This window comes from Lepidothrix coronata, unplaced genomic scaffold (genome assembly GCF_001604755.1).
Source record: "Lepidothrix coronata isolate B3197 unplaced genomic scaffold, Lepidothrix_coronata-1.0 Scaffold35, whole genome shotgun sequence".
Lineage (NCBI taxonomy): Eukaryota > Metazoa > Chordata > Aves > Passeriformes > Pipridae > Lepidothrix > Lepidothrix coronata.
The window spans coordinates 3,727,015-3,782,143 of NW_016690215.1; the positions used below are offsets into that span (position 1 = coordinate 3,727,015).

General features: G+C 40.0%; 2 protein-coding genes across 6 annotated transcripts in view; both read left to right on the top strand.

Moving 5' to 3' along the window:
- The first annotated feature begins 7,148 nt into the window (after positions 1 to 7,148).
- On the top strand, positions 7,149 to 44,350 carry EGFL6 (EGF like domain multiple 6). Of its 2 annotated transcripts, XM_017812319.1 has the most exons (12): positions 7,149 to 7,216; positions 14,194 to 14,303; positions 16,484 to 16,576; positions 19,371 to 19,490; positions 21,012 to 21,131; positions 22,095 to 22,229; positions 23,971 to 24,093; positions 32,119 to 32,448; positions 38,810 to 38,890; positions 40,954 to 41,040; positions 42,400 to 42,665; positions 43,846 to 44,350. In XM_017812319.1, the coding sequence occupies exons 1-12, from the start codon at positions 7,149 to 7,151 to the stop codon at positions 43,939 to 43,941; spliced, it is 1,629 nt and encodes a 542-aa protein (XP_017667808.1). In that variant the 3' UTR covers positions 43,942 to 44,350. The 2 variants fall into 2 exon arrangements, with proteins under 2 accessions (XP_017667808.1, XP_017667809.1); XM_017812320.1 differs by lacking the exons at positions 7,149 to 7,216; positions 14,194 to 14,303; positions 38,810 to 38,890 and having other exon boundaries at positions 16,490 to 16,576; positions 43,846 to 44,130.
- An 8,700-nt stretch (positions 44,351 to 53,050) lies between these two features.
- Positions 53,051 to 55,129, top strand: part of TCEANC (transcription elongation factor A N-terminal and central domain containing) — a 14,409-nt gene continuing 12,330 nt past the window's right edge. Inside the window, exon 1 of one of the 4 annotated variants that reach the window (XM_017812324.1) lies at positions 53,051 to 53,291. The gene's annotated coding sequence lies outside the window, so the exon portion shown is untranslated. Of the gene's footprint in view, positions 53,292 to 53,483; positions 53,652 to 55,129 lie in introns of those variants that run through there. The other 3 variants (XM_017812325.1, XM_017812322.1, XM_017812321.1) reach the window with 3 other exon arrangements.

Genomic DNA, 55,129 nt, shown 5'->3' on the forward strand with positions numbered 1-55,129 from the left:
ATACAAAATGTTAAGAAATTTCACAGGATCACAGAATATGCTGAGTTGGAAGGGTCCCACGAAGATCATTGAGTCTAACCCTTAGTCCTGCACAGGACCATCCCCAAGAGTCACACCATGTGCCTGAGAGTATCGTCCAAATGCTTCTTGAACTCTGTCAGGCTTGGTGCTGTGATCACTTCCCTGGGAGTCTGTTCAAGTGCCCAGCCATCCCCCAACCTAAACCTCCCCTGACACAACTCAGGCCATTCCCTCAGGTCTTGTCACTGATGTCACTCTCACCACAGAGAAGAGATCAGTGTCTGCCCCTCCTCTGCCCCTCACAAGGAAGTTGTGACTGCAATGAGGTGTCCTCTCATTCTCCTCTTCTCCAGGCTGAACAGACCAAGTGACCTCAGCTGCTCCTCATACAGCTTCCCCTCAAGGCTCTTCACCATCTTTGTTACCCTCCTTTGGACACTCCCCAGTAGTTTAATATCTTTCTTACACTGTGGTGCCCAAACCTGCACACAATATTCAAGGTGAGGCTGCCCCAGTGCAGAGCAGAGCGGAACAATCCCCTCCCTCTACCGGCTGGTGATGCCGTGCCTGATGCCCCCAGGACACGGTTTCTCATCCTGTGTATTATCTGTTTTGTGATAGAGAGTGAAAACAGACTTAAAACATTCATATATCACTTCATATCTAGAAGTGGAAAATGCTTTCTACACAAAGTGTTTGTGACAAAATGGTTCTTTTAGGAGCAGAATTCAGGAGGGGATTATTTTCAGAAAAGTGATATAGCCACATTTTTAAGCATTGAAAATTAAGGTCTAGGGAAGAGGAAAGAGCTTATGAAAGGAGTCAAATAAAAACATGTGTAGACAGCCAGATAAAAAACTTGAGGATTTGAAAGAGGCCCTTTGGAAAGATTTTTTTTCCGAAAAGCAAGTATTTATTTATTTATTGTAATACCAGTACTGAACTTAATGCAGACACAGATGGTGTTTCTGTATCTGCATTTTAGTTCAAATTAGAATTGGACTTTGGAAGTAAATTTCATGACTGTTTAGGATGCTTAGCTTCATGCAGACCTTGTGAAATGGATTTTGTGGGTTTTAGCTGAAACCTCAAGATGCACTTCAAAAGCATACCTGATACAACTGAACCAGTAATGATCATCCATGACGGAAAACCAAACTACAGCAAAGAAAACCTTGACTAGACATTTCCATGCATATTTTTATCTAGGATCCCCTCAGATTTTTTATCAGTTCCATATTGCCTTCCTTTCATTTAATGACCTATGTTTTAGCTGCCAAAAACAACTTTGTCAGCTTTTGCTGAGTTTTTCTTCATTTTTCCTGAACCAACCATCAAATAGTCATATATATCCTTCAGTTCAGCTACTACAGCCAAACAAATTTATAACATCACTTGGAATTCCAGACTGTGGAATATAAATCTAAGATGTGAAACTTCCTACTTACATGTTTAGAAAAGTGAACTACAGCCTGATGGTGTAATTTTAACAGGCTCTTGTTTATGGTATGTTAGGTCACCCACCATCCTGAAGGTATGATTTTTAATTATTTAGATGTAATAAAATACAAAGCATTTCCTAAGCACTAAGTTTTTATGCTTGCAATAATTTTGGCCAGAAATAAGGATTCTCTCACAGAAACCATAATTTGGTTAGATATACTGAACCCTTCTTAGGGGTATCTGGTATCCATGGTATTACTGTCAATGGATTTATGCTCTCTGCTGCACAGAAGACAAGAAGTGTTGCCCCATGGACCACAGCATTGAGTTAACCATAGTAACAATCTGAAACATGTTATCAAATATCAAAGGAATGTAAACAGACCACTTTTGGGGGGTATTTCATAAGTTCAGATAGAAAGGTAGGTTGAGGTTACAACTAAGTTTTCCTAGTAGCAGAGTTTTGTTAATCCTGGTGCTCTGCCTTTAACAATCTGGTCTGCCAACTTTTCCTGATGTACATAGTCTCAGAGAAGCAATATTACCATGCCTCACAGTGGGTCATCTGGTCCAACCTCCAGGCCCATCAAGAAGGGTCATCCTAGAGCATACGGCACAGAATTGCATCCAGGCAGTTCTTTAGTATCTCTGGTGAGGGAGACTCCACAACCTCTCTGGGCCATCTGTTCTGGTGCTTGATCACCTGTGCAGTAAAGAAGTTCTTCCTCATGTTCAGGTGGAACTTCCTGTGCATTAGTTCCTGCCAGTTGTCTCGTCCTATTGCTCAGCACCACTGAAAAGAGCCTGACTCCATCCTCTTGATACCCTCCCTTCAGACACTTACAAACATTGGTAAGATCTAGAAAAATGAAGGCAGACAAGAGTCTTTAGACCCTTTGCTTTTTCCTGTAAGTGCAGAGCCCAGTTGCCCAGTTCTCACTCCTGTAATCCCAGGTGTTCATGACCACTGACAATTTCCCTAAGATGTCACTTTTATTTTTAAAAGAGTTTTCCATACCTCTTATCTGAAGAGAAAGTTTAATTCTCTTAATAAGAGAAAAAGAAGATTTAGTACTGATCTTAAATATGTCTTATAATTTAAACTTTTTAATTACTATGAATAAGATAAAGAGTATTTCCTATAATAGAATTTATAAAACACCTTACAGGTGACTGTGGGTTTTAAGCAGTAGTGCAACTGAAAATGTTAAATGGTAACAGTGAAAGTAATAACAAAGTTGTGTCACTATGGATTTTCATGAAAATCCCTAGAATTGTTTAATTTAATCCAATAGTTCAGAGTTTTTAAAAATTAGATCAAATGTCAGACCTATGACTTTCAGATTGCTAGTCTCCTTCCTCAATTAGTTCTATGAAGTCACACCTGTTAAATGGGTTACAGTCTGTGCTTCCCCACTAAGGTTTCTGCATTGTTACTGAGCATGCCAGTACTGAGATGCTCGAGGAGAACAAATGAGGGTATATCTTGAGAATCCAAGTAAAACAGAAATCTCTAAAGGTAGCAGAAATAGCAAAAGCTGAAAAGTAGCAACTGTGGACCCATGATAAATTCAGTCCAGCCCTACCTGGCTCTATCCTGAGTTTTTTTCATTCTCTTTCCATGTGCTGACCTGTTACATTTTGATGATTCAAAAAAAAAGGACAAACTGTTAAAGCTTAAAGCTCCAAAGCACTGAATGACAGGACAGTCAATTAACATTTAACACTTGTGTCAAAATATATGTCAAAATAAAGGTATAGATTACACAAAATTTACATTTTTTTAAACATAGTATTGCTGAACAAACTTTAAAATCACTGTGTTACAGCATTTTTTCTAACAGAAAAAAACCAAAAAACTACTGAGGTGCCATGTTATTGGACCACCATATGGAAAGTGTTATATATAAGAGGATCAACAGTGACTGAATTATTTTTGTTACAGGCTAATGTAGTCAAGCAGTGAAAGATTTGTGTGTTAGTATGTAGAGAAATAATATGAAGGAAAAAAAGTCTAAATCTTCTTGGCAGGAGACCTGAAACTAAGGAAAATCACATCAAAACCCAGGAAGTTATACTTATAAAATTCCTCGGTGAAACCCACACAGTGATCTTCTATTACATTCATTCATAAAACTGCTGGAAATGGCAATCCCTGACGCACACATGGATTGCACAGGTATCAATTATAATTGGTCAGGTGGGAAACAAGGGCTCATATGGGGGGCATTATGTATTAGATACTTGGTGTTGGGTTCTTCACATGGGACATGCAGCACTTTTCAGAGCTCAAGGTTTAATTTAAAAATGCAACCCTTTCCTTTCTATGGAGAAAGCATACTCAAAGTGTGGGAAAGAAAGGGGCAAACCTAGTTCAGCTCTTCCATAACCTCACAAGCCATCTTCCCTCCACCCTTTCTTCCATCCCTTTGAGTATGAGAGCTACTGCCTCAGAGAAAAAAAACATATTAAATCATGGTACAGCGAGAGTTGTGCCAGGGCCTGTACTTTGTGTACCTCCATCGTGCTTAGAGACTGAATCTCCTCCCCTGCATGGAAGCTCCAGGATCCGTGAGTCTATAGAGCAGTTCCACAGTAACTGTCAGAGAGGAAGTAGCAAGTGGGAAAAGTAGGAAAAACCTAAGCAAATATGAATTTGGTGTATTTCCCAGCACTTTGCAAAATACGCCATGAGGCGACTGAACTGCTTGAGGAGACCTAAGGTCTTAATTGCCAGGATTGTATGAAGGACAGAACAGGTTATCCTAAAAGCTGAGGGAGATTCCTGTAAGACATGTTATATATGACTCTAGAAGCCACAGGCCACTCTTACATCAGCTTGATATGAAAGAGCCCCTGTGAGAGCTCAGAGCAAGACTGGGAGATTGGTCCAAAAACTGCCCATTAGCTTTCATTTAGGAGACAACCATGACTGCAGTCTCAATAAACATTTCCCTAATAAATCACAGGGAATGGGGGAGACCCAGGGCTAGTCCCATTCCAGCAGGCAATGTGAAATACTACTTAGCAGGGACCACCAGGGCTGACAGACCATGGGGGAGATCATGCTGACCTCTGGGACCAGCCCAGAAAGCCAGTGTATTCCCTTGAGCCCTGCCAAGGAATTTTTCCTCTCCTCTGAAGAGGTGTGAATAAGAGGTTATTCTATTAAAATTTGCTACTATCAAATCAATGCAGATTTACTAGTGCAAAACTGCAGTATTGATAAAAATGAAAAAAATATTATTTAGATGGCCAAGGAATGTTAATGAAGAGGAAAGGGTGTCAGGCGTGAGACTGAAATTCCTCTAGAGTTCTAATAAATCTTCATGTCCTGGTGGCAGAGCAGCATGTTTAAACTCCAATGGACATCATGATTTACATGCTGTGGCTCAGGCTGATTTCCCACAATTTTAATTCTTATTATAACCAAGTGAGGTTATAGGTGAAGTCCTGACATCTTCTGTGGAAAAAGATACATATAACTTTCTGGGTGGTTAAAACAAAACCAAATTAACATGGTAAGTGTGAGTATATGTGTCCTGTCTCACTCTGTCCCATCTTTTCAGGGATGAATCGTGACCTGAGACTTGAAAACTTCTCACCTTGGGAATCATACAGCAAAACTCCATGACAAGGGGATGTCAGGTATCTTGCAGGCTAGAGGTTCTGAAGAGTGCAAATATGAATATCCTAGCACATACAAATATGCTCCATTAAATCCATTGCTCTTGTTTCTCTAATTACTGTTCTAAAGGAAGGATACAGTTTCAGATAATAATTTTATTATTTATCCACAAGTCACTCTTCATAAAAAAACAAAGATTTTTGAGGAAATAATTATAGCTCATAACAGACTACATGCACCACAATTCAGAAACTAATTGTCTTTTGACCAATAAAACTTGTCTTGAACACTGATCACTATTTTAACGGCAAGCCTAGCATCAAATTATTCATTCATATCTATTTGTTGGAGTAAATGTGCATAATAAAACTGCAAATCTTTGAGTATAGTTTTAAGTAATTAGAATGCTTTCTACATGGCACAGACTTAGCTAAAATCAAGACTACTCCTCCCATATAGGAAGACAAGTCTAATGAAGAGAGTTAAAGAGTCTCAAGGTGCTGCTGCATTTCTGCATTTCAGAAAGACAGCAGAACAGCTGAAAACCAACAATGGCTTTTGCATCCAGCATCCAGAAAAAAAAGGTGTCTCTACCATCCTGCACAACACACAATCAGCATTGCACAGGTTTGTTTCTTTTAATTAGATTAATTTTAATTTGATGTCATTTGAATCGTGGGACTAAATTTGCCATCTTTTGATACCTCTGCTCCACTCTACAAGGTGACTTAAACCTACTTTGGGGGAACATCTGTAATTTCAGGAGTCTAAAGAAATCAGCAGTGGATGACAACAGCCTGGCAGAGGCTCAAAGCCAAGAGTAGATGAGCAATTCAGTAAAATATCTGTTTTAGGATCCTTAGAAAGTTACCTTGTTCAAAATGTTTTGATACAAGCATTGTGGAAGCTCCTGGAAAACCTTATTAGCAGAGATTTTAGACTGACCCAAATAGACACTTTTGCTTTATATACCTCTCTTGAATATAGGTGTTGATATTACTCAGCAGAGGATTAAGTTGGAGTGACTAAAACAGTTGCCATCCCAGGTTTTCTGGACATTCCCATTCCTATGGCAAAAATGAGAGAAGAAAAGCTGAAACATTTTTAATTTGCTGGCAAACATCAGTCACAGCTTAAACGTCATTACAAAAAGATAGAGTTATTAGTTAATCTTGAGAAGAACCCTAATACAAAACCCAGCACCCCCGAAGTGCAAGCATTATTCTAGAAGAATATATCAGGTGTGAAGCAGTTTACGTGCAGTGGCAGCAGCACCAAAGCCAAAGGACTAGCTATCGAGAAAAAATGTCACCAGTGAGCATACACAGCTTAAATAACAACTTAGAATCACAGAATCGTTTAGGTTGGAAAAGACTCCAAGGTCACCGAGTCCAACCTTTAAACTGACACTGCCAAGTCCACCAGTAACCATGTCCCTAGGCACCACATCTAAACGTTTTTCAGACACTTCCAGGGATAGCGATTCCACTGGGCAGACTGTTCCAATTCCTGACCACTCTTTTAGTTAAGAACTTTTTCCTAATATCCAAGCACTTTCTTTAGCAGCTTAAACAAAGTTTGGTCAGAGATGGTCCTGCGACTGAAAAGCAAAGCCTGGAAACCTTTCAATGCAAATGCCGTTTCCCAGTGACAGAAGTCCATCGCGACGGTGCCACGGGGGACAGCGGGAGCCCGCGGAGGCAGAGCCCGCGGGACACGCCGGCTGTGGAACGAAGTGAGCCTGCAGCAGCGACCGGTTTCGGGCCGGAGCGACACGGCTATCCCAGAGGGACACCGCCGTGGCTCCGCGCCCGGCCCTGTGGGGCAGCTTGCCCTCCGGCTCTCCCAGAGGGACACCGCCGTGGCTCCGCGCCCGGCGAGCCGGGGGTCCCTGCCCGCCCCGTCCCGGGACGCGCGGGGGGAGCGCGGCCGGAGGCGGGTCCGCCCCGCCCCGCCCGGTTATAGGGGCCCGTCCCGCCGCCCACCCGCGCTCCGGCGCTGCCGCCCGGCCAACGAGGACAGACAGACACCGCCGGGGGCCGCCCGCGCCCGGGCGATGGTGCCGGCGCCCGGGAGCGCCCTGCTCGCCGCCCTGCTCGCCGCCGGGCTGGCCGCCGTGGGCAGGTGAGGGGGGACGGCGGGCTGGGAGAGGGCGGGAGAGTTCGGGGGTCCGACCAGGCTAGGGCTGGGTCCCGCTCCTCCTCCGTGCCGTGCCCGCCCGCGGGTGTGGGTGCTGGAGAGTCCCTCCCGCGCCCGTGTCCGCTGGGCTCTCCCGGCCGGTCGCCGGGGCCGTGGTGCTGAACAGCACCCGCCCGGCTCGGACCCTCCTGATGCGTGTGCGCCGCTTCCCCGAGGGGCTCAGCGGAGCTCACACCAGAGCTGGGGCTCTTCTGCTTCGGGACAAACGGCAGCGTCAGTGACGGTCCAAATGGTGGGAGCAGCTGCACCACCTGTAGAAAGGTGTGAGCTGCTCCAGTTCTTGATCTGCTTGGATAAACAGGCGCTTCACAATCATCCAGCCATCACAATGTTTTAGGTTCTGCAGAGACAGGTACGCTCTGGAAACAGAATGAGATTTTGAGAGAGGATCAATAAAGCCACTTACTCCTGATCAAGCCATTCTAGTGTTCCCCCTCCCAGTTCTCCAGCAGCACAAGTGCTGCAGCAAGGGAGTAGCTCATAAAGGGGAAATTCACAGCAACTGCGGGTGAAGCCTTCAAGATGTTGTGTGGTTTATTTATTTAGTATCAGATCTGTGAATGGGAACGTTTGTCATCAGCCAGTGGCAGTGTGCTGTTCCAGAACATGTGGGGCTGTCGAGTGGTCAGCTCCCCAGTAACTGGAAGTTTACAAACTCCAGACTTGCTTGTATATCTTCGACAAAACAAATTTGCTGTCGAAGCAGAGCTCTGTTTAAATGCCTGTGTTTGTTGGTCATTTTTCATGTGTACTTGCATTCCAAGTACTTAGAAAGATGTAAAACCACAAAATAAGGATGTTATCTCTTTCTAGAAGAAAATATGGCCTGGAGTTAACTAAAGCCAAGAGTGATATGTTTGATAAAAATCGTTGTTTCACATTAAGTCAAGAAACCTATGGGAAAGGCACAACCTGCCTATAACTGACTGCTCTATACCCTGTCCTGTCCAAGTTGGTGTTGGGTGGTAATGGCATCTCGCAGTTCTACCAAGATTGTCACTCTATCATTTCCATTGAAAGAAAGTGGGGAAAAAAGATTTTCAAACATATTGATGGAAGCTTTGGATGACAAGGGATCCTAATTTAAGAGGATCCTATCTGTCTCTGAATGGTTAAGAAGGAAAAGGAAACAGTAAAAATCAGATTCAGTTTTGAAAGACTGATTTAATTATGGTTATTTATGTCTCTTAGAAGTGTAGCTTTCATACCTGGACTTTTAATTTCTCTGCTCTAAGCACTTCTTTTAATGAGTTTGGTGGGCACATGAAGCCATAAAGAAGAAAATTCTGCAAGCCCAAGCTAAACTTCATTTATTCTTTTGGGAGGGATTCACAGTGAAGCAAGACTGTTGTCATGTTGAGTGCCTGAAACTGGCTGAAGGGTTACCTAAGACACGGTTATTAAAAGATATAAGGTGACACACTTTTCATTTTATTTAATATGAATATAGGTGAACTTTTTTCCTAGAAGGAAGTCACCCCTCAAATAAACTTTTGTGAAAACAGACAAACCAACAAAACTCCAAAAACCCGACCAAACAACCAACGCAGAGAAAACACCTCATGCCTTTATTTTGCACAGTGTTCAAATATACCTCTGTATTGCATACACTCAGAGTTTTAAGGAATCTTTTTCAAATTACTAATTTCTGAAATACCATCTTTTTGTTCTTCTGAATACAACAGTTGATCAAAATTTTAGGTTTGCTGATAGTTTTTGCTAGCAACAATGTCCAGAAATATTTTTAGAGGAACGTTAAAGAAAGGGATCACATCCTGCCTTTGAGTTAACTGGAAGCTGACAATAATGGAATGGAGACGTTTGCCCCCACACCCTGCCAGCAGCAGGCAGCTATTGTGTGCACAAGAGCTGACCAAAAGTGTTCTGTAGAGGTCTTATGGAAACAGTGCATTAATCCATTCAGCAGCTGTTAAAAAAAAAAAAAAGTAAAAACTCATAAATGCTCCTTCCTAGATAAAACTTTAGTAAAAGACAATATTAATAGGACTATATTAACTCAAACTAACTTTGTTATCTACCTACCTGGTTAAGTTAGGCTTCTGAAGATTTGCTTGCTCATCCTCTGCAGCTCCTACTGTCGCATCACTCAGTTCAGGCAGGGCTTACACTGCAAATGATCACTGGTCAGGAGAACATGACAAGTATCTTTTTTTCAGTGTTGAGGTCTTTACTTCTTTTTATTTTAGCTGTTATGGGTAAAATGGCTGCTAATGAAATTTGTAGTCCAGCACAGTTAACAGCCCTGTTATTATATTTGAAATTTTGACTGCCCATTGGTATGCAGACACTTTTAGTGGCTTGGATTTGGCCTAGGTCATGAACTAATTTTGAGAAAATGATGCAATGTAAAACTATATCCTTATTTTATGGAATGAAACAACAATAAAGAGGGGTAGGAGTAGTAGGAAGATTCTTTTGGACAAGCAAGTCCCAACATTTAGGTGTGCTTTAGTCCCCTCTTTTCACCTTTTATTGTACTTATAATATTTTTCTTTGCAATTGTTTGTGTATTTAAGCTATTGGGGGTATAAGGGATATCCGTCCTACCCTATCAATCAACTTTGCTCTGCTAAAAAGTCTACCTAGACAATTGATAAGTGGAGCAGGTGAACTTTCTGAATACGTGCTATTGTAAATACATTTTCTTCTTTTTTAACACCAAATTTAGTAAATCACTGTAAGAAGTCAAAGGTCCTCTGTAGCAGCTTAACATCTGTCCTCACATCACACATTCAATTTATTTTGTCTGTTCCTCACACCACTCTAGGAATAAAGTTACATACTCACTTGATCCTGGCCAGTATCTGGATGTTTTGCTCTGAATTGGTCTGATGTTTTTTGGGATAGGATTCAAAATCTTCATATTACTTCAAAGAGGAACAACATTCATGCCTATGTTTGTGTCACTACAGGCAACGTTAGGTCTTAGTCTGTGAAAGAGACTATGTATCTTAAAATTAGGGAGGAGTTTTTCTCCTGGTTCTTCAAAGATCTTCAGTTCTCTTACCCTTCTTGTGGCGTTCATATTCCCGTTTTCCCCTCAGAGTATTAAAGGATGGTAGCGCAAGAGTAAATGGTTACAAATTAGTCTTTATCTTAATGAGCTCTTCTCTCTCTCTTTTGGAGATGCCTGGCATGCAGTAGGAAGCAATTAGATTTTTTTCTCAGCTTTTGGTTTGTTCAACTGAAGCCAAGTTCTTATCATCCTCTGTAAATAGACCATTCTTCATAGCTTTTCTTATCATATATACCATATATAATTCAAATGCTTCACCATGTTAAGAACTGTACACAATCATCCTGATTCCAGCCAGGACAGGATTAATATTTGACAGTAGCAAGGAGGGGGCATGGCCAGGACACAGGTGTTATTCTATACCACCTCACATCATTGCTGGAGGTGGAGAAAAGGGACTGTCTTCCAGGCATGAGGGGTTCCTTCCAGTCAAGGAAACATTGTAGAGGGAGTCATCCCATATTGGAGTTTTTTTCATGTGCATAGTTTCTTTTCTTATACCCTCTGTCATTAGTATTTTTGTTGTTACGGTTTGTTTTCTTATCTCATTGCTGTTTCCAGAAAGTGGTTCTTATCTCAATCCATGATCTTTACCTTTTGTGCCTCCAATTCTCAACTCCATCCCACCGCAGTGGGAAGCAGGAGGAGAAAACGGGTTTGGAGAGTCTCAGTGGGGGCCCTGAATTGGGGACTACCATTGCTAAACCACAACAATACAGCCTGGTACAGCAGCAGTAAACCTTTCCTAGAATTTTAACTGAAACACCTGAGGGTCCCACTTAGTTTATAATGGTGCTAGGGGCTCACAGCAATCTTGCGATAAATAATGCAGCCAGCTTTCTGTCACCTCAAACAAGGAGGCCTTGGATTGCTGTAGTTGCTATTCATCTTCACTGTTCTTTGCTAAATACCACCCTACTGATGTCAGCAGCAACAGAGCCATATAAAATCTCTCCTGCCTGGGCACTCTGGACAGCTAAGTATGCCACTTGCTACCTTTAGCACCAGTGCTGTAAGCTGCTGACTCTCAGAGGACAGAGTTCTTCGCTAGAAATTCAGAGACCACTCTTGCCACTGACCTGCACAGTCTACCTTCTCTTGCCCTTCTTCTTGAGTTGTGTATTTGGGCTGCAGGTTCTTCAAGGCCAGGAATTTTTTGCACACTGAGTAGACAGTGACAAGCCCAGCCATCACGCTCAGGTCTCTGAAATCCTACAAGAATATCTTGCAGGGAGGGATCAGAAGTGCCCTGTGCTTCCAGTCTACATTACTTCTCCCCCAATATCCAGAAGGGATGTGAATCCTTTCTACCAGAAAGGATCTGCCTGCCTGAAAGAATCTCCTCTTTCTAAATTTCTTTCTTTTGCACAAAATACTGAACTCCTGACAGTAATGGCAGAGCTGACGGATGTTGATTCTTCATGGTTTAGAGGGACTAAGCTGGCAAAACTGGTTTTCCTCCAAGATTTTGGGATCCAGGTGGGCTCTCAATAGTCTAGTTGATCTTTCCCACTGCCAAAGGTAAGTTTTAACTTGGCGCTTGCTGTGAAAATCAGAACACAAGAAAGACCTTGTCCAGGGTGGTATCTATAGAGTACTGCTATGTTAATTTCATTTGCAGTTTTAGGAAACATTTCCCAGTTTTAAGAGAAGTTTGTGCTGAAATCTTGAGATATATTGTATACTTTATAGAGACACTAGGGGCCCCTGGTGGTCTAGTGGTTAGGGTGCTGCACTCTCACCGCTGCGACCCAGGTTCGATTCCCAGCCCCCGGGCAGATAGAGCTCGTCAGCCCTGTAAGGCAATCCATCTAAGAGAAGGTCACTCTAAACAAACCTACGTCCTGAGATCCTCACTGCCACTGTCCAAGCTTCCTCACTGCCACTGTCCAAGCTTGCTCGGCCCCGGCAGATGAACCTCAGGATTAAAGGGTGGGTTCAGTTCAGCGCACGCTGTGTCTCACCTAAAAAATCCACTGCGCAGGCTCCAAGGGTTAATGACCTTTCCCAAATCTTCGCTCGCGAAGACTGGCCATACATATAGAGACACTGTCATTTGATTTTGAAGTGAATTACTAAATAAAACATTACCGAATGAAGTTTTTTCCTGTGAAAATGAGCACCTTTTGGAAAGGAATGAGATCCTTCTTGCTCCAAGCTTTAGGCATTTTAACCTTTCAGGGGAGTCATAGCACTATCCAGATGCATTTCAGAGGATTTTCTGGGATGGAAGCAGAATGTACATTTACTATTCAGGTAAATTCAAGGGCACTTTCTAGCCTGCAAACAGAACATATGTTCTTTAACTTGTATACTTGCAAGTGATTTAAGCCGGCAGCATTTGGATGAACAAAATGGAAAAAAGTTATTTTTTTGTCTATATATGCAGAGGCAGGGTGCTGATTTCTCACAGATGCACATAGAGGAGTTATAGCTATTTAATACACTTTTTCACCTGTCTGAAGATGAGGTGCGTGTTCTCCTGTAAACTGCATCACTGGGTTGATGGCAAAGGTTGGATGACTTCAGAACAATTTAGTCCAACACTGAGGCTTTTTTACTTGTCCCGTGACATGAAGACCATCTCTTCATTCAGAGTATCTCAGGTACATGAGCTTGTGCATTTCCTCTGAACTCCCTTCTCTTTTCAATGGTTCAGCTACTAAACAAAATGCTGGTGTAACATATTGTACTTTGAAGTGTATGCATATATTTTATTAGTTTGCCTCAGTGATGTTTACAGTAACGGTTCTGATATGAGTGCAACCCTTACAGATAAGCACTGGATAAGTGCAAAGCGCTGCTGTAATGTGATAAAGCAATGGCTTTACTGTGCCTCAGACTAAAAAATGCAAAAGTTCATGCCTGATTACTTTTCTTCATCTTTCTTTTTCCCACCATGAGATATTTTTTGTTGTGTATTGCCCCCTCAGTACCTCAAATCACTTACTATAAAGCTGCCACCATTAAGGTGTATTCTGTGTCAAAACCAACACTTTGGACTCTTTGAAGAATGCACATTTTAAATTATGGATTGGAAAAAGCAGTGAGGACACAGGATTTTGGAAAAGGAATTTCAGGAAGGGGACAGGCATGTGGTATCGGAGAACTTAAGCACAGCAAACAGAGGGAGAAGACAACTAAATCCACAGTACTAGTTGCAGCACAGAGTAGGTCTAGAAGATTTACACAGTTGTGGAATTGCATTAGATGTATGATTTTGGCAACTAACATGACAGGTTTTCCAACTCTTGCAGTTGTTGATCTGCAGTGACTTTGAACTCCCTTGGCTTATCGGCAGGTGAAATCAACACTATGGTCAGGCAGCCCCGTGCAACCAGAACGCTCAAGACTGTCTGCACTTATGCAATCAATTTGTATGTGTGCAGTGACTATGACCTGCAAGTCACTATCTTTTATGGGGCTGCCTGATGTTCAGAACATGCATTTCTGTAGAATCAATATTTCATCATCCAAAGCAAAAGCGCTGTCAGGTGTGGCATCGTATATTCGATCCAGGTTGTTCATGTGGCACAAACTGAGGCAGCCCCATTGACTTCGCTGATATTAAAAATGACTCATACTAGCAGGGGACCTGGCTGTATTTTTTGCCTTTGCCATGTTTCTTATTAGAAAGGGTTTATGTTGCACAGTTAATTTATTGCAGGTGAAACGTTCCCAGCTCCCCTGTTTCTCCTATCAAATGTGACTTTGCATTCCTCTCTAGGAACACTGCTCTAGGTTTTGTGAAATGAAAATGCCTGACAGGGGATAAAACATAAGAGAAATGTGCAATGGAGTACACAGAGGAATGAACTAAAGTGCGTTTGCCTGATGAAGCTGCTGTTTGTCCTTCCTTATGCAGCTTGAGAGCTCGTGGGCAGCTGGTGGCTGTGAGCCAGCCTGGGGTGTGTCGCTATGGTTCCAGGTTGGATTGCTGTTATGGCTGGAAAAAGAACAAGGGCCACTGTGAAGGTAACATTAACTTTATGCTTGTGTCCTCTCCATGGCTGTGTACTTGGTACTGATAAAGGGGTTTCATATATGTCTGCCAGAAGTTACAGAAAGAAACCTTCTGAGGAGTGAAATTTCTTAACTCTGTGAAAGTGAATAAAACATATTTGAAAGACCATCTCCTAAAAAAACCCAGAGCTTTGGGTAACTAATAAAAAGCCATCAACTGCATATGCAGAGATTCTTAGATCCAGAAGGGACCGTCTGTTCCAATCTCCTGCACAGCCCTGGTCAGTGCCTATACTCTTACAGCTGTTGAGAATGTGCTAAAACCACAGTGTTTTCCAATGCTACGTAAGGACCCCTAAAATAGTTTTCTGTCAGTTGGTATCCTTTCTCTTCAGAGTACACAGCCTCTGAGAACCGGGAGGTTTTAACTTTCTGAAAACATAAATAAAACTCAAGAAATAAGTGCACCCGAGCTTGGGTAGCCAGCCAGCGTTCTGGTCTGAGGATCATTGGCTTAATGAAGAGACAATGGCTCTTAAGACATTTCTAATTTGTAAAAGGTCTACAGATCCCAAGGAGAAGGCAATGTGGAATCTTTCTCTTCAACTGTACTTGTGCAAAACACAACAAAATCATAAAATATATGTTTTAGAAATCTTTTTCAGATGTTGCACCTGTTGTCCCAGAGGGTTTGGCATTTTGTATCTGGTGAATTTGTATAGAGGCTTAGGGTTATTCACTGCTGAAAATCATAAAATGTCTCTGTTTTATATATATAAAACATCATTTTAAAAAAGAAAAAAGGGATTATTTTCATATTTCTGCATTGCTTAATAACACCTTAGTTTTGATGCAAATGAATAGCTAGAGGGACAGGTGACAAATACAGCTCTGATCAGCCAGTGGAGTAGGTTGTCTTGTTTTAAAGCAATAGGTTTTCATAAACTTTGAAGACTCCTCTTTGGCAAATTACTTTAAGCCACCTATAATGTAATTCCGCATTGTAAATCCAGATGCAGTGTTCTCTGCTTCAGTGCTAACACTGCAAGCTGCTCTTTTCCAGTCTTGGATCTCCTCAGTTACAGCTGCGGAATGTGTCCATCCCACGGGAGACCATGCCAAGCAAGGATGCATGGGATCCCAGGGGAACAAGCTGGTCTTGCAGTGTGTCATGTTGCCTTCAGGGATAGAAATAGTGTTGAAAAATGCCTCAGTCTGTGGAGTTAGTGGATCAGTACATCTGAATGCCTCTGTAAATGTAGGGAAGATACTTGAAATCAGAAGTATGAATTTTAATTATTCGTTTTACTATATAGTAATTAACACTGTGACTTTCCTATAGTTTGCAGATCAGCTTAATTACACAAGGTATCGAGATGTGCATCCTGGTGCATACTTTTTCACTGTTTTTACAGAGCTAGTCCTGATTTAAATGCATGTCTTGTTTGCTCTTCCTGCATAACCCCCATGTTGACAATCATATTGACTTTAAGAGCCTTATAAGCCTTATAAAAGTCAGTTTAATTTCTGATTGATGATCTAGAGGGCTGAGAGTTAGAAAATTTTACTTTTTAATCCATCCAGGTTAAGCATAGCCCTCTCAAATTATTGTAAACCTGATGCAATTATACTTATTGGGATGTGTGGTAAGGACAGTTGCCTCATGACAGATGTGCTCTGGATGTTCCACTATGGAATAGACACGTTCCTCAGCTGTAACTCAGAAGGTCCAAGACTGTAAAACTGCTGTAGTATAATGTGTCTCCTTTGGCTGCAGGAGAGTCTTGTTGCCGCTTTCCTACTCTAGATGCCAAGTCTAGCAAGTCAAACTGCTGGCCAGCTGCTTCTCACATAGGCTTCTTAAAAACAGGAAAAATGCAAGAGTACAAAACTATTAAATATGAGTTGTAAGCATGGCAGAAAAAGTATGAGAGAGAGACCTAAAAGTAATCCCTTCTTTTCCAGGTCTTTATAAACCTGGAAAAAAACAAACTCTTTTAATTTATGTTAGCATCACTATTCTCAAGCAGATAGAAAGTGCTGATCAGTAGCTACCATGCTCAGACTAGAGGGAGAGGTATGGAGGATGCTGAACTTATGCAAAAAGTTTTTAGGCAACTAAGCAGGGCAAAAGTTTTCAAATAGAATATTTCTAACTTTTTCTCTCTCCTTTCTCTGCCTGACTCCACCAGCTACCTGTGGACATGGTTGCAAGTATGGGGAGTGCATGGGACCAAACAAATGCAAATGTTTCCCTGGATTTACAGGGAAAACCTGTAATCAAGGTTAGTGCATATGCTCCAGAAAGCACTGTTGATTTTCTGTCTCCTTATCTTGTACTATGGTTTGTGTCATCTTCCAAGACAGTAAACCAGGATATTTTCATGTTTACGTAGAAGAACTTAAGAGTTTAAGGCTCTTACATCTCTAGCATCCCAGGCAAGCCCTAAGTCTCCTTCAGCAAACAGAAGTTTGAACCCATATTGTGTATGTCCTATGGGCTGATGACAAGGGCAAACTGGCATGTTTATAGTCAGAGGATTAAGGCATGGAGAGATTACATAGGAAAGTATCAGAAGAGATGGCAGTCAATTCCAGAACCCATTGTATTTTCTTAACTAGCAATCCATGTTTCTTTTTTAACTAACCTTCTAATCAGAAAGACATGCAATTATATGCTAGACATGTAATTTATCAAGCTGTCTGGGCTGTTTGCAGATGCTGAATGGTATTTCTGAGAACCAGAATTGGGAGTCTTTAGAATTGCATTTTCAGAAACTTTAAATGCACCACTTTCCCTCCATAAACTTGCAATTCAACATGGAAATATTTCAGTTAACACATAGGTAAGAATTCAATTTTTTTTTCCTGTTCCAATATATGAGACCCCTGTGTTGGATCAGATGAAAGGAGCAGGTCCATCCTACTGCAGCACAGATGAGTGAACTGCAGGTACTTGCTACCTTACCAAGCTCCTGCAGCCTTTGACTGAAAATTTTGCATTGATGTGCTAAACACACTTTTTTTATAGTTAAAACAACCCATTTATTACACAGTATATTTCAAACAATATATCATAAAGCTATATTGTTAAGTATTTTAGAAAACTCCATCTTTTGCACTTTTGGTGTTTTTCACAGGGAAAGAAGTTAATTCCTTAGTACCACTAGAGAGGAAAGGGAAAGAGCAACTGTGGTTACATGTAACAGTTATGTAGGTATTACTTACAATTTCTGCCTTTAAACCCAGAAGTTTAACCTCAAAAATTTTTGGCAGCTTAAAAGTTACCAAAAAGCAACAGAGAAGCCCCCAGTTTTTAGTTTTTTTTCTGTGCAGTAACTCCATCTGCATTTGAAATGTGCTCTGTAGGCAATCAGATCAGTTCTGTGCCACTTGCAGTAGGTTCAGAGTCTGAGGCATGGTGGAAGCACCACAGAGACCCCCATGTGCAAATCGCCTCTCAGACCCTGGGCTCTTCTACCTTCTGAAGCACAGCCAGGATTTTTTCAGTAAAGTGGTTGCTGGCACAGGCCAGAAGTCTCCCAGAGTCTCCAAGAGCTGTTTCAACAGTATAGCCATTTAGGTGGTCATGTTCCAGCAGCTAGGAATGCTCATACCCACTTTTAGTTTACTGGAGATGTAGCTTTGGTCTGTCCTTACACAGAATGCCCTGCTGAGCAAGCTTAACATGAGCTAACTAAAATAACAGAGATAAGGGGACTGTATTAGTCTGCCACCAAGTCTGAGCCAAATTAGCCTTATCTCCATAGGGTTTTTTTTAGAGCTGTGTATGCTGTCAGTGCATTGTGTGAGATAGGTGCAGATAAGCACTTTTGAAAACGTATGGCATAAGTAGAATAACTTTTGTTCTCCAGTTTGCTCCCTAGTTGCTTTGTTAAGAGGGTCTTGATTATTTAGTGGAGCCACAGTAGCACAAAAATCCAGGGTGATTTGCAAGAAGATAGGTTGCCCTTTTCCAAACACACCCTACATTTAAATAATAGAATGTCTTTTAGAAATAGAAAACCTTTTTCTTCCCTGGACTGAGCTGTAACAAACACTTCTGCACCTCCACAAAGTTTATGCTTCGAATGGCTGACCCTGTGGTCTGCAGGGTACATAGGCATGAGAACAGATACTTCTCCCATTAGAAGTGGAGCTACACAGACTCAGTGCTTGCCTGGAGAGCTGCATCTTTACTGAAGATATATTATTGGTCCTATGCTCTGTTTAACACAGCACATGTTGAAAGGGCTGCATATGCTGGTGCATTCTGTTAATGCATTCTGCCTGTTTCCTCATCACTAGAAGAGGTAGAGATGTCAGCTCACAGAAGTCACAAACAGAGATTTTTGTCCCCTTGCCATAGGCCAAATATTATTGTGAACACTGCTCACCCTATACTGCACAAATTAAACTTTTTGGAATTCTCATTTTCTCCCTGTGAAGAATAGCTATTGGAAATTTGAAATTGAGTTAGTTTCTGCAAAGTCTTTACATCTTGGATTTTGAGAAAGATTTAGGATGCTTTCATTCTCAGGATTTTGAGATTTTTGAGATTGGTCTTATCATATATTGTATTTAATTTTATTGTATTTATTTATTGTATTAATTTCTGCTACTGATAACCTTGGTGCCAATGTGTAGCTCAGAAAAAGTAAAAGTCTTTGTTTCACTTAAACTCATTTGCTGTTCTCAGTCTCATTTTTGCCTTTCTAGTACAGAGGTCAGCGGGAGGGCTAAAATCTCCAGCTAGAATCAGAGAAATCCAGACAAATAACTCCCCAAAAGAGAGTAACTAAATACTCTCTCCACCACTACACTTCTTCCTAACAAGCTGCCAGATGTGGCCAGAGTTTGCATTAGTTTTTCAAGTGTATAAGTCTGTGTATGTTGGTTTTACTAGCAGTCTTTCAGCCAGATGGTCTGCTAAACTCTCATTTTGCAAGGGGCTGGCTCATTTTCCATCCAAACGATTTTACTCTGGGGAATCCAATGCATTAGGCAATATTATCCACCTATATGTATGAATATATGTATAGAAACCCAGCACTCATTTAATTCCAATGACTTCTGCAGATCTGAACGAATGTGGACTGAAGCCACGTCCTTGTGAGCACAGATGTATGAATACACATGGCAGCTACAAGTGCTATTGTCTCAACGGGTACATGCTTATGCCAGATGGCACATGTGCAAGTAAGTAATAGAGCTGATGGAACAGGCACACCAAAATCATCTAATCACATTTAATTCCAGCAGATTTTCTTCTTGTGATGAACAGATTTAGCTTATTTAGTACAGGGTTTTTACCCCAATTCTCTGGTACTGCCACAGCTGAAAGAGGCTTTTCTATTTGGTAGTTCCTGGATAAAGTAAACTAGGTCATACTTGTATTTTGGTATTCAGAGGAGTTTTGATCCTTCTAGAATAAAAATCTTTGATAGTTTTACTTCAGATGAAGGACAGCTAGTACAATCTTGGTGCATAGTCCTGCCAGTTCATCTGCTGAGTAAGGATAAATTAATCTATCCAAGCAAAGCACCAATACAGACTACTTTTTACATGCTGTTGTTCCTTGCTTTACCTTTGTGTGCTCCATGACTGATTTATTTTATCTGTATTGATATGCCTCCCACAGCTGCTGCCAGCTTCTTGCAAACATTTTTTCCTTGAGCTAAGGCTTATCTAAACTTCTGGGGAAAATAGATATTTCTACCTATCTTCTTTGTCTTTAAGCCAGCATGAAATGGAAAGGATTCCACTGTTTTAGCCAACCTGATTTTCAGACCTGAGGAAGCATCTTGTTTTTCAATGATCGAGTTTCATTTGTAGAAAATACTTTTTTTTCTTCACCTGAGCTGTTCCATACAGGTATTTTGGCTTTGAATTTCACAAAACCCAGGTAACATGGTGACAGTCCTTTATAGTGTTCACTGGACTGGAGCAGATCCATCAGGTGGACAAGGAAGCCAGTTCGTCCGAGCAGTGGAACAACCTTCTTGAGAGCTGTATTCTAAACCAAAGGACCTGGCTGTATGGGGTACAGCACAGTCTTTCCCATGAACATGACAGAAAACCATAAATTCTAAAAGTCTTTGATCTCCAAATCTTGGAGAAAACCGTTCATCAGGCAGGGTGCCCATCTGGCAAGTCAATCAGAATAATTGTAAAAGTACCCAGCCTTGGCAAATACTTGCAGGAGTGCAGGGTCTGCAGCTGTAGAGCAGGTCTGAAAACCAGAGCCACTACTCTCTCTCACTTATGGCAGGGAGACTGAAATTGCCACAAAAGGTGCCCAGGGGCCAGAGCTTCTGGAGGGTTTCCCTGCCATACATCACATCTCAGGTTCGTGCCACTGCATTACTAACCATGGTGTGTATTACTGGCAGGCAGCAGCTGCAGGCCCCTGACATCCTTGAGAAATGGATATTTATTTCTTCCATTTCTCTCTCTGAGTCTAAAGGGTGGTATTAAAAAGTCACAGAACTGAGATCAGCAAAAAAGAGAGGAATAAGGGCTGATAAGGAAAGAGCAAAGTAGACAGGAGTGTAAGATCTATCACATGGACTCCAGAATTGTTAATGTATAGACAGTTTTATTTATAATGAATGGAATTCTGTTGTTCTGATTAATTTCTGTGTTCATCCAGATCTAACTTAAGTGTGTGATCCCAGCCTAGAATTTTGCTCTTTTTGTTATTTGAAATACTGTTTTCAGGTTCCAGGACATGTGCCATGGTGAATTGCCAATATGGATGTGAAGAAGTCAAAGGGGAGGTGCAGTGTCTCTGTCCATCAGGTGGCCTTCAGCTGGGATCAGATGGAAGGACATGCATTGGTATGCTTAGAGAGCTCACTCTCTTTTCTGTAGGATTCCTGAAACCATAAGACTCTGGGGAAAGGTTAAGAAGTAGTTAATCCTCCTTGCTGGATTGAATAATTCTTCTTGTTAATCAGAGTGCGATGTAAATTTTTCATGCTTTTTTTTAATAACTGTTCTTGTACTATTGGCCATGTAATTCTTCTGATAAGTCTCATCTCCAATAAATAATTGAATGTTTTGACATGATTTAGAGTCATCAACAGATTCAGTTTCTCCCTATTGCTATGAGGCCATTAAATACAATGTTTTGTCTTCAGGAAGCTGTCCAGGTTTATTTAAATATTTTTGAATTCTTGTCCACTTTCCTTTGATCACCTAAGCATGGAAACAAATGGTAGAAATCATAAAAAGACTGACCGTGGTGTCCAGCAGCACATCACAGCAGTTCTAAGCCATAAAGGGCAGCAGTGTGGCATGATGAATTACATTCAAAGTCACTACTATGTGCTAAAATGTGATATGTCTTGCCTTAGCCCAGCAAGGAGAAGTGCAGAGGTTCAGTAGAAGAGCTGCTGCTGCTCTCGATTTCCTGTTCCTGGAACTTTGTCTTAAACTGTTCTTTGACATTTCCATTCCCTTTATTCTCTGGGAAATAAAGAAATTTTTGTACTTCCTCCTGAGCCTACTCCAAGACCTTAGGGCAAATCATTGTCCCCAGTGAGGAGAACCCACACTGCCAGTTACCCTAGATTTTACCGTGCCAGGTCTCAAAATCTTCCATGAAGTTCCCATTTTGCTGCTTCATTCAGAAGAACACATGCAAAAGCAAAAAGCCATCACAAAGCATGAAGTTACAGGAGTTATTTATTAAACAACTTGTGATAGCCAAGACCAAACCATTCCCATGCAAATCCCAACTAGTTCTTGCTTTCCCATTTTACCTTCTCATGGATCTGACCAGCATCCCTTCTGCTCTAGACATTGATGAATGCTCCACTGGCAAAGCTCTCTGCTCTTACAACCGCAGATGCATCAACACCTTTGGAAGCTACTACTGCAAGTGCCAGCTTGGTTATGAACTGAAATACATCAGTGGCCATTATGACTGTGTAGGTAAGAGTTAGCCCACGAATTTTCCTTCTTTGTTGTTTTTTTTTCCCACAGTGTGCATCTTCCCTGTCATTGCCTGAAGCATGATGGCCTAGCCTGAGGATACTGCCTCAGAAATGGATAAAAGATGTCTCCCTAAGGATATTCTTGATGACACTTTGAATTTTTCTCTGGGTTTTCTCTGTAGCCTTATGAAAAATGTAACCACTGGCACTTGCAATTAAAAATGGCCTCATTGTACCGAGTCAAGATGTGCAAGAGTTTGTAGTAAGCTAGCAACAGTTGACTAAAATAAATGCCACTTCGGGTACAGGTTTAGTTAAAGAGCCAGTTTTTGTTGTCTTGGCTTTCAAACTGTGATGAGCAAATTTTTTTTTATTTTTTTTATTTTTTTGTGTGTCATTATTGAGGAATGTGAATCAAGTGCCTTTGTGACTTTAAAACAAGTTGTTTGGATGGACAGTAGAGACAATCAAAAAAAATGTGTGAAAACAGTAGGTTTCAATTACTTTTCAGATCTCTATAGCATGCCAAAGTTTCTCCCTAACAAGAATAAATACAGGCAAAAAGTTATCTTGACATGCTCAGGTGTCAAAACAAACGTCAAATCACCTTTATTCCTGTTTCAATCCATTAGCTGAACGATGGAAGAACAGCAAAGTATAAGTTCCTGCAGCAGGTGCCACAGGAGCATTGTTCAAGTTGTTGACAACACAAGGGCCTGGAAGGGTTAGAACTACTACAAGTGCATAAAAAAGAGAATTCATGTGTTTTGTTTATATTTGATTGATATTGACTTGAGGGGAGGAAGTGAGATCGTGAGGCAGATTTGGAGACCTAAATTTGCATTTCTTGTTGTCTGCAAACCCCGAGAGTCTTAAACTGGAAAAAATATTTTTTCATACAATATATGTGGATGGGGGAAAAACTGGAGAGGTCTCAGTAGTCAGGACTTTATCTGCAAACCTCAGTCTCACTTTCAGAAATACCAGATTTTTGAGTCACTCTTCCTGCTACTTGTCTGTTTGCTGACTTACGTTATGAGAGGACCTGTCAGCTGCTAAAAATGATGCAATCTGGATAAAATTCCAGTGGCACAAACACTTGTGCACCAGCTTGACTCCCTCATGTAGGAGAAATCAGAAACATCTTTGTGATGGAGAAAAATAAGGAAAAAGGAGAACAAAATCAAATACTCTTGGTGCTTGTACATTTTGCTGTGAGTTGACCGTAGTACTTTCTACTGAATTTTCCTGATTATACTTTTTTCATACAGCATTATACGTATGCTGGAATATGAGAGGTAGATTAAAGATCTTATAACATCTTGGCATACTCAGGTTTACTTTCCATTGCTTTTCTTCTACAGTGAATGAAAGATTGAGAAAGTTTTGGTGAGTTGTTTTTTAATTGATGTCGCACATTCTCTTGGTGCCTTTTGCATTCTGTTAATAGAAGAGTGTGTTCAACCTATAGCTTGAATCCTGTTCTCAGTCAGAAAATCACTACATTCACTTTGTCTTTACTGAGATGCTCTACATTTTCCATGGATGCATATACCAGTAGTTGTGCATGTGGAGCTGACAGTCAGCATTCTCTCTCACTGTGAATTCTTCTGCCCCTGATGGTCGCTGGACTGTCTTGGTCTAATGTTAGTGCTCACAATACCTGGAAACAGATGGCTGGCACAAACAAGCTGTCGTGAACCTTGGGTTTTCACTAAAGCATCTATATCTCTCCCTAGATGTGAATGAATGTGTGACAAATACACACAGGTGTAACCTCCATGCAGAGTGTCTCAACACTGAGGGGTCCTTCAAGTGCAAATGTAAACAGGGATACCGAGGAACTGGATTTGATTGTGCTGGTGAGTACCACTGAATGTCAGGAATACTGCTGTATTGTTTTTCTCCAACAATTGATCATTCTAAGGCATTTTCTTGGAAATGTCATGCTGAACAGTGCTGCAATACCAACCAAGCAAGACCTCTCAAAAAACCAATATATTAATTGTAGGAGTCATAGCACAGTTAGTACATGTATAAGTTGTTCAAATTAATTTTGCCTATGAGTCTCCAAGTCTCATATATCTCTAGGAATCATAATTAGAACAGAGAAGAGGATTTGTCGTGAAGAAACAGCTTTAAAAACGTACTGTGAATTTTCCATGAACTCCCAAGGGTAGCCCTTTGGAGGGCTGTGCCGTTTCTTCCAGAAGAGTTTCAGGCTAACTTAGCAAAAAATGAGAAAAGGGAGAAGAACTGTGACTTCTGTGTTAAACTATTTTCCCTTAAAATTTTGCATTTGTTTCTCTATTGAATATTGAAGACTTCCTATAAAGATGTAATTGCCCAGTTCTAACTGAACATGACCCTCCAAGAAGGAAGAAAGAAGGGCTGTTCTTGTCTTTCTATTTAAAATGAACCTTTTTATTTATACCTATATTAAACCCAGCAGAGGTTTCTCCTGCAACACCATTAGAAATGTTTTCCTAAGGAGGAAATCTGAGCCCTGCACAAACTTAAAAAGTTTTTTTCTATAGCATATGAACTCAACATAATATATAAACCTTCCTGGGCTTTTTTCAAGTAATCCTTGATCAGATATGTATTACGGTTATATTTCATGGTTACAGATGTTCTATGAGACCCTCTTTTATCCATGTTCCTACTCCCATTATGATAGTCATTGAAACTTTCAATACACATTGATAAGTTAGTATTTTCACAGAATCACAGAATTTTCTGAGTTGGAAGGGACCCACTAGGATCATCAAAGTCCAGCTCCCAGCCTGGCACAGGACAGCCCCAAGTATCAAACCATTTTGTTAAATTTCTATTTCCAGTAAAAAACGTTGATTTCTAATGAACAAAAATAAACAATCAAAAACCTGACTGGTACTGAAAGGTTTGGTTTGGACATAGATTGCCACAGCAGAGCTGTTTAGGAGGTTCCTCTCTCCAAATTCAATGTTATGAGCCAGTTTCCTTGCTAGACCACATCCCCTGTGATATGTCACTGCATCTTACTGCAATGGAAGGATGCAGTAAGAGGGATTGAGACCTGACTGAACACCACAGCAAGCTGACATGACACATCATGATATGGTTTTGTTAAAACAAAATGTACCACGGATGAAATGTTAAAGAAATAAATCTCCAAGCAAAGTGACCTGGGTTTTTTTTCATTTGTTTGTTTTCTTTTTATTAAGATGCTGACAATTTCCAATCTCTTTTTGGTTAAGTCTATGTATAAAACATTCTTTGATCAAGCAGAAACAATTCAACAGGCATGATTGCTTAAATATGAACAATGGAAATATTTTTGCTTGTGGAGAGGCAGTTTTTAATGTCTATCCCTGTAAAAAAAATCAGTCCTGAAGTCAGGTGATTCCTATCTTCTCACTGATGTTTCTTAGTTGTTTGCCTCTCTCTGACTACTTCCTAATGTCATATTTCCAATTACTGAAGTCCATTATTTGCTTAGCAGAGGAAGGAGACATGCATTCATAAACTTAGTAAAATACACTAAATGAAAAAGAGATTTGCTATGAGAAAGGATAGAGGAATAACACATAGTAATGAGAGAAATCACAGCCATAGGCAGAAGATCAAAACGTGAGTGTCTAGCTAGAAAGATATATGAAACAATTGAGGAGGAGAAAAATACTAGAGTCAGTGGTAGGTAAAACCTGAAAATCAGTGGTGCTAAAGAGAGACTGGTTTCTCTGGTGGTCATTCCCCCACGTACACCTTTTATGTAAAGGGAAGAGGAGGAGATTCTTTTAGCCTTGAATGTTTCAATAGTTCATTCTTACTGCAATCCTCAAAAAAGTCTGACCAGTATAACTGATGAGGACAGGACATGCGTCTTGCTATTGGGGAAAATGTTTTTCAAACAGTAACACAAACACCAATTGGATGTACCAGTGTATCAACCAGTACACTGAAACACTGAGTGTTCTCCATGTCATATGGCAATTGTAGAAAACCTTTGGCCTTACTGAAGCCGAAAGTTTTGTTATTGGATCTAATAGGATGAGGGCATGATCCTGGGACAAAAGGGGCTTAAGGATTTTTAAGGGGTTTCACACTTCTTTTGGTGACAGTGGCTACAGCTCCTGTGTCCCACCCCAGCTCTCAACAGATGGGCCTGGGGTTGTGCTGCAGTTAAAAAAAAGGCTTCTTAAATATGTCCTCAGTACTCCACATAAGTATCCCCATAGGGCTGCAATCCTGTTTTCATAGGGAAACATTAATACTTTATAGCAATTGCCTCTAGTATATAACATACTGGCTACCATGGCAACAGTATTTGCTTTTTATAACAAAGGAAAAATATTTTAATGAAAAGAGCATAGCTAAGTACATTGTTTATAATGAAACACCTATGGCTACATCTCCTCATGCCACCAAATAACCGAATGAGATAATATATAATTCACCTTTGCACACAAGGTGGGGTAAATTCTTTCATTTAATTTGCATGTCAATATAATAACTTAGGAGAAAGCTGCTGAAACATCAGACAGCAAATACTACTGCTGGCATGGATATGACTTGTGATTGTTCAGGCACCCTTTTACCATTTAACACTCCTAATATGCATGAAACACTAGAGGCTGCTTCTGAACTGTCTCTAGCCCACATTTCATTTGAGAATCCATAGAGATGTAATGTTTTGAATGATCCCTAAAAAGGTCCTAGCCATTTCCACATCTGGCCTCTCTCTTGCTGCAATCTGTTGCTCTTCTCAGGTTCATGTGTTTCCTGATTTCCTACTGTGCATTGAAAAACCACATTTCCCCTGCCACATACTACTATGTGTATTTCAGCTTTTATTTAAGAATAGAGTCTCACAAGGTTCCATAAGCAGTTAAGATTCCTGTGGAAAAATTGAACCTATTTTTGATTCACTTTTATGGTACAACAAAATAACAGGAAAAAGGATTACTAACTTTGTCTACAACCTTCAGGCATCACTCTAAGGAGCTCAGCAATGACACTCTTATTATTGCTGGGCTGGAGGCAGGGGTTACTACTCTTCATTATGTTTTGCTGGATATCTAAATGTCAATACAATTTCATGCCAGCTCTCTCTGTGCCTCTTGTATTACTCACTCATTTTTTGCTGATAGGGTAACTCTCAAACCCTATATATGATTTGGCTTTCTTATTAACTTGCCAGTCCTGAGAAACATTGAGTTTGACACAATAAAGTTTCAAAGCTTAAGAAGTAATTGTGGTCATATCACTGGTGATATTCTTACAGTTCAATTCAGTATGAAGTCAAATACTGCTGCTATGCTTTAATGAATAACACTTAGGCTTTTGTCATCACACATTTCCTACTGGAAGCATTACCGGCTGGTGTAATCAAGTATTAAGCACAGTCCAGTGTGATGAACTTGCCCTAATTTCTCAAAGTATCCCTCCCTAAAAAAAGACATGAAACAGGGTAGGGATATGTAGATGATGTTCCATGGTGCTTAAAAGAGAATAATAGTCCATAATCTGTGTTTTAACCTATCTATGAAAGCTTTCAGACTCTCTTAAGACTGTCTAAAAGAGGTTGAGAACTTTTAGAAAGATTTCTGAAACTATGTCGTGCTGATCTAATCTTTACTCGCATCTATAGGCTCCGCCCAAATATGGTAAAGGGTTGTCTGTATCCCTCACCACCTCTCCAAAGCCACAAGGGAAGCTACAAAAGGATTTGTGAGCTAATCTCCTAAGCTTGTCTCTCACCAGATTTTTAAATATATTGCTGGCTGTGAAGGTAGAAGCAGTGGGGAGCCTGCTGGAGTGCAGAGGAAGCTGTCTCCTTCTGCCTCCTCTGTACGCTCAGAGCCCTGGCCAGCACTGGCTGTGGTCACAGGGTGTGTGGAAGGAGAATGGATCATTGTCTGTCTCTCTCCTGTATCATCCCCTGAGTACTTCCCTTTATACAACGCAGCACGGAGTCAAGGGGTTGGCATCTGCTCTCTATTTTTTTCAACTCAACTTTCGCAACTTGGTCATTAGACATCCTACACCAATCCATTTCTATGGGTTTATAATCTTGTACAGCAACTAATGACAGAAAAGATTTACTTTTATCCCTCAGCCACCACTTGCCTCTGTTTTTCTACCTCTTGCTTTAATTCTAATTCAAAGAAAGAAAATGCCTTTGAAAATTGAGATATTTTCATATTAGGTCAATAAACACAAACTGTAGGAGCAGGAGGCATTTATCTGCATACTTTCTGATGGAAGGTACACAAGGAAGAGCTGAGATGAAATGCACTACATTTATTTTCACTTTCCAAAATTCTCTATGCAGTCACATGCACAAATGTTTGTGACCAGCACCTCTGCATTTATCTCCATGTCCTGGGGCAAAGGGCTCTGAAGAATCACTGCCTCAGGTGTAGCACCCCCGATTGCCAGGGAAGATGAGCTCATTCAGGCAAGTCCACAGGCAGTGGATTTAAAAGAACAGACTGACTTTAAGGTGGGGTATCCTTACACTGGATTATTCCTCCTGCAATGTATGTGTAGACATAAAATACCTTAAAACCACATCTCCAGCTACTCTAAAGCTGACTGCAGATAAGAAAGGGAGTAGTGCCATATCCTAAAATGTGCTTCTTGTCTCGTCCCTTTTGTCCCCATGAGCAGATTTTCATAGTGCAGCAGCAAACTGGAGTCTGCAAGCACATGGGAATTTAGACATTTTCATCTCCCTCTTTTTGTCACTCCCATCATTTGATTTTCTGCACTTCTTAATTTTGCACATACAGGGAGATTGGTTTTCTGACACCACAGAGGTTATTATGTTGAGCTGTAAGAATTTATAATTTCACAAGGAAGACTTCAAAGCAGAAACTAAATGCAGATGTTCAGGTCTGCTGAGCACTCAGCCCTGCCTTGAAAATCCCCATAGCCTTTATTAGCAGCATGAAGTTTCTTGTTACTTATTGTCAAGAGGAAATTTGTTTGGAATTAAGCTTTCCTGTTAATTTTTATTGCTACATTCTGAGTTTAGACCCAGAAAACCTTACATCCTTCATGACATCATCCTCTAGAGGACACTTAGTGCAGTAATAGTAAGGAGTTTACTTGCAAGATGTTACAAGCAAGGCTGCAAGATTTATCCAAAGGAAAAGAAAAAAAAATCTTTAGTTTTTAGTTTTATTGGCATCCATTTACTCCAACTGCAACTTCCAAAAATCCCTGAATGCTCCAATGAGCACACCAAGAGAGTCTGATTCTGTTCCTGACATACTAGATAGCATGTAGTTGCATTTCCCATAAATAAAACGTGACAAATTCACGATGATAGGATTCCATTTTCCAGGAGTGAACATAATTTCAGGGAACTTTCCCCTTTTCCTACTAGTCCACAGTTATGTTTTATTAGCTGGTGTTTTTTCTTCTGCTATGTCTCTTCTATGAAAAGAAACACACAGAAAAAAAGTACTACTCAAGGTTACAAGTCCTGTACATCTGTCCCAAAATACTACTATGAAGTTTTCACTATTACACAGTAAGGAGCAAAATAGGAACATATTCTTGTTCTGTTAATAAAATCACTAGACAGCAAAAGCAGAGGGAAATAAAACCAGCTGACTTCCCCCACCATTTTCAATCCAAAAAGACTGTAGGTACTGCAGCATCAATGCTGATCAAGAATTAAAGACAGAAAGCAGTATATAAAGCCCACTGGTAGAAATAGTCTCTCTTTATGGAAGAGCTTTTGTACAGCACCAAGGAACTGCTCAACTCTCATTGTGTCCTAGGTACTTCACATAAAGGAGTCAAACTACAGAAGGCTGTCAGTAGCTTATGACATGTTAATTCTTTCCTACTCACCAGTTCTTCCTCACCCACTCAAATCAGGCTGTGCTAGAGGACTGAGTTGGTCGTGTCATAGCAGTTGTTTCATACTGAGTTGTTTCAAAAGCCTCATTGTCTTGAGCCCCAAAGTCCATTGCCATGGACTTTAAACCCCAAGGATATGTTCCTCCTTAGTAGCTCTGGTACTATGACAGAATAAGGATTTGATTAGGTCTAATGGAAACCTTATAATGGGATGTGATCATCTTACAAACTAGAACTCCTCAGATTAATGTCTTCTCTGAAACTTGCATACATGTCACACAAAGCCTTCCAGGTCTTGTTTGGTCACAGTGGTGTTCTCAACTGATGCTGAGCAGTAACTGATGTTGCTGATAAAAGGCAACACCTGCAGTATTGCCATAATTTCTCATTTGAATTTGTACTGCACACATACCTTGAACAAACTGATCCAAAGTAGTCCTCACTTTAACCCTCAGCTGTGATTTGGCCATCAGCACAAAGAGCCATCAGTCTTTGTCAGATGAGAGAAGAGTACATCTGGAAGGGACTAAAAAAGATCAGTTAGACTGTTCTTTTGCTCTGAGGCAGATCATATCCAGCATATTAATGACAGATGGTAGCCTAACAATTTTTTAACTTCTAGTGATACAGTTCAAATAACCTAAGTGGCTTGCTCCTGTGTTTCACTATCCTATAGCAAGGATAGTAAGCAAGTTTTTCATAATACGTAACTAAAATATCTTGTTTCATGTAAATTGATAATTTTTCTATCTTAAGAGAACATGGAGAACAGCTGCCCAACATACAGTCTCAAAGGAGCCCTTTGTTCTGCTACTAGGTCCCACCACTGGTGGAAAATCAATCCTGCCTCCCTACATGCCTAGAAATTCAACGTCAAATGCATTCCTATGAAAAACCTCCCACATTCAAGCATCCAAACATAGTTTAATGATTGTAGAGATAAAAAATTTGAATTCTAAAAGAAATAAATGGCTTGTGTCCTGAAACTCAATACATTGACAAGGAAAGCATGATTAGAAAATCAGAGTTGCCATGTAAATGTAAAAATGTCCTCTTACCAATTAATGTTTTGAAGTTTGTGCCTCAATGTAGACTATATTGACTTCATTATACTTCATAATAGGTAAAACTCCAAATTCAGAATTTTCTTTTGTTTTGCAGATTTGAAGAATCTTGATTGACTTTTATCCTAACTCTTAAGTTTTCACCTCTGGCAGCCCTTGTGTTTTTAAGCAGGATCCAAAGCTGCAAGATACTACAAGAATGGTTATTCAAAAAGATAGTTAGTATTACACAAAATGATAATACCAGGATAATTAAAAGAATAATACCAGATTATCAAAAGGATAACCTACAGTATTTCATGGCCAAGAGGAATCATAAAATAGTAAAAATCTGAGGAAATTTTACATTTATGTTCTACTCCATCTTGGAATTGCAAGACGATAATAATTTGGCATTCCTGGATGCCTCTCTGAATTTTGGGGTTTACCCCTTACATCTTAATAGCCCTTAGAGCTAAATGAAATATGACGGAGCAGCTTGATGTATGTCTTCTCAAAATATGCTCCATTTCAGTGGCTTTCAGCCTGCCATGGAAGGAAAAGTAGGCCAGAAAAGTTCACAAAAGATAGCTAAGAAAATTGCTCATTACTAGTCGGCTGACAGTTGTGCAGGGAATCTCAGCTGCACATACAATTTTTGGTAGTTCACAAGCTGAAGCAGGATTTCTTTTCCTTTTTTTTTAACCTAAGCTTCAGTGTAAAAATAATTAATGTAAGGGGCGGTATGGCCTGTGTTACACAGGAGTCCAAAGCACTCATGACAGAGGATCACTTCGGGTTTTTTTCACTGTAACTCAGAGAGCTGAACACGAGCATGTGTGTTTGGTTCTGTGCATAGCTGAACTTATATTCATAGTAGAAAATTTAGCTGTATGTCTCTAGACATTGTAAAGGACACCATGGTCCCATTTAAAAATGCTGGATGGTTCCTTAGATGGATATTTACTATTTTCTTCTTGGTTCTAGTTATCCCTGAAAAGTCAGTGAAGGAAATTGCAAGAATCCCTGGAACAGCTAAGGACAAAATTAAGAAACTTCTTGCACATAAAAATAGTGTGAAAAAGCATGAAAAAATCAAGAATGCGATCCCAGAAGCAGCTGTGACACCACCTTCTAAGGCCCACTTGCAGATATTGGACTATGAAGGTGGTACTGATCTTGGTGGGAGCTACAGTGAGGAAGAGAAAGAAATTGAAGCTATTACAGAAGATGAAGCAGAAGAGTCTGATGAAGAGGAAAAGGCAGATTTTGAGAATCAAATCGATGATGAGCAAAGCCTGAGAGGAGATGTCTTTTGTAAGTTTCTTTGTTTTTAAAAAAAATCTGGCTTCAATATAAAAATATATAAACACTAACAAAACCATCACAAAACATCATAGACACTTTAGCAGAATTTACTTGTAGAAAATGAATCATAGAATCATAGGATGGTCTAGTTACAATCCCCCTGCCACTGGCAGGGCCACCTGTTAGACCATGTTGTTCAAAGCCCCATCCAACTTGGCCTTGAACACTTCCAGGAATGGCCCATCCAGAACTTCTCTAGGCAACCTTTTCTAGTGTCTCACCACCCTCACAGTTAAGAATTTTTTCCTAATATCTACTCTAAACCTACCCTCTTTCAGTTTGAAGCCATGCTAGAGAGATTTTATTTTGCCAGGGGATACTGGCAGAAAGTCAGTGTGCTCTGTGACATAGAGATAGCAAGTATGTCCAAGATGCAGTTTCATTAAGTATGTGAACTCTGTATTATTTATGACTTTCTTGTTTGATGCCAGCTATGATTCTAGGACTTCAGGCATTGTGGCATTTGCATTTTCATTTTAAGATAGGTAGCTTGTTAACTGTGTTTCCTTTCCTTTTAAATTTCCATGTGCTATAATTGATCCTTGTTATTAATAAAAATTCAGTCATGACTTAGGCACTTAATTGCTTGAACATTTGGCTTCAAAACCACTTTAATTTTTAATGATATTGAATGATCCTTTGGACTACATCGTTAGCTCAAATTTACAGCTCGTAAATTTGTACATCATGTTTTTTCCCTTCTTTGCTGGTGTCTATTCAGCAGATTCCTTTACTACCACATTAAGTTCCTCCATATAATCCCCTCAAGTATTCACATAGCATCTGCCTCTTGTATTATTAATATAGGTATTCTTTGTCTTCCAGGAGGAACAGTTAATTAGGAAAAATAGATAGGTTGCACTTTTCAGAGATCTTAATTTTTATTTTTAAATTGACCTATTATTTTATCATAGTAGTTTTACTACATATTAAGTGTATAGGGAGTCACAGAAAAATACTGTAGGGAAATAAAGAAATTATTTTACAGAGATGGAAATTATTAAAATAAACCAGCTATCAAAATACTGAACCTTCATCAAAATTGCTACTCACTACTTAAAAAAAACAAACTACAATAGTTAAAGACAGCACAGTGAAGCCCCCAACATTTAAGAAATATCAAAATTAAGGACATCCATGAAAATTTTTTCCTTATCTTTTTATCTTATGATACAGTCTGTAATGACTTCAAATGACTATATTCCATGGGATCTTTACCTTGTTCAGTGTGGAGGAACGATCTGTTTTGTTGTGAAAGGTGCAGTTTAATAAATAGGAATATTTATTTATCAATAGACTAATAATTTATCCATATTATTTTTATTATTAATTCTTAATATTAAATAGTTAAATAAATATGTCCTATTGATTGCAAAATTTGCAGATATATAGAAGATTAGAGTAAACCAAAGTATTGGAAAGCTCCTTACTCTGAGAAATGTCCTTTCTGCACATGGAAGAAGACACAGAGAGTTGGACCAAAGTACTTGGTTGTACAAGCAATGATTGTAGAGATGCTACACTCAAAGCTACACTTAATTAATCAATTAAGCACAACCTTAATTCTGACAGCTTCTAACATTTCAGTGCTTTTCAGGTACCATTGGTAATCTAGAATGGTATTGCCAACTGCAACTAAATTCTATATTCTCTACTTTATCAGTTTATGAAACTCATATCGTGTAACTCCTGCAGTATCATGTAACCAACCATGTTATTACAGAGACATTTACTTTGGTAACACCAAGAGGTTTTGGGTTCTGGTTTATTTGGCAATACTAAAAGTGCACTGTTTCCCTTATGATTTTGGGGTTCTTAATTTTGAACAAAAGCTCTCTCTTAGTTAATCATGATGTCTGTTCTTAATCTTATTCTTTTCTGATAATTACACCACTCTGTGAGCTACAGTGCTCAGACCACAGCTCAGTCCAGAGCTATAGATGTCGGACATCTGGCAAATGTAATTCTTTCAGAGCAGGACATTGTAGCACAGATATGGTATATTCCTTTGAGTCTGACATAGTGATACACTGTATATATAGGAAGTGAGTCTTAAATTTCCTACTTCTTACAGTCTGCTTCATTTTTTTACAGTGCCCACTCTGGTTTTCTGTTTTGTTTTTGTTTGTTTGTTTGTTTATGGGGGGTTTGTTTGTTTTCATTTTTTGTTTAGGAGGTTGGGTTTTTTCTTTGTTTTGTTTTGGTTTTGTTTTGTTTGTTTGTTTTTAATGAGCTTTGAACATTAGAGAACAGTGTTAGAAACACAGCAAGTACCATTTTTGTGAGAGTTCCCACATGCTGCAGTTTCAGGCACTTTAGATCATATGTGTTAGAATTACCAAGATTAGTTACTTTTCCCAAATTCAGTGTGTTATTTTTACATTAGACTAACTAGATTACCTAGGCAAAACCAGACACCAGCATTTTCCAGGGGAAAGAAAAATCAAACAGTAGTAACAAGAAATAAAAATATACCACATTGCCCACAACTAGCACACTTAAATATATGGGTGCTTATATTCTGCTATATATCTGCTCTCCCAGTTTAGCTGCCTCAGCAAGAGTTCAATGTGATGCCACAGATGCTTTATAAAAAAATACAGTCACAATAATGGGGTAAAAAAAAAGGGATCAAAGCTTTAAGGATAGCACATGCATTACTGCAGACAAATAGAAAATTACTTCCAGGCTATAAACAAAGCCATATTTTTTCAGATTAAAATACCATTTCCAAATGCACTATAAGTAACTTTATATACAGCACTTGGCAAAGCAGAGAGGTGAAACCAAGTCCACAGAAAGGAAAATCTATCAGTGTTTTCAGAAAGCTCCTTTAGCATCAGTCACTTACCAGATGCTTAACAGTGCTTTTGTACTGTTTTCTGAGGGGTGTCCATAAAACAGTGCTCCACAGACCTGTTCTACTGAGCTTCTGCTCGTTGTGGTACGGGGTTCAATTTTGGTTTGGGGTTTTTTTGGTTGCTTTTTTTTTTTCTTTACTTTGAACCTTTAAATGTTGTAGTTTACTCCAAGCACTGCATTTCCAGATGTGCTCCTGAAACTTCCTATTGCTCCTGTGACCTCATTGGCCCTTATTTGACTTACAGACTGACTTGAGGTTCTGTCTATGTGGCACTTTTCAGACAGCCCGAGCTCACACAAGCAAGCCAGATGCAAGCCAACTCCAAAGAACTTTTGTGCTCCAAGTTGGCACAACTGGCAGATGAGTGCTAACAATTCTGTTTGACAGGGAGAGTGAACAGGTATCTGCCCGCATTTCTAGGAGGGCACTGCTGTGCACTGTATAAAAGGATGTGCTTGAATCTAACTGTCTCTTTTTCTATATCTTCTAGTGGCAGTCTCTTTCTTTACTTCACTATATTAAGGTCCCCAGAAAGGGGAGGTGGCCTTCAAACCTTATTTATTTCAGTATGTGCAGTGCTCCCTGTAAGTCTGGTGTTTTTAAAATGGAATTCTAATTTCATGTATAAATTTGTTTCTAAATCCCCTTTGTGGCATTCTCTTCAGTCATGTCTACACTAGAATAATGTCTCAATGCTTCTTTTCAGCCCTACTCTCTCATTTTCTTAGGTTATTTGCTAAGAAGTGTTTCCATGATTGCAAACAGTTTCATTAGTTCCAGAGTTCTTTACGCAAGTCTTACCATTTTTTAGGGAAGTACCTTCAGCCAGGTAGACCTGGCTGGGGCTTTCTATTGAGCAGAAAGTCTCCTTCCCTGCTGCACTTCTCGATGTATAATACACTTGACAAACTCCACCTGACATGGCTCGAAGAGATTCTCCCTCCTAAGAACAAGGGCAATACTCAGATATATGTTGCAGGTAGCAACACTGAATTTCCTGCAGATGCAAGAACCTGTGTCAGCAATGAGGTGGCTGTTTTCAGGACCAGAAAATCTCAAATTTATTTATGCTCAGCTTGTCACAGACATTCACAGACACAATTCCTGTAGAATTTCATGGTAGTGTGTTACATGGGTATTGCCACTAATTCCTGCTCTGAAGATCAACCCATCTTACCTGGTAAGAGTATCATGATGACATCAATGGTTAAGAATGTGTGCACCAACATACGAAGGGGTTTATATGTAGAGATTTCACAGCAGCTAGTGCTGCAGGTAAGTAGATGGGAGGGCATCAGCAGTACAGAAAGGACGGACTCTGCTGTGCCTAAAGTGGGACTATGTGCACTTTCATTGGTGAGAGTATGTTCTTAGGGAACATGGGATGAGACCTGCCTTTCTACAAGACCACTTGACAGCAGAAGAGCTAAAAAGAGTAATCCTGACTCCTGCCTACTACTTACGAGGGAGTAAACTTTGTATCCTGGCTATGTGTGATGATGGTTTGATGTAAAATGTAGGCACTTCCCAAGCAGTAAGGTTTCTTGGAAGCCTTTCTCTTAGCTGAAACTTAACAGTTTCTCACAATAAGCAGCTGATATCTTTAAGTAAGTGGAAAACTTGACTGTCATGCCTGACTGAAAACAAAAATAGATTTGGATACAAAACTGGGCTCTTTTTCTGTGTATGACAGTTCTTCGCTTGATAGCACATAGCTACACCTGGATGTAGATCCCTCAAGTGAATTCAAGTGTAATTCAATAACTTCACATATAAATCATACTGGCAGCTGTTGTCTTCTGTTAAATCACTTTTTCCAGAACTGATCATATTTTAATAGCTCTCTTCATTTTGGCAAGGATTTTCACAGCCTGAGTCTCTTTCAATAAGTATGAGGCCAAGTTTATGGCATGACAGTAAACTCAACACCTAATCTCCATGTGCCTATTCCTAAATGTGTATATGTAGACATATATTAATTGGAGAATGCTATATTAATCCTTGCCTTGAGTAAGAATATTATCCAAGTGATTTAAGTAATGGTCTGGGTGAGGGGAAGGCTGCAAGGACAACAAGAGAGGACACGCTCCTGGCAATTCATCAGAAAGCTCATAAGATTGCATGAGTCTCCTTTCTCAGCTCAATTCAGCACCTCTGGAAATACCTCCAGGGCTTCTTTGTTAGAGTGTGATTTCACTGGGGTACACAAAGCAATTTTTGACAGTTTTGAAGGAGAAGAAAGATTAAGTAGATGGTATAGCCTTTATGGTGCTAGGAGGCTCTGGATTGCATTGGGTTCCAAGTATATTCTCAAAATTGAGTATGTGTTTACAACTGTATGTTGGAGTATTTAGATGGAAAGCACTAGTTCAGCTGAACTCATGGGAAAACAACTCCCCTCTGAACAAATGTGCATGCATGTGAAAGTAATGACTTTTAAAATACTTGGCATTTGCATATATGATACAATGCTGAGTAGGGAAAAGTATTTCCATAGCTCCTATCATCTGGCACTGTTGAAGCAGTTTGAGCTTTTCTTAGCACAGAGGCCCACAGTGTGTGGGTGAAAAGTGAACTTCAGTATTTTGGACTTTCCACTAATACCTTCTGTAGGCAGTAATCCAGAGGATCTTCCCTCATTCCTCCTCTGAAATGACACATTTAACCTCCTCCTTTTTTCAGAGGAGTGCATGAATATATCATAGGTATCATCTGTTTATGTGTCTGCAAAGGATAGAATCCTCTACCAGTGAAAGCAGATCTTCCTTTTCTCTCATGTGTGATTATTTACTTACATAGAATATGCATAAAGAAGTTGAGACTGTCATTATTTTTAGTGAGTGCACTTCTCTATTAAACACTTAAAAGTGTTTAATACAAGAGAAGCTTAATCACAGAACTTTAAAATACTTACAGTGTTTCAGAGTATTATTCAGCATAAACAAGAGTATGTAAGCTTCTATAACTTTGTACCTCACCAGACAGGAGAGGTTTTCCCTTGGTCTCTGATGCTGTTGCTGAAAAATAATGCTTCTTGAGCAAGTACCTCCTTCAGGCCAGTGTCTTGGAGAATGCACCAAACATTCATTGGCTGTACTGACTCTTCCAGTTTGGCACAAGACACATCTACCAATTTTTACAAAATAACTTGCTCAGGGCTTTCCATGGGGTCTGGTTATCAAAACATCAGTCTGTGCTTATCAGCTGTAGCAGGGAGGGTGAGGAAGAGGAAGGGCAGTCACCACAGCCTTCCTTCCCAACAGCTGATCAGGTATTTAAGTTTTAAAATTCAGAGTTAGTATCTAACTGGGGTTAGGGAGTTTGGTAGTGGAGTGGAAAATATATACATTGACTTATTTAAATAAATGATGGCATCTGGTATAAAGAAATAAAGTTCCATTTTCTGTTCCCATGATGACTCAGCACTTGACAAGTTGTTTTCCCTAGTTCCAAAGGTGAAAGAAGCAGCTGCCTTTGGCCCTCACCTGGCACAGAGGAAAGTTCCAGTGTCAAGACCAGAGCAAGAAGGTAGATTATTTTTTTTCTACAGTATTTAGTTTCTTGCATATTGTATGTTTTCATGACAACCTATATCAGCCAAGTCATAATGAGTTTAAAAGCCTTTAACACAAACCAAGGATTTGGTGAACATGTTAGAGACAGTATCTGGCTAAACCTTTCTGCCAGTTCCCATGTGAGAAGCTGGTTTTGTGTCCTTTTCCAAACAGAACTGTTTATAAGCCATATACAGAAAGTTCCCCCACACTGGAACTTGACTTGTAATTGAATTTCACTTGAATAATTTCATAGTCATAAAAAAATAAAGTAATTTCAATTGTGTAAAAAATGAGAATATGTTCCATGGCACACAATAATATGCCAATGTCTGTCTGCCATATCTTGTTTTTATTCCTGGTCCTCTGTCAGAAGTCAGAAGGAGTTTCCCCTGTACAAGACTGAATAAATATTTACCCTGAATCTTACACAGCCTGGCTATGAATTTGTGATAGTTCCCTATTCATCAGTAAGTCTCATGGATATCACAGTAAGATATGTTCTTTTTCACATTAAAAAATCATTACAAAATCAGTCAGGGGAGCATAGAAGGTCGAAGACCTGTCAATTTATATACACAGTTTAAGCTTCTGCTGTGCCTTAGGAAATGGCTTCATGCACTTTGAAGCAGAAAACTTCACTGCCTGTTGGGAGCCATAACAGACACTGCAGTGTAGCTCTGGTCAAAGCAGAGCATAAAGGAATAAAGAATTTCTTCACCAAAAGGGTTGTCAGGCTGCCCAGGGAGTTGGTGGAGTCACCCTCCCTGGAAGTGTTCAAGAAATGACTCCATGTGGCATTTGGTGCTATGGTCTAGTTGATATGGTGGTGTTCATTTGAAGGTTGGACTTGATGATCTTGGAGGTCTTTTCCAACCTTAATGATTGTATGATCAAAGGGCACTCTCCCTCTCTTTCCTGGTGGGAAACCGTTTCCCCTGTGATGGACAGAATCATGAAGCTGACGATAAGGACCTGTTTTTGAGAACCATGGAAAAAAAACCAGAATCCATAAGGAGGGACTGAGAGATCTTATTGAGCTGATGCACTTACAGGGCAGTAGCAAACTCCTGGGAGGGTACCAGTGAGTGGGCAGGGGCTGAAGTGCTGGGATTGGCTGTAGCTGAGGTTATTTTTAGGGCAAGGAGGGTTTCACCCAAAAACAATCCACAAATACTTCCAAATCTTAAACAAACCAAATAGACAAATGTTCTGGCTGACTTTTTTCCTATTTAGAAATACTCAGAAATAGTCAATTTATACAGCAGAGCTCTCTAAATGCCATGAATGTACTGAATGTCTTTGTCTCATGATAAAATACATTAATAGAACAAGACAGATGCATCTTTCTGAGGAGACTCAGATGGCTGACATATTACTCTTAATCTGATCTGTCATGCTTGCATTGCAGAGTGTTTCTTTGTGTATGTAATGCTTTTCATCTGCACAGTCACGAAGGCTGTGGTGTGCTATGGGTGACAATCTTTTTCAGTTCATCCTTCAGAACCCTCTAAGGATAAACTGATTTGGGCTATTCCCAGCTCCATGTAGTAGGAGTATCAAATGCTGACATAAGGAATTCTGCTCATGGGAGGCCAGCTTCTCTCAATGGATAGAACCAGAGCTGATATCAGCTGATTACAACTACTCAGTGTAACAAATGGAGAGGAGAGCTCTAAAGTGGCCAGATCCCAAATCATTTCTGACACTGGAGTTCAAAACTAACACCTCCAACTATACTTGGGGATCAGCAGACACTCAGTATACAGCAGTTATAGCATACAAACTCATGTGCAGATGGGAGATTGGCAATAAAAAGACACAACAGACTTTCCTGTGAGCTAAAGAAAGGATTACTACATGAATTCTAATGTTTTGCTTTTTTGCAATTTAATCTAGGTCAAGACTATGTGAACTCAGATTACAGATAATTTTAGAATTACCTGTACATTAATAGTGGTGTGAATAATGAGCAAATTATTTTAACAGTACCCATGATATAGTATTTCTCTTATCTCTTTGACAATTTTTTTTCAGTTGATTGCAGCTTCAGTCGAGGAGTCTGTGACTGGAAACAAGACACTGATGATGACTTTGACTGGAATCCTGCTGATCGTGATAGAGGTATTTAAATATCTGTCCTCTACCTAAGCTTTGATGTGATGGGTCACCCCCTCAAAAAAATGCAGGAGGGAGGGGAATCAGAATCAGAATCAAAAATTAGCTTTTCAATCAGTGGGTTATTTTTATAAAAGATGAAAGGAGGCAGAGGATACTGGGAGTGGATATTGTTTCTTTGAAACATGCAGTGGCAGCTGGTAGTCAGCAACATATTTCAATACAAATTGATCAAAATATAAGAAAAATTATTAGAACATAAGTGTTCAGAATTGCAAGGTACAAGGTAATGGAAACCTTATCAGCTACATGTTGTGTCTCTCCAAGATTGGTAAGTCATTTAATCACACATCCGTAATTTAGATGGATGTGGCAATGTAGTCACTCACGTGGCTTAGATCACTGGGATAACTGCTCAGAAGTCTTAAACTCTGCAAGACAAACTAGTGACAGCATTCCTCAGAAGGAGCCAAGGGCAAGATGCTATTCAAGAACAACCAATACCTGACTAGGTACCAAGAGGAGGCCTGCTTGAACCTGAGAAAGAGCTCCACGGGTGCAATGTGTGACTGCTCCGTGGGTGTACATAAAAAGGTGTGGCTGGAGGAATTTGTTTGAAAGGATGTCTCTTCCCCTGTGACCCAGGAAATGTTGCAGAAGTTGCTGCAGTAGGGACCAGCAGATCCTACAGATCATGCAGGCCACTTGCTCCAGTTCCTACATGTACATTCTCTCCCTCTTCCCTCACAGTCCTTCCATCCCAGTCTTTCTTCACTAATCCTTTCTATCCTGCTCCACTTAATTCCCAAAATCCCTTCTCTGTACTGTCACTTCCAGGAAGACCTTATCCTGGCCTTACTCTGTCTCCCTGAACTAACATCTGCTGATTATGACTTTATTTATGGGCTCAGATGTCTTATTCCTTTGTCACTTTGTGTGTGTGTCTGTCACTTCATTGGTCCTTCAGGAGTTGGGGAATAAGCTGAGGACAGTGGAGAGAGTATTGAGCTAGCTCAAGTACTGAAATTATCTGACCACAGAGGCACAGCAGCATGTTTCAGGCTGTTGCATTTGAAAAACAGATGGTTTTGCCTTAGAAAGATAGTGCGAGGAAGAATGACTGTAATCACCAGTGAAATATGAACTCATCTCCTCTGTAAACTGATCTGACTTCCAACTGTACAAGCTTGTTCCTTGCAAAGTACACTCCCTGCTGCTTTTCTCCAGTCTGAGTTTAAATTATTCAAGCAAACTAGCTTCCCCTTATCTTCTTAGTGGAGATGTATTCAATTTGCTCATAAATAACACAAACCCATTAAAGAAGCTTTTTTTTCTTTCTCTCTTTTTTTTTTTTTTTGTTACAAGGTGATGGGTACTACATGGCAGTTCCAGCTTTTGTGGGGCACAAGAAGGATATGGGGCGTCTAAAACTTCTTCTCACTGACCTGAAACCAAAGAGTACCTACTGCTTGATTTTCAGTTATCGGCTTGCTGGTGAGAAAGTGGGGAAACTTCGCGTGTTCCTGGCAAACAAAAAAACTGCTCCTGTCTGGGAGCAGAACACAGGAAAAGATGAAAGGTGGAGAACTGGAAAAATAGAGATATTTCAGGGAGCTGAGACAAATAACAGTGTAAGTATAACAGAATTTATAAGCCAATTGCCATAATCGACACAACAGTTTAATTTCTTAATCCTCAAGTGTTCCACCAACTGTTTTACAGGCATCAGCAATTGAAAGGCTTATCTGAAATGGGACACAGGAGCCCACATTTTAGGAGGCACAGAAGTTATCACCTGGTTGTAATTTCAGAACTGAATTACACAGTTGATTAGAACACCGATGCCAGTAATTCTGTCATTTTGTAAAAAAACTGCATCAGATCGTAAACTAACACAAGTTAGCAAAATCTCTCCTTAATATCTCGTGTACCAGAAGCATACACACATGTCTGGAAAAATGAAAATTTCTCTTTCATAGAAGAGGATGCTCTCAAACCACACTAAGCTAAACCATTAGAGCAAAAGGAGACATCATGTATAATCAAGGGTGGGCAATCACCTCAGAAGCAGGACATACCAACCAACAGGGAATACTGTGCACTGGTGTATGCCTGAAAACTGTCTCACTCAGGACTTCAGAAAGTTTCTCCTTGAAATTCTGGGGCCTGCTTTCCATTTATGTGACTGAATGTTTTCAGTGCTGTGCAAAGGCTTCTACTGTATAATTGATTACTGTGAGTATAAAGGAAATGCGAGCCCTTTCAAGGTCCTTTGCACAGCTGGAATGGTGTAGAAAAGCCCTCACATAAATCAGAAACAGACTATAAAATAAAACTCCAGACATTCTATTCATAAAAATGAACCTCCTCTCTCTATTTTGTATACATACTACACTGAATACACATGAGAGTAAATATATATAGTATATACACAAAAAACCCGAGGATCCAAATAGATTGAAAAGGAACAGTTGCAATGTCTTAAATAAATGAAGTGCATTAACATTGCATACTGTGATAAAACTACATTATTATAAGAGGATTTCACTTAATTTGCATTTTCGTTGTACAATGAAAATAAATAATCTTATTAAAGTAATCCATTTGGTATTGTAAATCTGCACAGAGGATTTTAAATATAGTTCCAATAATACATGGAAGCTCTAAAAACAGCAAGGATTTAAGTCATTAAGTCCTGTTTTGTGAAAAATATTCCTCAGATACTGACTCATAATTAATTAACATTAAGAGTTGCTAAATGTTTGGATAATCTATATTTTCCTTGCTAATACATGTCTTTTTTTGTGAAAGGTCACTTTTGAATCAGAACGTGGGAAGGGAAAAACTGGAGAAATTGGAGTGGACAATGTTATACTAATTTCTGGTCTATGCCCAGAAGATACCTGACAATGGACATTTGAGTATACTGGATTTAATCTTATTTTTCATATTTGCCTTTTCAGTAGTGTATTTTTGTATCCTTTTCTTTATAAAAAAAAACAAACCAAAACTATAAAACTGTGCCTTGAACTTAATGCAACAATGCAAATGGAAAAATGCAAGGTGCAGAGTACACTTTTTTATGAGTCATTCTAATTCTAATACATGCTTTGAGTGTAACACTACTGTATTTTATAATTCAAGGTCAGGGTTTCTAAAGTATTATTTGTCTAATTTTTTTATAAATTCTACATGCTTTTATTTCTTAAAGTTCTTCTCTATTCTTAAGTCTTCTATTTCACAAGAACATAAAGCAGTATTTAAGAGGATGTTGCTACTTCTGGTGACATAATTTTAACTTCTTACTTAGTGCGTATGTTGTACCAAAAATCAGGGTTCATCACCCGGTGTGCAGTAAGCCAATCACACACAGAGCTGATGTATTTCTTTATTTTATATTTGTGCAAATGGGTGCTAGGTGGCAAAGCCACAAAGTTAGCACACCAAGGAGAAAAGATGACCACTATTTATATACTGTAATCTTGATATATTCTACTTATCTAATATATATTCAGTGTTTACTAGTCTACTATTGCTGAGCTGGCTTCTTATCTTGGGTGACCTGGTGGTCTTCAGTGTTTACTATTCTATTATTACTGAGCTGTGCTGAGCTGGCTTTGTTAGCTTCTTCTTATCTTGGACTTCCTGCAGTAGCGCACCCTTCCTCCCAAATTTTGTTACCCCTCTGGGTCTGTGGTCTTTGAAACATGTCAAGCCCTAAACTTTAATAAGGTAATTCTATTGACAAATAATTTGTCATAGACATCGGGTAAATATTCCACCTACTGAACAAGCAGGAAGAAAGTGAGGAGCTTTATTTCCTTCTTTATGGAGCTAAGCAAGTTTTAAGTGGATCCACACCTTTGAGGAATATTTTCATTACCAATAAAGCATGTAAAATACCTTATTTGTCATCACTGTCTTTGAGTCACACAAATCATTGTTTAGAAATTACCCCTTTACAGTTTTATAAGCATTTAATGTTCATCATTAACAGATGATGTTACCAACTGGTACAGAAAAGAAGAGCAAAAACAATGACCATTATTAACATTTAAGAAACTTTACATTAGGTACTGACCTTCAGGAACAAAAGATCTGGACTGCAGCCTACTTTACGCCACAGAGGTGAGAACAAGTAAGAAAATTATTTGCACAGATGAGTACAAACTGCAATAGCTGCCTCAATTCTTTCTGTAGTAGATGCAGAAATTTTTTCTCGTTTGCAAAGGACTGTCATATACAAGATCGTTTGCATCATACCAGATAATAAAAATAATAATCTAGCATAATAAGATCTAAGTAGCAAAAGTGAAACCTTTTTTTGTTGTGAATAAATTCAAAGACAGCTTCTGCAGAAGCACCCAAATAAATCCATTCTGTATAGACAGTCACATAAACCACATCAGCGCATCACCAAATTAACTGCTATTGTTTGCAACATTCATTCCAAAGATGGAACCGCTCAGGGCAAAAGCTACATGTTTCTCCTTCAGATGAAAACTGTTAAAGGGCATATTAAGCCTACAGCCATTAATGCCTCAAAATGTTCCTGACAGTTTTCCATTACTGTGAAATGTGAAATCCATTATCTGCTTGATTATTTTAGACAGCAAGGAAACTGCATTGGTAGTATTTGAGAATGTTACATGTGTGCTATAATCAAGTGGCTTGAACTTTGATAACATAATTTGTAACTTTTAGGTCTGATAAGTCTACTTATTCACTTTGGAAACAGTACTCTGCCTACAAGTTAATGGGAAAAAAAAAAAGAGCTTCTAGCTAATTACCGAAATCTATACTACATCCTTCAAAAGCTACTCAACAGATGTGATCACTTAATCTTGAATGTTGTAACAAAAGGTTTGAATCAACGCTTTTTTAAATGAAAAAAGAACTAATGGAGACATTTTGTCAACAATGAATACATGGAAATGCAGAGGCATGTTCTTTTAACCTGCAATTGAAAGAAACTTAAAAACATTTTCCAGCTATTAGATGTTATTTTTATGTATTGAAAAAAGAGTTTATATTTACTTCATAATTGCTATATTGTTAATTATAGAATCATACACCTGCATGTACTGGAGATGTTGAAATTCATAACAATATATTAATGAAAAGCTAAATAACAAGAAAGTGTGAATAATAATTTATTTGGTCATATGGGTAACTGTTACATTAAAGCTCATGACAGCAAAAGATTTTTAATAGAAACGAATTTCTAATTTTGATAGTTATTAACATCTCAAATACCTGACCTTAAAATTTGATTTCAACAAAGTTAGACATACAGTCTCTCTGACCCTCCCCAGTTCTTCAGGAAGAGCACATAATAGAACTGTAGAGAGAACACTGATGATTAATTTTTATTTGGGAAATATTTAGCTGGTGAATATTCAGCCTACAGGGATTCAGTGATTTTTAAATTTTTTTTTTCTTTTAGGAAGTAGCCCAATACTCAATCTGAAAATCTCTCAATTTCTCAACATTTCTGTAATGCATTATACCAATTTCTATTTCAAATAGAGTCCTGAGAAAAAACTTCTCTTCAGACATAATTGAGAAATCATTTTAAAAGTGATCTTTCTAGATTCTCAGACTGAAGCTAACTTAAATCCCACATTTAGAGTGTTTTATTAATTCATTTCAAATGAAAGGGAAATATTTCAAAGCTAAATATTATGTAGAATAATACAATATATTACAAAAAAAGTGTATTTGATGCTGATAGAATATTTCCCTAGACTTGCTTCAAAACAGCATTTAATCCTTTTTTCTTCATATACTTCTTTTTACTTCCATGAAAAGATGGTGCTTCTCCAACAAGTTGGATGGTGTGCAGGAGCACTGAATAGCTCCCCAGACATGGTCTAACAGGGCCCAAGTCCAACCTCTTCCTCAAATGATTCCAAGGCAGAGCTTGGGAATCCAAATGCTCCAAGAATCATTCCCAGGAGGCAGTTCACTCGCAAAAGCCCCATTTTTTTTTGTTGGTATGTTTAATTTTCTACTATTAATTTTCTGCTATTGTTCTGTAGACAGACAATAGCAAAGTTAGCAGCTCATTCAGGCAGTTGAAATCTTCCAGACCTGACTGCCCTGCTCCACTGCTTTATTCTGGCTACACAGGGAACATCAGGGAACATCAGGGAACATTTCTGATGCCCAAAATCTGCTTGCTGAACTGGACACCTCTGGTGTAGAGTCAATAATTAGACTGAGGCACGTAAAGCAGGCGATCAGAACCTGGCCTTAAGTTCATGTTGATAGCAGTTTAACATTAAATCTCTGGATTTTTATTCACTGCAGGTTATTACAGTCATCATAATCTCTGCGTTTTAATTCACTGCAGTGTTATATTTTCTTGCTATATTTGATACATGGTATTTTTGTGTACTGCATTAGGATTTGTCTTCCCACCTGAAAAATTACTCAATTTACAATTATATTAGTACCATAAAAAAGGAAGTCACAAACATGATAAAATGGTACAAAATACTGATAAAAAACTTTTATAAGTACATGCCATAAAGTAATCAGAAACAATATACTTCAAATTCACCCACAAAGAAACCATTCTCCCCTCAAGCACTAATTTTATTCTAAACTCAGTAATGTTCACAGCTGATTTTAAAAGTGCTAGAACATATACTGTACTCAAGAAAGCCATATGTTCACTAACAGTGAGTTACTCATTAACATCATCTTCCTACTCAGGATGTAAATATATGGCAGTCCTAATTTTCTTTCTCTTCTTTGAAACTTCCAGAACGTTAAAAGTCACCTTTTCTAAAGGTAAAGGGGACTTGTAGAATGGCCTGACTATGTGCACTATTGAAAATGTGTGTCAGAGTGGGAATAGCAAGATAAAAATGTTTGCCTTTATGGTTCAAACAGTCAAACTGAAAGGTGTCTGCAAAGAATCTTGTGATACTGAATGACTGTGCAAGCAAATTGGATATGAAAATTAACTGTATATCACTGCAAAGTAATGGAATAGGAATAAATAATCTTCTTTATATCATAGATGTAGTCCGTGGCTCCAAATTAGCTTATACGTTTAAGGAAAATGATCTGAGAATGACTGTATTTTCCTTTGGAATGCTCACTTGCACTGAAAAAGACAAAAAAAGCACATCAAGCACGTAAATGTCCCATGTCCAGATCCATTTCCCATGTATTTGTCCCATGTCCAGATCCATTTCCCATGTATTTGTCCCGTATTTCCTGTACTGACATTGCTGTCCACCATGTCATACAGGGGCACTTTGTAGTTGATCTGCTTGCTGGTTCCTTCAGGAGAAGCGTCAATGGATTTAAATCATGTTCATCATAGTTTGAGAGCTCTGTTCTTTAACATCTAGTTACTATTTCAAGGGCACTGTGTGTATGTAAAAAACCCCAGGGCTGTCACAACAAATTCATATTTGACTAGCTAACATCAGATTGGTTCACTGTGTATGCATAGCAGAAAAGGAGACACGGAGAGACATGGATGTTTACCTCAATTTCTCTCAAGTGAATTACTCTGCAGTACTTAACTAAGCAAGTTACTCAGATGGCTTTGTAACACTCCACTGACCCTGGCAGAATTTCTTCACAGATACTCTTGGCAATGCAATTTCAGGTCTTCCTAGTGGCATGATACCCCCACCACATAGTGGTATTCCTGCCAGGAGGAAGAGCCAGGAGACACATGGGAAATGTCTCATTAACGCTACCCAGTTAACTTTATGTGCATCATCCTCATAATCCTCTCTAAGTTCAGGACGTTCCAGTGTTACAGAAAATGCACAGGGATCTCAGGACATGGAATTAAACAGCATGGACAGCCGTACCAGGAGAGCTGAGCAGCACTACTGCCAAGGTCATCCACTGCTTGGTGTTGAAGGTTTTATCTGATCACACATAAGCAGCATCAGTTCAGTGCCAGACTGAGAAAATTCAGGGTCTCTTCCATCTCCCTCTCAGAACTGGATCAGAGCCTAAACACGTGAAAGTGACTCTAGAAATGAACAGCCACCCAAGACATTATACTTTGTGTGAATCAACACACTCCAAATGCTGTGATGGGAGGTACTCTCACAGAATGAAATCTGTCCAAGTCCCAAAGTATGGCCCAATTCTTGGACTTTCACAGCCTATGGACACGACATTTGTGTAGGATTCTCTTCCATGTATCATTAAGGATGGAGGAACAGATGACTGTTTAAAACATTTCATTTCATTTCATTATCATTCACCTCATAGTGTTCACATTATATTTTTCCTCACTTGCTAGCAGAAAGGTAGGGAGCCTTTTCATGATCATATTCCTATATCATAGATAGACTTGGGCTTTTTTTTCTGGGAATTCTAAAATCAATATAATAATAATAATAAAAAATAATAATGGCCAGTCTTCGCGAGCGAAGATTTGGGAAAGGTCATTAACCCTTCGAGCCTGCGCAGTGGATTTTTTAGGTGAGACACAGCGTGCGCTGAACTGAGCCCACCCTTTAATCCTGAGGTTCATCTGCCCGGGGCCGAGTGAAACTTGGACAGTGGCAGTGAGGGTCTCAGAACGTAGGTTTGTTTAGAGTGACCTTCTCTTAGATGGATTGCCTCACAGGGCTAACGAGCTCCATCTGCCCGGGAGGCCGGGAATCGAACCCGGGTCGCAGCGGTGAGAGTCCTGCACCTTAACCACTGCTGCGACCCGGGTTCGATTCCCGGCCCCCCGGGCAGATGGAGCTCGTCAGCCCTGTAAGGCAATCCATCTAAGAGAAGGTCACTCTAAACAAACCTACGTTCTGAGACCCTCACTGCCACTGTCCAAGCGTGCTCGGCCCCGGCAGATGAACCTCAGGATTAAAAAGGGTGGGCTCAGTTCAGCGCACACTGTGTCTCACCTAAAAAATCCACTGCGCGGGCTCGAAGGGTTAATGACCTTTCCCAAAAAAATCAATATAAATTCAGACTTATTGGCACGATAACCACCTTCAAACGAATAAACCTTAAACTGAAGAAAGGTCTCCAGAAAGAACTACAGTGGTGAACCATGAAATGAATGTTATGACATGATATGACATAATTTTTAAAATAAAAAAAAATATAAACAGTAATTTTATGAATAAATAATAGCCAAGCACTTTGTTTTGATTTTTTTTCTTTAAATAGAACCATTGTTTTAGGGAAAAAAATATGGAAGCTTATTTGAAACTTATATTATTCTTTACAGGAACCTTATGACAGACAATGACCAACATTTTTCCAACTAGTTCTGTGGATACTTAATACTTTATCAGCTGGCAGAATATCTCACTCTGTTGAATAGAAGCCTATGTTTTTAGAGAAGCAGATATTTATCACTGCCAATACTGAAGTCTCAAGGAAGTTGTCACTGTTAGAGTACCACTGATATTATCCTGTTAAACCATGCAAACACAAAGATGTACATATATATCCTTACACACATATACACATATGTATGAATTTAATGAGCATATAATTTTAATTCTATTTTTGTTTTGATTTGGTTTACTTCATAGGGAATTGAGAAAAAATCATTGAATCTGTTCTATAAATGGGAAACTGGAATAATGATCCCTTATTCCTTAGATCGAAGAACATTTAATGGCGATGCCCAAGCAATTCTTTGAGTGAGGAACACACCTCCAAGAGGGACACCCTCCACTTTGATCCCTGCTCAAAGGAGGGCTAATCATGAGGAACAAGTCACATTCCTTTTTGTGCCTTCCTGCCAAGGGAGCTCTGTGCCTTTGCAGTAGGCAAGGCATTTCCAGCTGAGGGCATGAAGAATCCTATATGTACTGTGCTCACAACCATACAAATAGAGAAAGACTAAAGAAAGCTATCATTCAAAAGCCCTATCCTGGGAGCCCCAAACTGAAACTAAACTGCTAACTCTTGAATATTGCAATGATAGTTGCTGCTGAGTTCATGACATATGAATGCTGCATAAATACTTCAAAATATTTAAGATAGACCATTGGATGACACTCCATATTTGGACCTGGAAGGTTCTGATCCTGTTCTGCTAGTATGTTAGTGTGCCATTTCTGAACATGCTTCATGTCATGCTTCAAATTCTTCATCTCTTGTTTCATAAAACTCTTGGGGATAGATTTTGTCCCACACTTTGTTGCTGTGTGAGCCACAAAGACAAGGCAAAAAGGAAGCCTGGCTGCAACAGTGGCCTCTAGCTAGTCAGGGCTAGCCATTGCATCAGAGATGCATTGCATTGCACGCCTTCAATCAGAGATAAATTTGTGAGCTTGGCACAAACACATTGTGAGTTAAGTATTAAACAGAATTAGCACTTTTTTGGGTTCTTCAGCTATCAGTGTAAAATGTATCCACTGCATCACTAGCAAGGAAAGGTTTGAGACCACTCAGTAATGAGCACTGATGACCTGATTCAGTACAATAATTTAATAAATTAACCAATTTCTGATTTTTTTACATCCTATACAACAATGCATGACTTTTTTTTTCCTTTGTGATTAGAACTGGTGATGTTCATTATGTGAAAATAGGGAAAAAGAGATATGTCTGCAGTATACAATATTCTTGCTGAAACATATTGTCAAGTTCAGGTAGGTAAAGTCATATTACTGACAGCAGAGGGCAACACAGGTCTCATTAGTGAATAAACCCCAAAACATGTATTAAAAAAAACATACTGACTTTTTACTGCATCTGAGAATAAACCCCAGCATTACCTGTACATTTGCTGTAGAGTCAAAATTCTGTAAGTATTAATCATTCTGAACACCTATGTAAAACATATGTGAAAGAGGAAAGCAATGACAAATACCTTTGCTTCAACTAAAACACATCAAATTTTAGATGTTGACGCATAATCTGATATCTCCATCACACTTCATTAGATCCAAAAGCTGCAACTGTGTTAAGTTTCATAATAGTTTTTTTCTTTAACCATGTGCACAGCTCCATGTGTCATCCAAAAGATGAGCTGATTATACCTAAAGCAGTACAGTACCATGTTGAAAAAGAGAAGTTTTACAATGTTTTTTTCTGCTCTCCATTAGCCTTAGGTCTGATACTCACCTGGTGTGTCGCACTGCCTTTCCCAAGCTGTGTTTGCTTAAAAAGGACCATGTCACGACTGAGGTTAATGTTTAAAATCACATGAATACCACCTATTTTTCATTCATCTCAGGGCTAAGGGGAGCATGGCAGGGCTCCCTTCACCACAGAGATGGGCACTGGAGGAAGGCCATGCTCTGCACAGGGGCCCCAGGGCAGCATTGTGGTGCCCCTTTCAGCCCATGGCCATGTCAGATGCCAGTCCCATGACCAAAACGTGCTGGCAGTCTCCACGGAAGCTGTGCACTCACACCTGAGGCTGCTCGTGAAAGCAAGTTATTTCTGCACCTGTTGCCCTCTCCAGAATGCTTTCACCCTGTGGCAGCCCTGGAGGACAGCACTGGAGACCCCACTGAATACACCCACCACTCACCACAGCCCTCTGACAACAGAATCACAGATTCATGAGAACATCAAGTCCAACCTACGACTGACGGAACACCACCATGCCAATTAGACCATGGCACTAAGTGCCAAGTCCAGTCTTTGCTTAAACACCTCCTGGAACGGTAACTTCAGTACCTCCCTGGGCAGTCCATTCCAGCATCTAACTGCCATTTCTGTAAAGAAACTCTTCCTCATGTTCAACCTAAACCTCCCCTGATGAAGCTTAAGATTATGACATCTCATCCTATCACTTGGTTGCTTGGGATAAGAGGCAACCCCTCATCCAGGCTGCAACCTCCTTTCAGGTAGTTGTAGAGAGCAGTAACGTCTCTGCTCAGCCTCCTCCTCTCCAGGCTAAACAACCCCAGCTGCTTATGGGACTTGTGGTCCAGACTCTTCACCAGCTCTATTACCCCTCTCTGGGCTCTTTTTAGCACCTCAGTGTCCTTCCTGAGTTGAGGCGCCCAGAACTGGACAGCACTTGAGATGCGGACGCACCACTTGAGGTGCGGCCTCAGCAGTGCCAAGTACAGAGGGAAAAACACTTCCCTGGTCGTCTGGCCACACTATTTCTGATACATCGGGACGTGGCCTCTCTGCCCGGGGGCACCTCCCGCGCCGGCCCCCCGCCCACAGCGGGGCCTCCCGAGCCCGGAGTCCGGCGGCGCTGTGGCACTGCCGGGGCCAGCGCGCAGCCGCCCGCCCGCGGACATGGCGGCGGAGCAGGAGGCCTGCGGCAGGCGCCGCCTGCGGAGGTGAGGGCGCCGGCCCCGCTGCCGGGGCACGGGAGGCGCGGGGGCAGCGCTGTGTGTTTGGCCGGGGGTAGCGGGAGTGCGGCTTCCCCTCCTCGGTGATGTCCGGGGAGCCACCGCCCCGTGCCCTGGCGGTGGGGGTGAGGCGCGCGGGGGAGCCCCAGGAGCCACGAGCCGTCCCGCTGCTCCCCAGCGCCGGTTTGCCCTTCAGCACCCCGGGGAACAGCGGTTTGCCCTTCAGCACCCCGGGGAACAGCGGTTTGCCCTTCAGCACCCCGGGGAACAGCGCTTTGCCCTCCCAAGCCCCGGCTGGCCCGAGCGGGGAACACCGGTAACAGCGCCCTGGGAAGCGGGGTTCGGTAGGTAGGGCCGTGTTTGCTTTTCCTCCTGTGCCCGCGCCATGCCAGGGATCCGAGGAGGGGCGGCGTTTCGCCCCCGAGCAAGACAGCCCCTAGCAAGGCAGTCACACTCCAGCTAGACGGGTCCGAGGATGTTTAGCAGGAACGGGCATGAGGAGCCAGGAAGGTTTAGGTTGGACATTAGGAAAAATGTCTTCGCAGGGTGATTAGACATTGGAATGGACAGCCCCTGAAGGTGGTGGAGTCACCATCCCTGCAGGTGTTTAAGGAAAGACTGGACGTGGCATTCAAGTCTAGTTGGCAAGGTTGGTCTGGATGATCTGAGAGGTCTTTTACAACCTAATTGATTCTGTGATTCTGTGAAGTTTTAATGAAGGATTTGGAGAAAAACTACAGTTAGTGGTATCCAGGATCAGAGTTACCGTGTGCACTGGCCCACCCGTTGTATGGGGGCAACTGCTGGTAGATTTGCAAGCTGGTCCCCACCAAGTTTCTTGGGCCAGCGACCAAGATGAGGGTTACGGCGGCATTCCTCAGCTGCTGGTACCATGAGTCCGACCCCAAACCTCGGCCAGACAAGGTGTCACTGTGGCTGGCTTCAGCTGCTTCCTGACAAATACATGCTGGGCTGCTGCTCCCTGCTGCTGGTATTATCCTTCTGATATATATCAAAAGTGCCTATAAATCCACTCTACAGAAACGACTGACCTTGAAAAATGCAATAATAGTACTATTATGGGAATTTTTATGTATTTGTTATGTTGGTCACTGTGCAGCATTGATGTCTTGAGATAAGACATATGCTGGGCATAAGTATAGAAGGGAATTGGAGACTTCACACTTTTCAGTGTAGTACATTTAATAGTTAAATATATAAACCCGCTCTTCATTTCAAGTGTATTTCACATAATTTCAACCAGAACATCAGGTGTCTTGATCAAGACTGAAATTATGTACTTTCATATCTAATTATTCATATTATAGCAGAAAGAATTTTAACGGACACTAATGCTATCTTACAAATACCTTTTGATTACACACTACCTCTGTAGAGGGGTCAGGAACATAGGTTCTCTTCTGCATACAAAGGATTTGTTTTTGAAGGAAAAAAGTTATATAAATTTTCAGTGGAAATCCTATAAAAGAACGATAAAATGATATCTAATCTAAGTATGGCCCTGGCAATGGAATGGCAGTAGAAATAGTATAGAGCTGATGTTAAACTAAAAAAATGAACATTAAAGCAATAAGATGTCTGTGTTCATCTGAAAAATTATGAAAAGCTAACAGAAGTTCATAAAGCATGTTTTTATTATTTACATGTTCCATTTTTATCTGAATTTGTCAGCACAGTTATCCATAAAAAGGCATTGGAGACTGAACACTTACTTTTGCTCGTAGTGTGCTAAAATTGAAGTCCTTGCTAGCTCTATATAAAAATAATCTTTAAAGCTATTTTGTCAAGGAAATGTATTCAAGAGA

What these genes read in the sequence shown, in the direction of transcription:
- EGFL6 (XM_017812319.1), top strand. Translation starts at nt 7,149, where the DNA reads ATGGTGCCGGCGCCCGGGAGCGCCCTGCTCGCCGCCCTGCTCGCCGCC. An exon ending in AACTGGATTTGATTGTGCTG is followed by an intron (nt 24,094 to 32,118) that starts GTGAGTACCACT and finishes TCTTGGTTCTAG; the next exon opens with TTATCCCTGAAAAGTCAGTG. An exon ending in CCTGAGAGGAGATGTCTTTT is followed by an intron (nt 32,449 to 38,809) that starts GTAAGTTTCTTT and finishes TGTTTTCCCTAG; the next exon opens with TTCCAAAGGTGAAAGAAGCA.